The sequence below is a fragment of the Chiloscyllium punctatum genome, chromosome 11, assembly GCF_047496795.1.
Source record: "Chiloscyllium punctatum isolate Juve2018m chromosome 11, sChiPun1.3, whole genome shotgun sequence".
In the NCBI taxonomy this organism is placed as follows: domain Eukaryota; kingdom Metazoa; phylum Chordata; class Chondrichthyes; order Orectolobiformes; family Hemiscylliidae; genus Chiloscyllium; species Chiloscyllium punctatum.
The window spans coordinates 61,153,070-61,211,746 of NC_092749.1; the positions used below are offsets into that span (position 1 = coordinate 61,153,070).

A 58,677-nucleotide genomic window follows, 5' to 3' on the forward strand; every position below is an offset into this window, starting at 1 on the left:
GGGTGGCTAGGCTTTCGTGGTGGAGGAGGCCAAGGACTTGCATGTCCTTGGCAGAGTGTGAGGGGGAGTGAATTGCCAACAACTGGGCGGTGGGTTGTTTAATGCGTGTGTCCCAGAGATGATCTCTGAAATGTTACGCAAGTTGACAGTCCTGTCTCCCCAATGTAGAGGAGGCCACATTGAGAGAAATGGACAGAGCAGATGAGGTGTTTGGATGTGTTGGAAAATCTCTGCCTTTGAGGCCTTGGATGGAGGTGAGGGTTGGGGGGGGAGTGGGGGGGAAGAGGTGTGGGTGCAAGTTTTACACCTCTTGTGGTGGCAAGGGAAGGGGCTAGGAGAGGAGGGTTGGACCTAATGAGGGAGTCACAGAGGAATTGGTCTCTGCAGAATGCTGAAAGGGGTGGGAAGGGAAATATATCTCTGGTGGTGGGGTCTGACTGTAGGTGGTGGAAATGATGGAGGATGATGCATTGTACCTGGAGATTAGTGGTATGGAAGGTGAGGACTGGGGTTTCTATCCTTGTTGTGGTTGGAGGAATGGGGTTCGAGGACAGCAGTACAGGAAGTGGAGGAGATGCACTGGAGGGCATTGCTGACGACGTGTGGGGAAATTTCAGTCCTTGAAGTAGGAGGCCATACTTCAAGGACCACAATTTCTCCTCCTACATGGTCAACAATGCCCTCCAGAGCATCTCCTCCACTTCCCGCACCTCCACCCCTCCAACCACAACGAAGATAGAGCCCCCCAGTCCTCACCTTCCACCCCACCAATCTCAAGATACAACACATCATCCTCCACCATTTCCACTACCTACAGATCCCACCACCAGAGATATATTTGTCTCCTCATCCCTTTCAGCATTCTGCAGAGTCTATTCCCTCCGTGACTCCCTTGTTAGGTCCACACTCCCCCCTCACCCCCACCCCACCAACCCACCCTCCAATCCTGGCACCTTCCCTTGCTACTGCAAAAGGTGTAAAACCTGCGCCCACACCTCACCAAACACTTCCCTCCACCTCCACCCCCCACCCTATCCAAGGCCCCAAAGGATACTTCCACATCTAGCAGAGATTTTCCTACATATCCAAACACCTTATCTTCTGTGTCTGTTGCTCTTGATGTGGTCTCTTCTACACTGGGGAGACAGGACGCCAACTTACAAAATGTTTCAGAGAATATCTCTGAGGCACACGCACTAAACAACCACACCACCCTGTGGCCCACCACATCAACTCCCTCTCCCATCCCACTAAGAACATGCAAGTACTGGGCCACCTCCACTGTCAAAGTCTAGCCACCCAATGCCTGGAGGAAGAACACCTCATCTTCTGCCTTGGGACCCTCCAACCACACGAAATCAATGCCAATTTCACCAGTTTCCTTGTCTCCTCTCCACCCAGCTTATCCCAGATCCAACCCTCCCACTCAGCACGGCCCTCTTGAACTGTCCTACCTGTTCCACCTATCCACTCTATCCTCTGCTCTGACCTATCACCATCACCCTACCTTCATGTACCTATCACCTTCCTAGCTACCATTACCCAGCCCCACCTCCCTCCCATTTATCTCTCAGCCTCTTTGGCCCTCCCACCAACACCCCCAGCTCTTGATGATGGGCTTATGCCTGAAATGTTGACTCTCCTGCCCCTTAGATGCTGCATGACCTGCTGTGCTTTTCCAGTGCCATGCGTTTTGACCCTGGCAACATGATGGCAGTGGTACTAAAGATGTGTGCTCCGGACCTAGCCACACACCAGAGCAAGCTGTTCCAGTACAGCTACAAAACTGCTTCTCCCTGACAATGAAAAACATTGCCCAGGTAAATCCTAATCATTAAAAAAAATTCTGGACCATTCCTGTCCTATCAACAGATTGGTGAATGGCGGTGTTGATAATAGTTATCAAATGATTCTTAAACAGCAATAACCTTTCAAATTCTGCCAGGGCCTTTTTGCCAGTGGCTACATTACACCCTGGGATCAAGTATAAACGGAAGAGCTTAAGTCTACAGGTAAGGTCCTTGTGCAACCACATTTAGGAGGGCTTTTGCCCGAAACGTCGATTTTTCCTGCTCCTCGGATGCTGCCTGAACTGCTGTGCTTTTCCAGCACCATTCTAATCTAGAATGTGGTTTCCAGCATCTGCAGTCCTTGTTTTACCTTTACTAACTGAAAGGTCTATCATTGATAGATTTAAATGAGATAGGGGATAGATGGACATATTGGTAGAGCTAGCAGTGTAAGGAAATTAACATTAACTTCAGTGGTTCAAGGTTCTGGTCCTGCACTGCTCCAGAGGACAATGTCCTGACCCAGGAAGTAGTCCTGCAGCAACCTACCGGAAGTAGACGTGGCAGATGGAGCGGTTACCCAATGTGAACCTGGTTCGGTGGAGCCGGCTCCGGGAGGCCGGGCTTCAGTCCCTGTCGGCTGCTGCCTCCGTGTGAATGCCGGAGAGACGGCCGGTTTTTACCGTCAGGATGTTGTGTAAAGGGCTGCCGGCCGGGCCCGCCTTGCTGCTGGTATCTGCTGTGGTGAAGATCAGCTGGAGTAGGACAGCTCCTGTGTTAAGTGATGATGTCCCGTTCAGGATAACATGGCCCGGGGCCGAGTTCACGCTGGTCAGTACATTAGGCAGACCACTCGGGGTTGTCTTTGTCAACCGTCCAGCGTCAACCATCCTGGGATTTCTGGGGGTTAATGATAACTCTCCACCAACAAACTGGGTGGGGGAACCCCACGGGCATTCTTTTATTTTGAATACTAGAACACTTAATAATGTTTTTTTTCCCCCCAAAATATTGCGCGGAGAGTGAATATACTGTCTTTGACAGTCAAGAGTTACCCAATTGGATAGCAAAATATCTGTTTTGTGTGGGAAGACAGGGTGTTTCAAGATAGGTGTGTCTACTGACCATTGATGTGGTCGTAGGATTTGGGAAGTGCTATGCTGAAATTTCTTGCTGTATATCCAGCCAGATTTGACAACTCTCGTTGTTCCGCCCTAATCATGAGGGTTAGCACTGGTGATCGGGATTTAGTGATAAAATGGGTACAGTGTGTAAATGTGCAGTACAGTACATAGACATTGGAGGAAGTATTACAGTTAAAGGTTGTATCTACAACAAAGTATTACGTCTGCTAGTAGTGACGTTAACTAATGCTTTCCTGTTTGTTGCCAGGCTAATTGTTATGGACTAGCAGAAGTGAATGGTTGGCATTTTGTAATTAGCTACAAGTTGACACTTTTTAAAGATTTTCTTTAATCTGTTAGATTATTACATTAATTGTTTCCCCTTCTTCCACTTCTTTCTGTGGCTTCTCTCACAACGTGGGTGGCATGGTGGCTCAGTGGTTTGCACTGCTGCCTCACAGCACCAGGATCCCAGGTTCAATGTGTGGAGTTTGCACATTCTTCCCGTGTCTGCGTGGGTTTCCTCCAGGTGCTGTGGCTTCCTCCCATAGTCCAAAGATGTGCAGGTCAGGTGAATTGGCCATGCTAAATTGCCCGTTGTGTTAGGTGCGTTAGTCAGAGGGAAATGGGTCTGGGTGGGTTACCTATCGGAGGGTCGGTGTGGACTAGTTGGGCCTAAGGGCCTGTTTCCACACTGTAGAGAAATTAATCTTTAGTCTAATCTGATCTGTGTTTCATTACATCATAAGATAGTTTGTCCATTTTCCTCCTTTTGCAAGATGTCAGAATTTCTAAAAGACTGCACAGCATCTACAAGTATTCAAAGTAGTATGAATTTTGTTCTTGGTCCTCAGGACAGTGCACTAAATAACCTTGAGTTATGTCACCAGTTTTGTATTGATGTACTGCTTAAATAGTTTTTCTTCATCTAAAAGTGGTTGTGTATCAAGTGTTATGTTATTGGTGGAGAAGGGAGTGAAAGGAGTTGCATTAATTGAAAGGTCCTCAATTGAAACTGCACAGTTTAAGATAAGGGAGAAAATTTGAACCTACAATTATGCTTGAAAGTTTCAGTAGAAGTTAAAGATGCAGTCAATTTTATTCCCTGTTTGGGTATCTCAATTATATTTGCAACAAAAGTGGAGAGCTTTTTTTAAGCAGCATTATTTATTGTGATTTTTATTGTATGTCTATATCGTTATTGTGCCTATATATTTTGAGATTATTTGCAATGTAAACTAGTCACTCTTTAAAACTTGCTATTATACAATTCAGCAAAAATTTAAACGAAGCTAATGAATAAAACCCTTTAAATACAAAGCTTGGTTAAATCGGGGTGGTAGCATTGGTAGTGTGTCTTACCTGCACCAGATGAAACTTGATGGGGACCAGTTAGAAATCAAACAACTGTGTCAGCGACATGAGGGAATTGGCTTGACATTCTGTTCCAGGCGACAGTCATAGTCCTTAAAGTAGATCATCTTGATTTGGTCAAGGACAGAAAAATCTGGGTCTTAACAACAGCCTGGCTGCTTTGATGGAGGAGCCTCCGTCGCTGACCTTGTTCAACAGGTACAAAGTACTTGCACCTGTATGGTTCAGGACAAAGACTGCAGGGAGGATGTGCTATGTGACCATGTCGATGTGGTATAGGAGGCCATTCAAATAAGTAGGGAAGTTAAAATTAATTCGGTAGAAAGTTATATAGTTAGAGACTGTTCTCTGCAACCTAAAGTCTGCGTTGGCTGCCATCTCCCCCTCTTGTCGACCGTCAATGCCCACTCACCTTTGCTCTCTTGAGCTCTCAATGCAAACTTGAAAATATGGGAGCGAGCGAGTAAAGTGGTGAGTAGGAAATATCAAAGGTTTGGAATGGAGGAAGCCAACAAGGTTTCAGCACATAGCCGTGAGTGGGATGCAGTAAGAGTGCAGGAACAGGTAGCAAATGAGTGCAGAGCATTCGTGGGGTGCACGAAAATTGGATCATTTATGAGAAGTAAGTGAGATACAGCAAGGGCTCAGGATCGGAGAAGTGAAGAGGAGGAGGAGGAGATAATGAGATGGTGGCAACAGCATGGTGAGTGTGAGGAAGCAAGAAGTAAGCATTCGACAGCAAGAAGTAACCGACGAGTGATATCAGTGAACAACGGTGGGTGCTCACCTTCTGCTCCAATTTGATGTTAGAACATGCAATAAATATCCCAGGGTACTTGATGTTTTAAAAGACAGCCACTACAGAGCAGGTATGGCAGACTATTCCGTTAATAAAAGTGACACGGTAGGAACTAGGAAAGATTTTGAATCAGAAGATCAGGAAGTAGAATCAATATGAGGGAAGAAGATCTGAAATAACGAGGTAAAATGCACTGTTCTAAGAATAGATATGGCACTGTATTGGCTATTTAATTGATGAGAAGTTTATAATAAAGCAGTAGTATTAAGGGTACTTTATTCTTTACATAAATCAGACAAGTCAAACTGACAGTGTTTGCAGGACAAATTCTTGAAATGCATTTGAAGCTGCTAGAACAATCCATTGCAGAACAACCAGAGAACAGGATAGTTTAATCTTGTCTTGTGTGATAAGAAAGAGTTCATTAATAATGTCATAATTCTTGTCTAGTAATATCATAATCCTGCAGAACTTCACATTTCAGAATGACGCACTTGATTCCAAAATTAGACTCTAAACTTAAATGAAGCAGTTGCATAGGTATGTCTGATGATTGGGAATGATACTTTGGAAAACCGGCTGGAAGGATATGATGATAAAGCAATGGCAAACATTTAAATAAGAGTCGCAGGTAAATAGGATAGTGAAGAAGGCATTTAGTCTGCTTGACTTTATTGGGCAATGCGTTGAGTATAGGAGTTGGGAGGCCATTTTGCGACATTGGCTCGGCCACTTTTGGAGTATTGTGTGCAATTCTGGTCTCCCTTCTACAAGAAGGATGTTGTGAAACTAGCAAGTGTTCAGAAAAGATTTACAATATTGGAGAGTTTGAGCTATAGGGAGAGGCTGAATAGGCTAGGGCTGTTTCCCTGGAGTGTCAGAGGCTGGAAGGTGACCATATGGAGGTTTATAAAATCTTGAGGGACTTGGATAGTAATAGACAAGGCCTTTTCCCTGGGGTGGCAGAGTCCAAACCAAGAGGGCTTAGGTTTTGGGTGGGAGGGGAAAGATATAAAAGGGACCAAAGGGACAACTTTTTCATGCAGAGGGCGAGTATGGAATAAGCTCCAGTGGAAATGGTGGAGGCTGGTAAGATTACAGCATTTAAAAGGCATCTGAATGGGTATATGAATAAGAAGGGTTTATAAGTAAATAGGCCAAATGTGACAAATGAGACCAGATTAATTTAGGATATCTGGTTGGCACAGGCAAAAGTGAGGACAGCAGATGCTGGAGATCAGAGTCTAGATTAGAGTGGTGCTGGAAAAGCACAGCAGGTCAGGCATCATCCAAGGAGCAGGAATATCGACGTTTCGGGCAAAAACCCTTCATCAGGAAAAGACTTTCATCCTGATGAAGAGCTTTTGCTCGAAACGTCAATTTATCTGGTTGGCATGGTGAGTTGGACCGAAGGGTCTATTTCCTTGATGTATATCTCTATGACTATAACTAAATATTTTGGAAGTCTTATTGAATATTAGATGGAAATTATTCTGCCTGGAAGTCAGTGTTGAGTGGGGTCCCGCAGGGCTCTGTTCTTGGCTCTGCTGTTCATAGTTTTTATAAATGACTTGGAGGTTGAAGGGTGGGTTAGTAAATGTGCAGATGACACAAAGGTTGGAGGTGTCGTCAATAGTATCGAAGGCTATTGCAGGCTACAGCACGACATAGACAGGATGCAGAGCTGGGCTGAGAAGTGGTAGATGGAGTTCAACCTGGATAAATGCAAAGTGATGCATTTTGGAAGGTCAAACTCGAATGCTGAATATAGGATTAAAGACAAGATTCTTGGTAGTGTGGAGAAACAGAGGGATCTGGGTGTGCAAGTACATAGATCCCTCAAAGTTGCACCTAAGTGGATAGGGTTGTTAAGAAAGCACATGGTGTTTTGGCTTTCATTAACAGGGGGATCGAGTTTTAAGAGCCACGAAGGTTTGCTACAGCTCAAAAAGTTCCTGGTGAGACCACACTTGGAATATTGTGTCCAGTTCTGGTTGCCCTACTATAGGAAAGATACAGAGGCTTTGGAGAGGGTGCAAAGGAGGTTTACCAGGATGCTGCCTAGAATGGAGGTGGTGGTGGAAGCAGAGTCATTAGGGACATTTAAACAACTGCTGGACAGGTACATGGAGAGCAGTGAGTTGAGGGTGCATGGGTTAAGTTATTTTGTGTTAGGATTAAGCTTCAGCACAACATCATGGGCCAAAGGGCCTATTCTGTGCTGTACTTTTCTATGTTCTATGAATATGCTTTCTACTGACAATGAAAAAAATCCACAGGAAGAGTAATCCAATTGTGCCTAATTAAACAGTTCAAGGATGCATTTAGATTTTTATAAATACATATGTTGCAAAGAAGAATAATCAGGCTGAGGATTGGACATGTTTTCAACCAAAAATAGTGATAGACGGACAAAATAGAATTAGATAGGAGAAAGTGAGGACTGCAGATGCTGGAGATCAGAGCTGAAAATGTGTTGCTGGAAAAGCGCAGCAGGTCAGGCAGCATCCAAGGAGCAGGAGAATCAACGTTTCGGGCATGAGCCCTTCTTCAGGAAGCCCTTTCCTGAAGAAGGGCTCATGCCTGAAACGTCGATTCTCCTGCTCATTAGATGCTGCCTGACCTGCTGCGCTTTTTCAGCAAAATAGAATTAGAGTCTAAAACAGCAAGAATTATAAAAACGCATTCTAAAATTTCTACAAGTATGTATGAAGGGATAGGTTGACGAGAGTAAGCATGGCTGCAACAGCTGAAACAGCAGAAATTATAAGGGGAATAAGTAAATGACAGACGTTATATAAATATTTTGTATGCTTCTACACAATAGCGGACACAAACCTGAATAGGAGAATAGACCTGATAAATGCAGAGTTGGAAAGATGGTATAGGAGGAAGGGATTTAGATTCATGAGACATTAGGGCTGTGTCTCTGCTGGCTGGGCAAATTACACTTCCAGCAGGATCAGGACCAATATCCTCACAGTGGCATTCATTTATTCTGTGGGGCAGGGTTTAAACTAGAGCTGGAGAGAGCAAGGAATCTTGAGCAGGGAGACACGAGAGGGAACCACAGTTAGGAATGAAAGGTAGTAGAGTTAGAAAGCAAAAACAGTTGCCAGAGAAAACAGGACTCGCATTAAGTAGGGCAGAGTTTGTTTAAAAAAAAGCAAAAATGTTAAGACAAATCTTGAATCTGCAGAAAATCTAAATATTTCTCAATTCGCAGACTGTTTGCAATAAATTGGATGATTAACAATGCAAATAGTTATAAACAGGTACAATATCATTGTAAATACAGAAGCATGACTGTAGACTGGGAACATCCAAAGGTATTCGATGTTTGGAATGGACAAGGAATAGGAAATGAGGATGGTATTATAAGTGAAGGATAAAATCAGTGCAGCTGCGAGAAGGGATTTTTGCTTAGAAAACTTAGATGTAGGATCAGTCTGAGTGGAGTTAAGAAACACGTGACCCATTTGTGCAATATGCAAGATGACCTTTTGGCTTGATGGCAGGTATGTTTAGTGGCAAATACCACTCCTGTTGCTACTCGTATTATCACTAGCTTCCCCTAAAGATTGGACTTTTGTGTTGGGTCACCTGAGGTAGACTGGGCACTTCTCAGGACCAAAATGATAGCTTTGTGCCTGTTCATGATTTTGAAAATATACAGTGAAAAATGATCTAATCAGGGTAGCCATTATCTTACTGGACAACTTTGTATTTAATTTCATCCTTCAAGCTTGCACGGTGCGCAAGGGTATGTGACCTTATTTACAAGGTTACCAATTATATAAATGTATGTTAGCCTTCGCTGCAAGAAGATTCGATCCAGGAGCAAAGAGTCTTATTGCAGCTCTATAATACCTTGGGACCACACCTGGAGATGTGTGCAGTTTTGATATTTGTACCGAAAGGAAAAATATACTTGCCATATAGGGCATGTTTCAAAAGTTAGTTAAGCTGATTTCTAGGATGGCAAGAATTTCTTATGAGTAAAGATTGGGACAACTAGGCCTGCATTCACTGGAGTTTAGAAGAATGAGAGGGAATCTTGACAAAAAGTATACATTTCTTGCGGGGCTGGGTAGACTGAAGACATGCTGTTTCCCAAGACTGGGCGGGGTGGGTCTAGAATAAGTAGTAAAGGTCTCACAATACTGGGTAAACCATTTAGGACTGAGATGAGATATTTCTTCACTGAGGATTGTGAACCTGTTGAATCCTCCACTGTAAAAGGCTGTGTAGGCCAAATTACTGAACATATTTGAAAAATAACTAGATAGATTTCCTGAGACTAAAGGTGGCAAGGAGTATAGGGAGAGCCCAGGAGTACAGTGTTAAGTTGTAATAATTAAATGGTAGAGCAGACTCTATGAACTGAATGGTGTACTTTTACTTTCTATATTTTTCTGTCAGAAATGGCAGGAAACTGAAAATCTAATGAGTTGGGGAATTAAAATAATTACTTTTAGTAAAAGAAATATTGAAGAAGTTAATTGAACTAATAAGTGACATGTATCCTGATGGCTTACATTTTGTAACAATTTTATACAATTTTTAAAAGAAATGCTGCAGGTGTAGTGGATGCATTGACTGTGATTTTAAATTCCCTGGATCCTAGAACACTCCCAGTGGATTGGAGCATAGAAAATGAAATGCTGCTTTTCAAGAAAGAAATGGAAAAGAAAATGGAACAACAGATCAGTCAGCTGATCATTTGGCATTGGAAAACTGATGCAATGGATTTTAAGGAAGTAGTAACAGGCAATTAGAAAATCATAATGTGATTGTGATGAGTCAGCGTTGTGTAAAGAAAAGAAAATGGAGGTTGACAAATAATATTTGGTGCTTGAGGTTTTGTTGGGAGGTAGATATAGGAGAAAAGGAAAAGCCTCTCTGTGATTAGATGGAAACTTTAAGGTTGGCTATCTGAAAGTGTTTGCAAAATTTTTAGTTCTGCCGGCCACACTTATCCCTTCTTTGGGCAAAAGAAAATATTTTGTACCAGCAGTATCTTGGGGCTTATGCTTTAATAATTAAATCTTTTTGACCATAAATCTTTTTGAAGTTTTGAAGGTTGAGTAACCTGTGCATTGTCAGCAATGTTTATACAAAAATTACAATGTCAGTTTTGTTCATCCTTTGGTACTTGTCTTTTAACAATTCACTTTTTTTTCTGTTTGAAACAGAAAATGGCATGCGTTGACATAAGAGTAAAGCACCTCGAGGCACTTTTACAAGGAAGTGCACAGCCTACTTTCATTTCACAATTGCATTAATTCAAATTATCCAACTTTACTTTTGCTGCTAAATTTACATAGTTTGCCTTTCTATTAATGCTACATCATACAAATTATTGGCTAACGCAATAATTTTTGTACAAAAATAAATTGTCAGAACCAGACTATCTGTTTTTTTCGTTGTCTGCTACTGATGTTGGCTACATCTAGTTTATAACATCTCGATAGACTTGAGTTTTCAAAAGTAAATGTACATTATTGCAGTGCAATCGTTATTGTCTTTTACTTCATACATCTATATACTTCATGCTTCAGAGAATAATAGAATCCCCACAGTGCTGAAAGAGGCCATTTTCCACCTCCCCACCCTATCCCGATAACCTCACAATTTCACCTGGACACCCCGCGCTGGTCTATTAACTGCCCTCGACCTCTTCATTTCCAACTGCCGCCGAGACAATAACCGCCTCAACCTGTCTACCCCCCCCCCCCCCCCCCCCCACTCCAACCTCTCGCCCTCACAACGCGCAGCCCTCCAATTCCTCTGCTCCAATCCCAACCTCACCATCAAGCCAGCGGATAAAGGGGGCGCAGTGGTAGTCTCTACACTGAAGCCAAACGCCAACTTGAGGACACCTCTTCCTACTGCCCCCTCTGCCATGACCCCGCGCCCCCCATCACCAAGCCATCATCTCCAGACCTTACAGAGCCTCATCACCTCAGGAGATCTCCCACCCACAGCTTCCAACCTCATGGTCTGGGAACCCCGAACTGCCCCAAGATCCTTCCCAAGATCCACAAGCCTGACCACCCTGGCCGACCCATTGTCTCAGCATGCTCCTGCCCCACTGAACTCATCTCTACCTACCTTGACACTGTCCTATCCCCCCCTAGTCCAGGAACTCCCCACATACGTTCGAGACACCACCCACGCCTTCCACCTCCTCCAAGACTTCCGTTTCCCCGGCCCCCAACGCCTCATCTTCACCATGGATATCCAATCCCTCTACACCTCCATCCGTCATGACCAGGGCCTCCAAGCCCTCCATTTTTTCCTCTCCAGATGTCCCCAACAGTACCCTTCCACCGACACTCTCATTCGTTTGGCCGAACTGGTCCTCACCGTTAACAATTTCTCCTTTGAATCCTCCCACTTCCTCCAGACCATGGGCACACGTATGGGCCCCAGCTATGCCTGTGTCTTTGTTGGCTACATAGAACAGTTGATCTTCGTAATTACACTGGCACTACTCCCCACCTCTCCCTCCGCTACATTGATGACTGCATTGGTGCCACCTCGTGCTCCCGTGAGGAGGTTGAGCAATTCATCAACTTCACCAACACATCCCACCCTGACATTAAATTTACCTGGACCATCTCTGACACCTCCCTCCCCTTCCTGGACCTCTCCATCTCCATTAATGACAACCGACTTGACACTGACATTTTTACAAACCCACCAATTCCCACAGCTACCTGGATTACACCTCTTCCCACCCAACCTCTTTCAAAAATGCCATCCCGTATTCCCAATTCCTCCGCCTCCGCCGTATCTGCTCCCAGGAGGACCAGTTCCACCACAGAACACACCAGATGGCCTCCTTCTTTAGAGACTACAATTTCCCTTCCCACGTGGTTAAAGATGCCCTCCAACGTATCTCGTCCACATCTCACACCTCCACCCTTAGACCCCACCCCTTCAACTGTAACAAGGACAGAACGCCCCTGGTGCTCACCTTCCACCCTACCAACCTTCGCATAAACCAAATCATCCGCCGACATTTCCGCCACCTCCAAAAAGACCCCACCACCAGGGATAAATTTCCCTCCCCACCCCTTTCCGCCTTCCGCAAAGACCGTCCCCTCCGTGACTACCTAGTCAGGTCCATGCCCCCCTACAACCCACCCTCCCATCCTGGCACCTTCCCCTGCCACTGCAGGAACTGTAAAACCTGCGCCCACACCACCTCCCTCACCTCTATCCAAGGCCCTAAAGAAGCCTTCCACATCCATCAAAGTTTTACCTGCACATCCACTAATATCATTTATTGTATCCATTGCTCCCGATGCGGTCTCCTCTACATCGGGGAGATTGGGCGCCTCCGAGCAGAGCGCTTTAGGGAACATCTCCAGGACACCCGCACCAATCAACCACAGTGTGGCCCAACATTTCAACTCCCCCTCCCACTCTGCCGAGGACATGGAGGTCCTGGGCCTCCTTCACCGCAGCTCCCTCACCACCAGACGCTTAGAGGAAGAACGCCTCATCTTCCGCCTCGGAACACTTCAACCCCAGGGCATCAATGTGGACTTCAACAGTTTCCTCATTTCCCCTTCCCCTACCTCCCCCTAGTTCCAAACTTCCAGCTCAGCACTGTCCCCATGACTTGTCCTATCTCCTTTTCCACCTATCCACTCCACCCTCTTCTCCCTGACCTATCACCTTCATCCCCTCCCCCACTCACCTATTGTACTCTATGCTACTTTCTCCCCATCCCCACCCTCCTCTAGTTTATCTCTCCACACTTCAGGCTCTCTGCCTTTATTCCTGATGAAGGGCTTTTGCCCGAAACGTCGATTTCACTGCTCCTTGGATGCTGCCTGAACTGCTCTAATCCAGAATTACCATAGATAGCTCACCTAGTGTCTACAACCATGGACACAATGGGACAATTTAGCATGGCCAATCCACCTAACCTGCACGTCTTTGGACTGTGGGAGGAAGCCAGAACACCCAGGGGAAACCCACGCAGTCACAGGGAGAATGTGCAAACTCCACACAGTCACCCAAGGCTAAAATCAAACTTGGGTTCCTGGCGCTATGAGGCAGCAGTGCTAACCACTGAGCCACCATGCCGCTGTAACTTTGTACGCATTCCTGAAGAGGAGTCATCTTAATTGAGTACAGATAGGGTTAGAATGATGATGGTGCCAACTGGTATCTTTTATTCCTATTCTGTATGTTATAAAGTTGAATGGTTTATTTTCAGGTGTTCGGGTGTAGGAACAAAAGTTTAAGTAATTGCCCATTACGATACTCTTTGCAGTAATGTAGAACGTAAATAATGCACAACTCTTTTATTATTAACCCTCTATTTTGGTTTTAGCCAACCACAGGAGGCCTGTATAAACCTGATGACTACATAATTATCACTACAGTGCATAATGAAAGGTACAAATGTATGTTGCCTTCAGTTGGGAGTGAAGACCAGGTAAGCCTTGTATTAAAAGTACATTTTGTTAGAAATGCTTTCTTCATAACTGTATAATGTAATGGGTTATGTATTACTTTACATTGTATGCATGTTTTTTTTAAATTTAACATTGATTTCAGACTACAGTCAATAACTCCAAGTTAATTTAAGTCTGTGTATTCTGTATGTTTTTCCGTGCAAAGATGTAACGATTCTTGCTTAAAAGCAATCTATTTTGTGTAATAAACCTGTTTTTGAAAGTATGCAAGTGCTTTTGGTTTTTTTTCCAAGTGTCTTCACATTCAGCATTGGTGCCAGAAGACTGGAAATTTGAAAATGTAACATATTTGATGGAAAAGAAAGCATAAACTTAGCTCAACAATTACAGGCCAGTTGGTTTGACTTAAGTGACGGGTGGGGAAGCTTGCAGAAACGATAATTCAGGATAAAATTAATAGTCATAAATGTAGATTCATTTTAAAAGCAAAAATTGTAACTTGCAGGACCTTTTTGAAGAGGTAACAGAGTTGAGGGCAATGCAGCTGATACATGGATTTCCAAAAGTTATCTGATGCAGTGTCACTCAACAAACTTAAGTAAATGTATAGTTAATGGGATAAAGGTTTCAGTGGCAGCATGAACAGGAACTGGCTGAATGGCACCCTGGTTAATGGATGGCTCTTTGGGTTGCTTGTAGCTTTAGAGAAGAGTTCCCCAGCCGTCAGTGCTGGAACCCTTAGTTTTGTCCCGTATATTGACGGCTTAAACCTTTAGTTTCAACATTTGTGAATGGTTCAAAACCCTGGAGGCATTGTAAATTGAGGAAGATGGTGCAAAACTTCAGTAGGATTTGGTCAAATTGGTAGGAACATGACCGATTGAAGCTCAAAGCAGAGAAATATAATGATTCACTTATGTAGGAACAACTTAGAGAGACGATAGAGAGATAAACAGCACAATTCTAAAGGGGATCAACGAGTTGTGGGACCTGGTGAATATATGCATTAATCATAGAATCCCCTACAGCATGGAAGCAAGCCATTCAACCCATTGAGTTGAGCATCCAATCCTGAACCCCGTCCCCTCCCAATTGTTATTGAATTTGGCAGAGTGGATTGAGAGCATGGTTAATAAAGCATTCTGTACCCTAGGCTTTATTATAGAAATATAGAGTAAAAGAGCAAGGAGTTTATGTTGAACCTGGAGAAGACATTCTACCTCAGCTGAAGTATTGCATCCAGTTCTGGATGCCACATTTTGGCATTGACGAAAGTGCAATGAATGAACTCTGGTATGAGGAACTTCAGTTATGAAGATTGGAGACTGTAGGACATATTTATTTTGGGAGAAAAAAAGGCAGAGAGGAGTTTGGATAGAGATTTTCAAATCATGAAGAGTCTGAATCAAATAGATAGGAAGAAACTGTTTTAACTCATGAAAGAATCAAAATGAGAGTGCAGATCTAAATTATTGGCAAAAGAAGCAAAATCAACGTGAGAGAGAATGTACACAGTGACTGGGTTAAGATTTGGAATGTATTGACACAATATTTATTCCATAGGTAGGTGATTAAGTAGTGAGTAGCTCAATCATGCATATCAGTTAATTCATGGGTTTGTTCCAAGTCAGTGGTGTATCAAAGTGTCCCTTTCAAACCCCATATCGTTGCCTCTGGGGTACTTCAAGAATCTAGCCTTGGGAGCCTCCTTTTCCTGCAGGGTGTTCTATAGGAGCATCATCCAGACACATTCCACACATGCAGCCTCCTCCACCATGATCATCCCTGCTCCACTTATCTGTCACCCCTTTCAACCTCTTCACTGTCTTATTGCTATCAAACCGCTTGTTCGGCTGTGTGATGAGCTACAAGTTCCTAAAAGTTCCTCTAGTCAAACATTGGGGAAAAAAAACAATATCTAAGTACTCTCCACAAACACTGTTTATCTTGTGACCAATCTTCTCTCTTCCCCAGCCAGGCTGCTATTTGGTGTTTTATTAAATTTCCAAACCATTTAAAAGCTTATTTAATTTCATCTCTCTGACACTGGGTTGCTCTTCATCAACCCATTTGCTGCTGAAACTTTATTTATGTTTGTTACTTCTAAACTCTCCTAGCTACCTTCCATAAACTTGAGCTGATCCAAACCTTGGGCTGCCACTACCCTATCCCGCATCAAGTCACACTCTCCCATCTCTTCCTGTCCTTGCAAACATATATTAGCTCCTAGTCCACTAATGCCTCACATTTAAAATCATAAGCACTGAATTTATCTTGTTTCAAGATTTTATCACATTCTCTGTCACAGTTGCTGCCCACAGCTGCCATGTTTTTTCTGCCTCCACCCCACCCTGACCCCAACACCAACTCCAAGTCCCTCTGAGTACATAAGTTATACTGTAAAAGACCCTGAAAGTTGCTGAGTTTTGTTTTCTTCTTCTGTGTCATCAGTCACTCAAATCTTAGTAACAACTCGGTACCATTTGTGTTAAGTGTAACAGAATGGTTTAACTCATTGTTTTGACTGTGTGTACAATAAAATGTGCCACTCAGCAATAAGGGAAATATGATTGATATTTACAGCAAATCTAAAGACCTTCAACAACAATTTTGTTGTTGCTATCTTAACAATTTTGTTAAGGTAAGAAATTAAACCATATGTTGTGCACAATCGAGTTTTGTTTAGAACTGAGATGAGGAAAACTTTCTTCAGCCAGAGGGGGATGAATCTGTGGAATTCATTGCCTCAAAGTTGTGGAGGCCAAGTGTGTTTTAAAACTGATTGGGTTCTTGATTAGTAAGGGGATCATGGGTTTTGAGAAGGCAGGCAGGCAAATAGGGTTGAGAAATAGATCAGCCATAATCAAATGGTGGAGGAGACTCAATAGGCCGAATGGCTTAATTCAGCTCCTATGTCTTATGGTCTTATAGTTTCTGTTACACAGTTCTAATTGGTTCAATTTTTCCACAGCAGCAATGTTTCTATGAATACTTCAGCATAATATGTACTTGAGTCCAGTAGTTTATTTGAATTGTTTAACTCTGATGAATTATCATTATTGCAATATGTTTTCTGACACTTCTATGAAGGTTAAATATAAATAACACATTCAATCAATTTTGTTCTGGTGGGGAGAATAAGTCTTAAACTTGTTGAATAGTGTTCACAGCAGATGCAAAACCTTCAGTTTATTTTATAGCTGCAGTATTGTCTATCCTACAAATCGCTGACTTTTTTTAATGGCGGCTGTCTACAGTAGAATAGGTGCCTAATCTGATTAGAAATGCATGCTTTCTATTTAATTAATTTTTTTCTTTTTATACTTGTAGGATGAAGAGCACGATTACAAAGGACATGGGCCTGGTGAGCTATTGGAACCACTCTTCAAACAGAGCAGTTGCTCTTACAGGGTGAAGTAGTTTTTAGTTAATTAATTAACAGAATCTGTTTGAGGAAGGATAAATCACTTCCCTGAGCTCAACAACATAGGTCATAGCTTCATGCGTAGTTTTCTGATCAACTGCAGATGGGGTGGGTTTGTGATCTTTTTAGCAGACACAGAATCACTGTCAAAAGCTATAGTGATAATGGAGGAACGAATATCTAATCTTAAGAACAGTCTACTATTTTCCTTATTGGTAAGTGATTGGTAACTCATCGTCATTTTACATTCAAATACATTTCTTTACCGACATTGTCTGTTCTTTTCTAATGTTTAAGGGTTCTCCCACAACAACATATAACCATAAAGTGTTCATCTGCTTTATTTAGATTTCATTGCTGTTCCAAATTGTAGACTTGTTTGTTATAGTGTTAGAGAGTCATAAAGATGTACAGCACCGAAACAGACCCTTCGGTCCAATTTGTCCATGCTGACCAGATATCCCAACCTAATCTGGTCTGACCTGCCAGCACCTGGCCTACATCCCTCCAAACCCTTTCTATTCATGTACCCAAGCAGATGCCTTTTAAATGTTGCAATTGTACTAGCCTCCACCACTTCTCCTGGCAGTTCATTACATACATGTACCACCCTCTGCATGAAAAGGTTGCCCCTCAAGTCTCTTTTATATCTTTCCCCTCTCGCCTTAAAACTATGCCCTCTAGTTCTGGACTCCCACACCCCAGTGAAGAGCCTTTGTCTATCTATCCCATCCATGCCCCGCATGATTTTATAAACCTCGATAAGGTCACCCCCTCAGCCTCCGACACTCCAGGGAAAACAGCCTCAGCCTATTCAACCTCTCCCTATAGCTCAAATCCTCCAATGCTGGCAATATCCTTGTGAATCTTTTCTGAACCCTTCAAGTTTCACAACATCCTTCCGATAGGAAGGAGACCAGAATTGCACGCAATATCCTAACAATGGCCTAACCAATGTCCTGTACAGCCGCAAAATGACCTCCCAACTTCTATACTCAATGCTGTGAGCAATAAAGGAATGCATACCCAACGTCATCTTCACTATCCTATCTACCTGCGACTCCACTTTCAAAGAGCTATAAACATGCACTCCAAGGTCTCTTTTTTTCAGCAACACTCCCTCAGACCTTATCATTAAGTATATAAGTCTTACTAAGATTTGCTTTCCCAAAATGCATTCACCTAAATTAAACTCCATCTGCCACTTCTCAGCCCATTGGCCCATCTGATCAAGATCCCGTTGTAATCTTCGCTGTCCACTGCACCTCCAATTTTGGTGTCATCTGCAAACTTACTAACTATACCTCTTATGTTCACAACCAAATTATATAAAATGATGTAAAGTAGTGGACCCAGCACCAATCCTTGTGGCACTCCACTGGTCACAGGCCTCCAGTCTGAAAAACAACCCTCCACCACCACCCTCTGTCTTCTATCTTTGAGCCAGTTCTGTATTCAAATGGCAAGTTCTCCCTGTCTTCCATGAGATCTAACCTAGCTTGCCAGTATCTCATGGGGAACCTTGTCGAACGCCTTACTGAAGTCCATATAGATCACATCTACTGCTAAAGCCATGTTGACTGTCCCTAATCAGTCCTTGCCTTTCCAAATACATGTACATCATGTCCCTCAGGATTCCCTCCAACAACTTGCCCATCATCAACATCAGGCTCACTGGTTTGTCCTTTCCAAAATTCCCTGGTTTGTCCTTACCACTCTTCTTAAACAATGGTACCATGTTAGCCAACCTCCAGTTTCCAGCACCTCACCTGTGACTATCGATGATACAAATATCTCAGCAAGAGGCCCAGCAATCACTTCCCTAGCTTCCCACAGAGTTCTATGGTACAGTTGATCAGGTCCTGGGGATTCATCCATTTTTATGCGTGTCAAGCCATCTACCACTTCCGCCTCTGTGTAATATGGACATTGTTCAAGATATCATCATCTATTTCCCTACATTCTATGCCTTCCATGTCCTTTTCCACAGTAAACACTGATGCAAGATATTCGTTTAGTATCTCCCCCATTTCCTGTGGTTCCATACAAAGGCCGCCTTGCTGATCTTTGAGGGGCCCTATTCTATCCCTAGTTACCCTTTTGTCCTTTACGTATTTATAAAGACCCTTTGGATTCTCCTTAATTCTATTTGCCAAAGCTATCTCATGTCCCCTTTCTGCCCTTCTGATTTCCCTCTTAAGTATACTCCTACTTCCTTTATACTCTTCTCAGGATTCATTTGATCTGTCTTGTCTATACCTGACATATGCTTCCTTCTTTTTCTTAACTAAACCCACAATTTCTTTAGTCATCCAGCATTCCCTACACCTACCAGTCTTTCCTTTCACCCTAACAGAAATATACTGTCTCTGGATTCATGTTATCACATTTCTGAAGGCTTCCCATTTTCCAACCGTCACTTTACCTGCGAACGTCCGCCCTCAATCAGCTTTTGAAAGTTCTTGCCTAATACCGTCAAAATTAGCCTTCCTCCAATTTGGAATTTCAACTTTTAGATCGAGTCTATCCTTTTCCAACACTATTTTAAACTAATAGAATTATGATCACTGGTCCCAAAGTGCTCCCCCACTGACCCCTCAGTCACCTAACCCTGCCTTATTTCCCAAGAGTAAGTCAAGTTTTGCACCTTCTCTAGTAGGTACATCCACATACTGACTCAGAAAATTTTCTTGTACACACTTGCCTTCCTATGTCATTGGTTCCAATGTGTACAAGGACCTCCTGCTGGCCCCTCTCCCCCTTTGAGAACATTCTGTACCCTCTGTGTCATCCTTGATCCTGGCACACCATTCTGATTTTTTGCTGCTGGTCACAAAAAACATCTGTCTATACCTCAGACTAGAGTGTTCCCAACACAATCAATCCCTTCGAACCCAAAGTTCCCCTCATTGCATTAGAGCCAGTCTCGATTCCAGAAACTTGGCTGTTCGTGCTACATTCCCCTGAGAATCCATCACCCCCTACATTTTCCAAAACAGCATATTTGTTCGAAATGGGGATAGTGCAGGAGTCTTCTGTGGCTATCTGCCTACCTCTCTTACCTTTCCTGGAGTTAACCCATCCATGTGACTGTATCTGCAACTATTTTTCCCTTCCTATAACTGCCATCCATTACATTCCCTTGCTCTTGTAAATTCCTCTTTACCTCTAACTGTCTCTCCAACTGATCCATTCATGTTCAAAGTTGATTGACTGACTAATTACTCACTTTTTTTCTATAATGTATCACATCATAGTATTTCTTCTTTCATGAAACTTATGGGAATTAAACCTAGCTTCAATCATGATAAGGAGTCTCCTTATTTTGATACTGAACTATGTGCTATTGCTAGTTACCTGTTCAATGGAGGAACCACAGTGTTTTAAAGAAGGCCACAGGCATTCAATTCAAATTTAAAGATCTTTTAGATTTTATTTGGATCCATACTTGTTTGGTGCTCTTTCTGAGTGTAACTTTTATATTTAGATTTTCTGTGTTACTTACTTAAAAGATATAGTTAATGTAGAAAATACAGCAGACAGTTTGTACGTAGCAAGTTGTCACAAGCTCTAATAAGTTAACAACATATTTTGCTTCATTGATATTGACTCATAATTACTGACCTGGCCACTGGGAATAATTCTCCTGCTCTCCTGGATCTTTTACATCCAGCTGGGAGAATATGTGGGACCTTGATTTAACACCACATCTGCAGTGCAGCATTCCCTCATTGCATTTTTTTGAAATGTCAGCCTAGGTTGTAGTGCTCAAGTCTCCAGTGAAGGACTTGAACTCACAGCTTTCTGATTCTGAGGTAGAGTGCCACAAGCTAAAGCATTCCTAGCATCAACAAGATTCTAGCCAACCTAGAATAAGCAGCTTTAATCTTAGTACAGCAATTGTAATTGCTCATTATTTTCCACCAGTTCCACCAGAAAGTCCTATATCTAGAAACACCAAGGCAGACAAAACATTCCATTCTCTTTCCTACTCTCAAAGTACTGGTGTTGCTGCAGTATCTGTTGACCAGCAGAAATCGGCCCTGGCTGTCTAAGACAGTTCATTTTGGATCATCCTCTTCTGTGACCAGCTTCATATGATGAGCACTGTAAAATCCATTCTTTGTTGACACTATTTGTCAATTATCTATTTACTATTTAAGAAAAGTTTTATAGCTAAAGCAACAAACTCGTAAGTATTTTAATCTTCTATGTTTCAAATCAATGAATATCATATTGAGTGCATATATAACCACAGGGACTAAATGTACAAACAAGGGTCTGTTCATTCCCTGGGTATGTTGGAAACATGCTTTTTTTTTTGGAGATATGCTTCCTATGAAGAATATTGTATTCAGTAATTTTAAATTTGTATCACATTGCTTCAAAAGTTCTAAGTATTTGGTATTTAAAGTGTTCTTTAATATCCGTGATTTTGTATTTTTTACAAAATTAATGTTAAATTTGTAAATATTCTTTGAGTTGTTGGTTTGGAATCGAATATAACTTGCTAAATATTTCTAACAATTCTTTCAAAATTTGCAGATTGAATCTTACTGGACCTACGAAGTGTGTCATGGAAAACATATTCGCCAATACCATGAGGAAAAGGAAACTGGTCAGGTACTGTGTGTCATTTTATCATGTTTTATTCATATCAATTTTTTAGGTTATTTCACTGTTAACTTTATATCTTTGATTTAGCAGAAAGTTAATATTCAAGAATATTATCTTGGTACCATGAGAACACCAGCTGATTCTGAAACCAAAGGTATGAAGCCACCTATATCAGTAAGCACTGAATTTTCATTTATGTATGACAGGCATACATATCAAGCATGTTACCTCAAACCTGTCAAGAAATCTTCAGTATGATGATAATCACAATGAAAGATTAATTGCGTTAAAGCAGCACCAATTAAAAAATAGTCTCTTTAGATCAAACCATTTTAGGTACTGTTTCATCACTTGCTGTTGTATCTGATCATACTATGTAGCTCCAGCAATCTGTATTAGCAATATAGTTTTTAAGGTAGTAAAGTGTTTCATTCCTGTAAAAGCCACTTGCACTCAGCCAAAAAGTGATCCAAGCCAAATGGCCATTGAACTGGTGACCAAAAAGGAAGGAATGTCACTGTTTAGGATCTAGGTGCCTGAAAGTACGTCACGAGTGCTGCTGTGAAGGTTATAGGGGAAAGATAGAAGAACACAGAATTCTTGCAGTGTTGAGGACATGGAAAAGGTTAGAAAGTTGGGCAGGAGGTACTGTGTGCCATCAGGGAACCTGAGAGTGATTATTTAGAATCAAAAAGAAATGTTTAATTTGTGTCATTGATTCTATAAGCTAAAATTTCATTTTAACCCTGGCTAATAGAATTTAAAAAATTGATACAGAAGTTTTTACCATAATTCATTCATTATCTCTTTGTGACACGTATTTTCATTATGCTTTAAGTATCGTGCCAAAAGAATCAAGTTTTAGATGACAGTAGATTCTTGAGCTTGTCCAGAACCATATGGGAAACCCTTAGAATAGATTTTGGAAGATGTGACAGCTCCCCTGAATAAACATACACACTTTCATTCTGTATTAGTGTTCAGTCTTTCACGGAGACAAATTTGAATCGCAAAAAGACTCACCATTCTAGGCATATATTAACACTTATAAACTATTAACTCCTAAGATGGAGCAGCAAATTCAGTGCCAGTCCAAGAATTAGCATTGTGGTTAGATAAACAGTTGTAACGTTACCATGGATGTTTCCTCCTATTAAAATTCTGCAGTTGGGTTTCTAACAGGATCACAGTCCTGGGGAGATGTTTGTTCCTGTCACTTGTGTGAAATTATGTTGAAACATTCATGAAAATGTACTTGTATTTTAAACACATTCTGGATTTCTATGTCTTTGTCTAGATTCTATTCCCGAACACTCAGAAGAATCTGGAAGTGAGAAATTGAAAGTAAGTGGAATACAGCCTTTTGCAGGATGATTCTGAACTGTACATACAGATTTCAAGTACAAAATTTTGAGCAGATTAACAAGGCACTTACATCAATACAGCACCTTTCTCCTCTTCAGATTGCTCCAAAAACATTTGTAGCTGAACTATTATTTCCAGAATTGTGATTGATTGGCCACCAATTGATAGTAACATGTTTCATGATCCTGAGCTTAGGTATTGGAAATAACTTGATACAATTGTAGGATTTAAATCTTTTTCCTTATCAACAAGTTGCACGATATGTAAAATGTCAGCCTGTTGCCCACAGCAACTCCAATAAACTCTCATTCTTTAGTGTTCTACCTGAAGCTAAGTCCTAGGCTGATTGCCTGCTGATGCTTCATTCTGAATCGTTTTCTTGGCAGTTTTGTCAGTGCTGACACAGTATTACTCTCAGGTTTGGCTGTGTGTACTTTTGAATTATATGACATCTCCCCTCCAGGTGGCACTGCTAATTCGAATTTGTGAAGCGAAACAGTACAGCGGTGTTTGATCGCAGGCAGATTTTGTTGTCAATGGCAAAGTGACTGCATTTATTTTCAAGAAAGGTGCCCACAGAGATTTAGCCATGCAGATGGATTTCACCTTCCCCTCTGTTAATTTGATTCTGGCCCCAGCTCAAAATCTCCAGCAGCTGTAATATCATCAAGAAGACTAAACAGCATATCACATTGAACACAGGAAGCCAACAAGTTAAATGCTGAAAAATGTGTTGCTGGAAAAGTGCAGCAGGTCAGGCAGCATCCAAGGAGCAGGAGAATCGACGTTTCGGGCATAAGCCCCTCTTCAGGAGTTAAATGCATAAGTCATCCTTTCCTTTTAATCATTTTGATAGGCAGTTTGATGACAGGCATTTTTCCATCTGCAAGAGATGAAGGGGGAGTGCAGTCTCAAATTCATAAACGAAAACTATGCTAGAGAGACTCAGCAGGTAAGACAGCATCTGTGGAAAGAAGACATAGTTAAAATTTTTATTCCGATATAACTCTCTTTCAGAACTGAAAGGGGCTGGAAAATGGTGGTTTTGGTTTGTTGACAAAGAGAGAGTGGGGGTGAGTGGAACAGGTCACGAGGGTGCCTAGACCTCATCAAATCTGACTTCAGGTGTGATCATTTGCTTTTGATGGTTGAACAAGTTAATTCTAGAAAGGCACTTCCTGCCATGTGCCACACATAAAGTTGTCCCTTACTGATGGTGCAGAATGATTTATGCTGACACTGTTTTCAAGCTGACATCTACCTTGGAACCTCTAAAATCAAGTGTCATGATGATGTCACACAACTGCCCATAAACAGTATAGCTATTTGCATCAATCTCAGTGAGAGTTTTTCACTTACTGTGATTAATATTGAGGGTTTTTGTGTCTCTTGTTGACAGTCACCTTGAATCCATGCTTTGGGTACCTCGCTGGTCTCTTGATACAGACAACCTCCCCATATGTCACTATCCTTGGATGCAGCCACCTTACATTCAGGATACATGCTGAAGTCACAAAAGCTTTCTTTGCTTGATTAGCACAAGCATGCTTGATATCTTTGACATGGAAAGGACTACATTGTTGTTGACTTTGTCTTTCCACGTAATGCTTTTCTGTATCATGCCCAGGATATACATCAACACCGGAGCCTTTTTTCTTGATAGATCTAGGATGTCCAGGCTTCAATACCACTCGCACTGAACTGAGGATACAAGCCTTTCACGGAAGGATATTAGTCCTGCAGATCAGTTTGTTGTTTTGCCATGCTATTTTGTTAGCTGGCCAGAGTTGGTGGCATCCTTTCCAATGCATGTGCTGAGCTAGACTTTGAGACAGTTTGTCTGTCATAAATCCAAGCTAGCTGAAGGTTTTGACAGCTGGAGTGGTGTGTTGACAAGTTTGGATATTTCAATCATTTTGCAGAGAGAAAAGTAATGATTGGAACTTACAGTTAAGGTGGAAGCTGAAATATCATAAATGGAAAGTAAAACAAAAACTACATTGAAAACCTGCGCAACGGTTCTTTGGTTCTGAAGAAGGATCACTGGACACAAAATGTTAAGACTACTTTCTCTCCAAAGATGTTACCAGACCTGCTGAATTTCTCTGGAATTTCTGCTTTTGTTTGTTTCAAATCTCCACAGTTCAATGTTTTAGGGTTTGATGTAGATGTCCCTACCCAAGATGCTGCTAAGCCACTTGACAAACATTCTAATTAATCATGTTTGCTCATTTCAGCTTCAAAAAGAATATTCTTCAATGGGGATGAGTAACTAGATGACAGAATCTAAATTATTCTTGTTTCTATAAAAGCAAGATTTTCAAAACAAACATAAAACCAGAAGTCATTTATTAAAGTTTCTCGCTATTCCTATGGTCTTTTGCATTCTATATAAAAGAGCAGTCTGTACAACCAAAATATGGATTTAAGAACATTTAGAAAAACATTATTAGTTCCCTGTCAGCAGCAGTTTTGCTTAAACTGAACCAAACGCTCTCTTATCTGTCCTTCAAAGCAACTTCTATTTTTAAAGTTTAAAATCAGCAACATCAAGTAATTGATCAGTATTAACAAAGTAAATTATAATCAAATCCCTCATTATTGTAAACTTCAGTTACTGATGTAGAATCAATTAAAATAGTAACTTGTTTTTGACAGTGAAAGATGTAACTTCTGAAATGCTTTTTAAGTGATATCATTGTAGTTCAGGCTTTCTTCTGCATAGTTACCCCTTTTTAAATTAAAATTAATTTATTTTTGTTTTATAATTTATAACCCATCTAAATTCCCATTTTACATTTTACGTATACAGCTTTAGATGCATAATTTCTGATATAGTCCCTTTTTGCACCAGATCTAAGTTTTAAACTTGGTTTTGAAGATTCAGCTAAAGATAAAAAAAACTTTTTCTCCATCTCCATTTTTTTTTGCACCTTTCTTAGAACTACTGTGTGAAACATGAAAACTGATTCTCCTAAAAAGGTTACAAAGAAGACAAACCTGTAACATTTTTGTTGCTATGATATATATTGCTACATTCTGAGTTGTGAATGCTTCCACTAATGATTAAAGATAAATCCTGTCAATGGTTGTTAATACTTTAATATACTAAAGTGGCAATTATTTAATTTTAAGGTTCACACCAAAAATATAGAAGGACAAATCACTCCTTATTACCCAGTGGTAATGGGAAATGGTACACCTTGCAGCTTAAAACAGAACAAGCCAAGAGTCACCACTGTGATGTATGTCTGCCACCCTGAAGCCAAACATGAGATTCTCTCAGTTGCTGAAGTCACCACCTGTGAATATGAACTAGTAATCTTGACACCACTATTGTGCAGCCATCCTAAATACAGGTAAAGTAGCCAACAACACCATGTAATCTCACTTACCATAAACATTATCTATTTTTAATCTTAGTTTATAATAATCCGTTCGAACTGCATTTTTGTATTCATTCTTAATAACTTGGTGGCATTTGTGAGTGTTAACTTTGTTTTATCTTGCTCAGATTTAAATCCTCCCCAGTTAATGACATATTTTGTCAGTCAGTACACGGCTCACCATTAAGGCCTAAAAGTCTTGAACAGTTAGAAAAACAGCAAGAGGATCTGCTGAAACCACCTTTCACTACCCAGAGAGCCCAAGAGGTAACTATTATATGTTTGCTATTCTCACAAAAAGCTAAGGGAATGTGTTCCTGACTTCTGTATAGAACTTGAGGAGATAGGGAGGACCACAGATGCTGAAGAAGTCCGCATCAATAAAGTGTGGCACTTGAAAAAAGCACAGCAGGTCAAACAGCATCTGAGGAGCAAGAAAGTCAACGTCTTGGGCATAATCCTTCATCAGGATTGGGGAAGGAGAATGGGGCTGAGAAATAAATAGGGGTTAGGACTAGCAGAAAGATAGATGAGATGGCGATCAGTGGGCAAAGGTAGGAGGTGATAGTGATAGGTCGATGAGAAATGTGTGGAGCCACTAGGTGGGAAGGAAGATGGACAGGTAGGTCAGGTCAAGAGGATGGAGCCAAGTCAGAGGGTTGGATCTGGAATGGGGTGGGGAGAAGGGACATTTGGAAACTGGTGAATTCAGTGTTGAGGCCATGTGATTATAAGCTACTGACATGGAAGGTGAGGTGTTCCTCTGCCAGTTTGTGGGTGGCCTTGTTTAGGTGGTAAAGGAGGCCCAGAATGGACATGTCACTGGGGGAGGGGGTAGGATAGATGGTCATAAGAAGATGAGGTTGGTTGGTGCAAATGGACCAGAAATGTTCCCTAAACTGTTTGCGCTTGCTCTCTCTGATATAGAGGAGACCACATTGTGAGCAATGGATGTAGTAAATAAGGTTTGAGGATATGCAAATAAATCTCTGCTGGATTTGGAATGATCCTTTGGCCTTGGACGGAGGTGAGGGGGGAGGTGTGGGTGCCAGGGGAAGATGTCAGGTGTGGAGAGGAAGTTGGTGGAGAGTGTGGAATTAACGAGAGAGTTGTGGTGGGAATGCTCCCTGCAGAATGCAGGTAGGGGTAGGGAGAGAAATATATTTTTGGTGCTGGAGTCGGACTGTAGTGCTTCTTCCTCTCCCGCCTACCCACTCAGTCCCCCTCCACTGATACTCTCTTTTGATTGGCTGAACTGATCCTTGCCCTAAACAACTTCTCCTTTCAATCCTCCCACTTACTACAAACCAGAGGGGTGGCTATGGGTACCCATATGGGTCCCAGCTATGCCTGCCTCTTCATAGGATATGTGGAACAGTCCATCTTCCACAGTTACACAGCACCAACCCCCACCTTCTCCTCTGCTACATCGATGATTGTATCACTGCTAACTTGTGCTCTCATGAGGAGTTTGAACAGTTTATCCACTACACCAACACCTTCCACCCTGACCACCTATTCACCTGGACCATCTCCGACACCTCTCTCCCCTTCCTGGACCTCTCCCTCTCTGGCGATCGGCTTTACATTGACATCTACTTCAAACTCACTGACTCCCACAGCTACCTTGACTGCACCTCCTCCCACACCCCCTCCTGTAAAATGTGCGGTCCTTTACTCCCAATTCCTCCACCTTTGCTGTATCTGCTCCCAGGATGAGCAGTTCCAATCCCAGACAGGTTCTCCTACTTGTAGGACTGTAATTTCCCCTCCTGTTATCAACAATGCCCTCAATTGCATCTCCCCCATTTCCCGTACTTCCACCTTCAAACCCTACTACCCCAAACAATCCTCTTTGGTCCTCACTAATCTCCAAATCCAGTGCATCATGCTCTGCCATTTTCGCCACCTACAGACAGACCCCAACACCAAAAATATGTTTCCCTCCCCATCCCTATCTGCATTCCATAGGGACCAGTCCCTCCGTGGCTCCCTCGTTAGGTCCAAATTCCCCATCAATCCTGTCTCCACATGTGGCACCTTCCCTTGCAACCATAAGATGTGTAAAACCAGTGCCCACACATTTCCCCTCCGCACCAGGCCCCAAAGGATCATTCAAAATCAGAGATTTACTTGTACACCCTAGAACCTCACTTACTGCTCCAGATGTGGTCTCTTCTACATCAGCGAGACAGAGCACAAATTCGCAGGACAGTTCAGGGAACATTTCTGATCCGCTCGCACCAACTAACCTTCATCTTCCTGTGGCCATCTATTTCAACTCCCCCAGTGACATGTCCATTCTGGGCTGCCTCCACCGCTGAAATAAGGCCACCCACAAACTGGAGGAGGAGCACCTCATCTTCTGCCACTGGAGCCTACCAACATTGAATTCAGTAGTTTCAAAACCTCCCGTCCACGGGGGTGGCACTGTGGCTCAATGGTTAGCACTGCTGCCTCAAATACCAGGGACCTGGGTTTGAGTCCAGCCTCAGGCAACTGTCTGTGTGGAGTTCACACATTCTCCCCGTGTCTGCGTGGGTTTCCTCCCATAATCCAAAGATGTGCAGTTTAAGTGAATTGGCCATGCTAAATTATCCATTGTATTCAAGGATGTGTAGGTTAGGTGCATTAGTCTGGGGTAAATGTAGGATAATAGGGTAAGGGGATGGGTCTGTGTGGGTTAGTCTTCAGAAGATCAATGTGCATTTGTTGGGCCGAAGGGCCTGTTTCCACACTGTAGGGGTTCTATGATCCACCCCTTTGATTCAGCTCCGATTTGTTGACTTGACTTGACTTGACCTGACCTGACCATCTGCTCCACACTTCCCACCGACCTACCACTATCACCTCCTACCTTCACCCACCTACCTTTCCACAGCCCCATCCCCCCCCCATTTATTCCTCAGCCCCCTTGTCCCTCCCCTGTCCTTTTGAAGGGTTATGCCCAAAACATTGACTCTCTTTCTCCTCAGATGCTGCCTAACCTGCTTTGCTTTTTCCAGTGCCACACTTTATCAACTTCTGCATATAATTCACAGACAAATTGGTTGTGAAATAGAATATTTGTATTGTTGTGCCAGTTCTAAAAACGAATTAGTGAAATTTATATTTGTTTTGACCATGCTTTGAAACAATGGTAATATATTCAAATTCTATATTATTTAGGCATTTAAGTAATTAACAATTTTTTTGTGTAAGGACAATTGTCTAAATAATAACTATATCCAAATTTTTGCATATCTGTTGTAAATTATTAAGTGTGGATTTAAGATCTTTCTAATTTTGTTATCTTTGTTCCATGTAGCTCACCAGGTGAGCATATGGTCCTTCCTCAGTACCTTCTTACTTATACTCCTTAACTAATGTAAAGAATTAAAGGATCAACCCATTTCTATGTAATGATGGGAGATATTACAACTTAACATCAAAGCTGCTGAAGTTACGGATATCTTACCTTCCACTTTATTTTGTATTGTTACTTAAATAAATCTCAATGTAATTTGAGTGCTGTACAAAATTATTTCAAATTGATAAAGATTGGCAACACATTTGAAACTGTGAAATGTACAAGACAGGAACATTAATCCATGACGATGTTAGTGAGATGGATGTCCTGAGAGCTTTGTATGGAAAGAAAGTTCTACTTGGAATGTCTTTTTTTTTCCCCCAAGTATTTCAGCTGTGTAACCAGCCGATATGATTTATTTTCCATACTGGGCTTAAGAGTTGAGCAGACTGTTTTTTTGATAGTGTTCATGCACTTTAATGAATGACATTTTGAAATGGTTTCTTTGTTGGGTTAACAATAGGAACTTGACGCAACATCCACAAGTGATGAAAAGTTTGTATCCCACAAGTCAATCAGTGTTGGAGGACAGCAGCCAGTTGTTGTAGGAACTACTCACATCTCAAAACTGACTGATGAACAGCTTATTCAGGAATTTCTAAGTGGCTCCTATTGCTTCCATGGGGTAAGAGTCCAGTCCTTTGCTCGTCTTTTTGGACAGTAGTCATAAGCAATAAATATAAAACTGAATAAATTGGCTGAAAGTTTGTCTTTGAGAAATAAAGCCAGAAGCTAATTATGTCTATTTTGAACTATTAGTTCAGTGTAAACTTGTAGAAGAATGATGGACAGTCTATATAAAAATACTGGAATGGATAAAGGCCTGTGTTTCATCTGCTAAACAGGATTCCAGCTCCAGATTAATCATGAAATTAAAGTTAGCACTGGAATAATCAGCAGTGAAACTATTCCAATATGAAATACATGATTTCTGAAATAAATACATCCCTCTCTGGCAAAAATCTAGTTCTAATGAAAAAGAAACAAATTTAGCTCCAGTTGTCTCAGTAATATTACAAATTACAGAATCGTGAATGTGAGAAATGTTGGAAGGTTGAAAAGTGAGATTGAGGAAGAATAAGAAAAATGACCTTCAAGTGATTTATTGTTGAAAGTCAATTTTAAATGATCACTGTGACAATGAGAAGGGCTGTTGGGAAAAACTATGCCAGGAATGTTTTGAAGCATGGAATAATTTGATTCCTGAATCAAATGTCATTGTATCTTTTAAGGGAAAAGGGCATAAACATTTTGAAGGAAGATAAAGAGCTATGGAAGAGACAAGGGAAGTGAGATTTGTTGTCAGCGAGACATGATTTATATTGCTTTCTATTGCTGTAAACTGGCATTCAAAAATGTGATGATTATTTTGTTGAAAACATGAGTTGAAAGAACAATGTATGGATTTAATGTACGAAAGTTTGATTTTATTTATGTAGTGTGTGTTAACAGGGGAGACCATCATTTTTTAGTTTTGTGTGGTACTGGAGCATCTAAGACTTTGTTCAGTGCATCTAAATAACATCTTTGAAATGCTTGGTAAATAGTTCAGTGCAGGACTAACAAAGATAACAGCAGTTTTTTGCTTCTGTCTAATGGCAGGAGCCCAGTACCTCACAAGTCCAAAACCTTCTGCGAGGTCAGCCAGTATGTGAAGGTTCAATCGGATTCAAAAGGAATTTTTTGTCAAATTTCAGACTGGAGGAATTACAGATATTGAGCAAAATTTAAACCGGCATTTGAATTTTTTTTAAGAAAATGTCTGATGGAAAGATGACTTCATATAAATCGATAAAATTGAGGAAGTTCAACAAGCTACTTGTAGAAAGATTCTTTACATTTGTGGGAGAATCCAAAGCTATGGACGATGAATATAAGATAGTTACTAATAGGCACATAAGAAATTTACTCAGTGGCTTGAATTTGGAATTGACTACCATAGAAAGTGGCTTAGGTATTTAGCTTGTTTTCAAAAGGAAACTCGATAATAACAGATGGAAAGACACACTGAAAGGCTAAGATGAGAAAGATGGAATGGAAAGAAGTTCATATGAAGAATAAAATTCCTACCAGTTAGATTGGAGCACCAGTTTCTGCAATGTATCTTGTATGTCTTGAATGTTTTGTGTTTTAGAGAATTTGTTTTTATTTATATGGAAATCCTGAGTTTGTATGGGTGTCATGTTGCTTGTTGCATGATGGTTTCCAATTTTTGTGCAAAGGAGTGTTTGAATCTGTTGTGCATCAGGTTTTGTATTTCAGCAAACTCTTACCAGGAGATTTTTTCCATATATTTCTGATCCTTGGATCTAAAGGTGGACATTCCTAAGCCAGTGAATCAAACAGAGAATCTAAATAGAATTGAACTGACAATTATCAAATTGATTTTTCAAAAGTAATTTTAAAAATAGAAGACGTGAGAGAAATTTCAGCCGAACATCTTGTATACATCTCCTGCTCCCTGCACTTCAAACAGTACAACTGCAGTATTGGGGCTGTGTAGGTGAATGCTTGGCTATGGATAGTGGGTAGTAAAGGAACACCATTGTTAGTGTGAAATAGTAAACACACTTTGGGGAGTTAAGCCATCAAAGACACATAATTGCAATTTTAAAAAACTTTGAGAATGCTTTGTTCCTTTGCCAGAAGTTTAACTATCCATCTCTTGTGATTTGTCTGTTTTTGTATAGTTTATTCCTGTTTTAAAAATGGTAATGAAAGGGAGTTTAATCAGCAGTGATTGAGTAGAACATCTTTAGAAGTTACTAATATTTCCCGTTTCCCTAGTTTAGATCTCGTTCCTGAAATATCTATTCTGGTTGAATTATTTGTGTCATGGCATTTCAAATATGGATAATTTGCTTTACTGTTATATTGGCAGGGTGTGGGATGGTGGAAATATGAATTCTGCTATGGTAAGCATGTGCAACAATACCATGAGGTATGTGTGATTGCATAATATTTTATTTTGTTTTCAGTAAAATGATTTTTTTAAGATTTTTAATTAATGTTTAGAGGTTGAAATTAGAAAGGCCATCTGGGTGTTTTTCTGGCAGCATGGATAAGTGGGGCCAAATGGCCCCCTTAGGTACTGTATATACTGTAACAAAATGTTGAAGCAAAATTAAAAGCTTACATCAGCACTGCCTATACTTAGACTGTATAGTGTTTTTTATCAATAATTTTATGTTTCAATAGATGTGGGTGACAATAATTAGGCCAAAGTTTATTGCTCATCCTTGTTTGTACTTGAGAATTTACTGATGAGCTGCCTTCTTCAATCACAGTACGCCATCTGGTATGGGTACATGCACAGTGGTGTGAGGATGGGTGTTCCTAGATTTTGACCCAGCCACATTAAGGAAACAGCAGTGCAGTGGCAATTCAAGACAGTGTGTGGCTTGGAGGGGAATTTGCAGGTGATTGTGTTCCCATGCACCTTCTGCACTGGTCCTTCCAGAAGATGGAGATTTTGATTTTTGGAAGCTGCTACATAAGGAGTTTTAGTAAATTACTGCACTGCATCTTGTAGATTGTACATACTAGTGTGCGCCAGTACATCAGTGATTGTTGGTGTGAATGTTGAAGATGGGGACATTCAAATTTCGATACAAAAGTTAAAAATTGTGACAATCTGGTTTTCTTAATTTTATGGTATTCTTTATATACAAATTAGAGAGTGTTCATACATATTTTTCCCATGGCTCAACTCATTAAGATAATGAATAACTAAGCCAAACACCAGGAAGCATACAAGATCAGTATTTGTTGAGTTAAATGATATCCACCTAGATGATCCGTAGAATTGCTACATTCAAAATGAGACCATGATGATGTGGAGGATGCATCACCCCGAATTTCTACTCCTGATCACTATACAGTGAAATATTCATATGTGGCCATTAAACCCATTAGGATGCTCCACCAAGGAGTCGCTGGCTTTTGAAATAAAGAGGAGAAACATGGCAAAGCAACAACATATTTGCATATTCACTTACTCAGGTTCGCGCATATGAAGATTTTCATGTCATAGATTGCAATGTAAATTTGGCAGTAACTTGTCTCTCACTGAGTTATTAGCTTTAGTATAGGGAACAGTAATGCTTGGTGGGTGTGACAAGCATTGGTGCGTGTCTGAAATAGTGTTGATGACTTATTTAAGAACCACAAAAGATTGCTACCATGTATATAATTCATGCTGTGCTCAAAGCCTGGAAGTGCTAAGTGCAGACACTGAGTGCAGAAAGTGGGGGTTAAGACAGGAGGAATCATTGGACTCAAAATGGTAACTGTTTATTCTTCCAAAAAATGCTGCCAGAGTTGCTGAGTTTCTGCAGCATTTTCTGTTTTTAATATATGGCCTGACTTTAAGGTGAAGGCTAGTGGCTACTTGGTGATAGCTTCTAATACTTTCTGTCTCCAAACTGATTTTTCTTTCTTTTTGTTTTAAGCTATGACAAACAAATTACAAGATAATTACTTTTTATATTGTCTAAAGGATAAAGGAGCTGGAAAAAGCATCATAGTGGTTGGTACCTGGAATAAAGGAGAACATGTCACGTGGGCTGCAAAAAATTCAGCACGGTCTTACCAATGGAGAGAAGATGGAACACAGAAAGTGAGGTGAATTTGTAAGGATTTAATACATAACTCACTGAGTAGCTTCAGCTGGAACATTGAACAACTTTGAGCATCATACTTCAGGAAAAATACAAGTCTATAAAAGGTAGAGGAGGTTTATCAGGACATGTCAGTAATAAGAGTCTTAAGTTATGAAAAGAGATTCCAAAAGTTAGGACTGTTCTCCCATTGAGCAGAGAAGGCTATGAATGACCTAATAAAGGTTCTCCAGATAATACGTACCAATAGATTTTCAATATCTACTCTATTCCCACCAACAGGTAGGTCAACAAACAGAGGTCATAGATTAAAAATTTTGTTAAAAGATCTAAAAGGAAGACATTATTTTTTGTTATTGGAATCTGAAAAGCTGCTAATAGTAGATTTCATAAAGTTGAATAGCAATTGAGATGGGCCAAAGTGACAGATGGAGTTTAATTTAGATTAATACGAGATGCTGCATTTGGGAAAGCAAATCTTAGCAGGATTTATACATTTAATGGTAAGGTTAGGGGAATGTTGCTGAATAATGTTGGAGTGCAGGCTCATAGCTCCTTGAAAGTAGAGTCACAGGTAGATAGAATAGTGAAGAAGGCGTATGGTATGCTTTGGTCAGAGTATTGAGTACAGGAGTTGGGAGGTCATGTGGCACCTCTACAGGACTTTGGTTAGGCCACTTTTGGAATATCGCATGCAATTCTGATCTCCTTCCAGTGGAAGGATGTTGTGAAAGGGTTCAGAGAAGATTTTCAAGGATGTGGCCAGGGTTGGAGGATTTGAGCTATAGGGAGAAGTTGAATAGGCTGGGCCTCTTTTCTCTGGAGCGTCGGAGGCTGAGGGCTGACCTTATAGAGATTTATAAAATCATGAGGAGTATGATAGGATAAATGGACAAAGTCTTTTCCCTGGGGTGGGGGAGTCCAGAACTAGAGGGTGTAGGTTTAGCGTGAGAGGGGAAAGATATAAAAGGGGCCTAAGGAGCAACTTTTTCACACCAAGGGTGGTACATGTATGGAATGGGCTGCCAGAGGAAGTGGTGGAGGCTAGTACAATTACAACATTTAAAGGCATCTAGATGGGTGTATGAATAGGAAGGGTTTGGAGGGATTTATGCCGGGTGCTGGCAGATGGGACTAGATTGGGTTGAGATATCTGGTCGGCATGGACGGGTTGGACCGAAGGGTCTGTTTCTGTGCTGTACATCTCTATGACACTATGACTCTTAATTGAGGATGAGGAAATTTTCTAGTTATGGACCAAAAGCTGGATGTGGGGTTAAAGACAGTAATTTATTCAAAAAGCCAACACTGACGTAATGGGTTGAATGGCTTCCTTTTGTCTTCAATCATTTCTGTGGATAACATCTTTTGAGTTATCATGAGCTATCAAATAAATCTGAATTTTTCAGTTCACACAACATTTATTAAGTAAGAGTGGTTAACAGAATGTATGATTCAATCACAACAAATATTATTCAGTCACTGTCAACTATGATATTTTTGACAAAAAGTGGAGATGTCTATCTCAGTAGTAATTACTTTATAATGCAAGGCAGCAGGCAGGCATGGGATCATGTTGATACCAAGCTGTGATAATTCATGGCAGTGTGTGAAGGCCTCTCTTGCTTTTTAACATGAGACTGAGGTACACATATATTTAACTATTATCTTTGTGTACTTGAAATATGCATTGCACACTAAGTTTCTTGATTGCAATAATTTGTAGTGGCATTTATAATAAATAATGTTTAAGATTGTAGACCTATAACACAAAAGTAAATTATCATTTCTTGTTAGCAATCTTTCTCTGAAGCCACCATATAAAATTACATAATTATCTTTCTGTTTCAAGGTTCGGCTACATTTGAAATCTACAATTACTTGAATAAATCTGGAATCAAATTTTCCATGATAGAGTTATGCAAATCGTTTGGCTGATCTCCGCATGTATTTAGTACTTTGCGGATGTATTAAATCTTCTCACTTGAACTCCATAAAGCGTTAGTAATGTAGCTCAGTCATGACTAAATGTGTCAACTATTATTGCACCTTTTACTAAAATTAGCTGAAAATTGATGTTGTAAATACTGTTCTAATTACAGTTAATTGCATTTTTTTCAGAGTTGTTTCACATTTTTATGGAAATGGTGATCTTTGTGATTTGACAGGAAAGCCACGACAAGTGGTTGTAAAATTAAAGTAAGTCTGAGATCTTTGTCACATCACAGATCTGTTTTTATTCAGGCGGATAGATTTAACTCAGTCTTTTCATTTTCCAAATTGCTACACCATAATTTTAAAATTCTCATCCTTGCTTTAAATCCCTTTATATTACCCTTTCCTATCTCTGTAATCCTGACCAGGTCCACAATCTTGCAACATATCTGTACCCTTTTAATTCTGATATCTTGAGCAGGCCCATTTTTAATCACTGCCCCATGGGTGACCTGGTGTTACCTTGGCCATTGACTCTGGGATTACATCCATTAATCACTTTGTGTATCTACTACTTTCTTTTATGACGCTCCTTGAAACCTACTGGTTCAACTAAGCTTGGCATCTGCCCTAAAATCTCCTGGGGATGTAACTTGGGTCTTTTTTTCACAATGGTCACATGAAGCATCTTGTATTATTGCATGAAAGGTGCCACACAAATGCAAGTTAGCTGCACAAAGAGTTTGAATTTCGGGACAGCGTTCATATTTGTCATGTTCTGTAACTGTCAGTCAAATTTTCTTTTTGCTTTCAACTTTATTTAAATAAATGCATACTCTGTCATAGATGTAAGGAATCAGAGTCTCCTCATGCAGTTACAATCTACATGCTTGAGCCGCAAACCTGCCAATATATTTTGGGGGTGAGTAACATGTACCTGTTCTAACATGAGTTATATTTTCTGTGTGCATCTTACACTTGTTCTTTTTAGTTTCTTTGGAATAAACAACTCATTTCTTCTTGGGGTGTGGGCGTTGCTACCGTTTATCATCATTCCCTAATTGCCCTTGAAGGATGTGGTTTACTGCCAATTTGAACCACTACAGTTCATGTGATGTACATATACCTTTGGTGGTATTAGAAAGAGAATTTCAGGATTTTGACCCAGCAACAGCAAAGGAATGACTATAATTGCTCCAAATCATGATGGTGTATGACTTGGAGGGAAACTTCCTGGCATTTGAGTGTCCATGAGCCTGCCGCGTTTTTCTTTGAGGTGGCAGAGAGAGGTCATGGGTTTGAAAGATGCTGTCGAAGAGCCCTTTAGGTTTCTGCAGTGCATCTTGTAGACAGTAGTAGACTCTGCTGTCACTGTACAGGAGGTGAGAAAGCGGGAGGTAAATTGTAAGAATTTCCAGACTCTGAACAATTTTTATAGTCACTGCCATTGTAATGTTACTAGAGCAGCTAAATTTCTCATCCGTGTAACCCCAAGATATCTCGAATTATTTATCTTATCCTTTCACTCCGTTTTCTATTCTCTTTTTCTCTCATACGCTCATCCGGTTTGCTTTTGAAAGCATCTAAAATCTTTAACTTGACCTTTTTTCTTGGTTACAAATTTCATATTGTCAAGGCATTCATACAGCACTTAGTTAAATAATATGGCAATCAAATGGAAAATAAGATGAGGATGTTGGTACATCTCAGCCTCCAAATAAAGCTGGAAGAAACTGATTTCCCCAGTTGACAATATGTGCAGCAGGTATTTTTTTAAAAACTGCTAAAGTTATTCATTAGCCATCATAACCTTCCAGAAGTACTTTAGAAATACACTAGTGACACCAAGGCATGCAAGAATATGGGGGCCAAGTGTTGGAAAATGGGATTAGAGTGGTTAGGTGGTTCTTTCCAACTGGCACAGAGTTGTTGGGTCAAAGGGTTTTTCTTTTCTATGCTGTAGATCTGGGCGGCACGGTGGCACAGTGGTTAGCACTGCTGCCTCACGGCGCCAGAGACCCGGGTTCAATTCCTGACTCAGGCGACTGACTGTGTGGAGTTTGCACATTCTCCCAGTGTCTGCGTGGGTTTCCTCCGGGTGCTCCGGTTTCCTCACAGTCCAAAGATGTGCAGTTCAGGTGAATTGGCCATGCTGAATTGCCCGTAGTGTTAGGTAAAGGGGTAAATGTAGGGGAATGGGTGGGTTGCACTTCAGCGGGTCGGTGTGGACTAGTTGGGCCGAAGGGCCTGTTTCCACACTGTAAGTAATCTAATCTAATCTCTACCTAGAAAATCAGCAAGTCAAAGATACCATCAAGTGAAATCATAATGCCAGCTCTTGCAGAGTGTATCTGTTTTCGAACACCATTTCCAAATAACAGCAATATACTCTAATTGTATGGACAGCTGATTTTTTAATGTTATGGGCCTGCAGCAGTTTCTGTGATCTAGTTTGTTTTACCTGTTGACTCCGCTGAGTCATGCAGCAGCAAGGTTTCAGGCTCATTCTCTGGTCTGTGCTAAATTAATTGATTTCTTGTATCTGGGACACTGATGTGTGATATTGATATGTAAATTATATTGACTTCTGTTCATTGACATGATTGGCAAGGCTCAATCTGATATTTTGTTTTTCTCAGGTGGAATCACCAATAATTTGTAAAATTCTGGACACAGCTGATGAAAATGGATTACTTTCAGTACCCAGCTAAAACAACAGCACAGACTAGATTTCTGTTGGAAGAACAAGATTTAATGTGCTAATTATGAGGGAATGAATACAGATATAGTGTGGAAACTCCATTATCAGCATTTATCTTGTATCTATTTCTTTTAAAATGGACATTTAAAAATAAGTATTTGATATTTTCGTAATAAGACAGTGGAGTGAGTTATTTCACTGCAATATATTGTAAATATATTGTATAAAAAATGTAGACTGCGTTGGGATATCTTTGAATTTATATAATGATTTAAATGCTACTTGAAACTTGTACATCTGATGTGCTAAGTGTAATTTTACCAAGATGTAAATTTTAAATTTAAACTATTTTACAGATCTTTATTACAAGAGTCATCTTTTTTTGTTAAATTCCTAAGTATTCAAATTTCATAGGCTATCAAAGAGCATTTATAGACTGCACCTCAACAATTGGAACTCCTGGATTGTTTTTGAACATTGTGTTGTATTTCTTATTTTTATTTTCCATTGAGGTTTTGTAACATTTTTGAAAAGTATTATGACTTCTGAATCCAGATGTCTTAAATGTACCTTCTGCTTAATTGGAATAAGCAAATGTTGTGGCTAAATTGAATAAATTCTTTTCAGACTAGAATTATATAACAGGGTTTCTTTATGGCTGTGAATGAAAATCAAATAGCTGGCATTAGTAACAGGTGCAGTGCACTTCATAACATGTATGTTCACCATAGAAGAATTAAAAATAAGTAATGTCTGTTTAGAACTAACTAACTGATCCACACAGACTAAGAGAAATCAATCATCATAGTTAGAATTGAGGGGCAAAAGCAGACTGAAAACTGTAATGGGAGTTGTCTACAAACCTAGCAGCAATGAACTGGCAGGATATTTTAATTCTGAATTGAGGCTTGTAGCAAAAGAAATGTTTTAATGAAACTGCAGTTTTCACATGAATGTGGGAATAACACCATAGCCCATGTCAGAGGTAGTGAATTTTGAGTCTAGTCCGATTTTCTGAAATAATATGTTCCAGAACCTACAACAGGCAGGCTGTGCTAGGTTTATTAATGAGCCTGACTTTGCTCGATTTGTGGTAAAGAAACATTTATCTAACCACAATCGTAACCTGATTAATTGAAAGTTAGGTTTGAAGGAGGCAGTACAAGAATCTAGATTTTTGATAAGGTTAATTAACAGGATAAGGCAGAGACTAACAACTGCAAACTGGTCAAAACTGTTATTGGGTAAAACTGCAGAAAATGGATATTCAAAAAATAATTTTTATTAAATACAAGACCAATATACACCTCTGTGGATAAGAATTCCACTTTCCAAATTAGGCAGCAGTGACAATCCTGCAGCTTTAAAAGGTATATTTTGTCCTTATCTTTAGAAAAATGAGAGGCTTAAAGACCGAGGTAACAAACTGTCTACTTGGAGAGCCAGTAAAAAACTGATGAGGTCTTGGGATTTTTAAAAGTTGGAACAATAGAAGTAGCCTGGATGGGTGTGGCCAGCTCTCTGAAACCCAGATTTCAAGGGTTTATTTTTTACTATTTAGCTTCAGATTTAAGCAGCTGCTGTAGAATCTCAAGTAAGAAGCTGCTGGTATTTTGAAGAAGTAGAGGCTTTTTTTTTTCTGTTATAACTAGAAGGGGTTTCTCTCCGCTGCTGAGTTACCTATGAAACAAATCTATGTTCTTAATTTGCCAAGGGGTGTGTTTATGGGACTCTTTTACTAAATTGGAACAGTTAATTACTAATAGTTACTGTATCAATTATTCTGTTGTTTTCTAATAGAGTTAAGTTACATTTTTTTTTTGTATTTTAATTATAGTGTTTAAATTGTGTTCTGCTTAACATCAAGTAGTTTGACCATTGAATTGCATCTGGAACCCAGCATGTTACTTCTGCCTTTAAAGCAAAAAAAAGTTAGTATCTAAGCTACTTAAAATATTTTTGAGGAGATTTGGTCTGGTCCGTTACAAATCAGGAGCTGTTGTCAAGATCAAAATCTCTAATTTCAGGTTGGATTTAGGATAAGGTAAGGCAGTGAGTGCTAGGTATTAGTATCTTTTGTTTCAGGTGTTGAATTAGATTGGTTTAACATGGTGTACCTTGTGTAATAATGGCTTTTTCAGTTACTCAGAGTTTTCTGGGGATGGAAGAAGTCACTGCGAGTGTTTTACAGGAAGAGAGCATGGCAAAGTTTTTGCAATTGGCAGACCAGTTGGAGTTGGGATTGCCTTTGTCTGTGTGAAAAAGGGCGGTAACTGCAGTAATAGCCCAACAATTACAAGAGCTGGAATGCCATTGGAATGGCTAAAATTCAATTACAAATGAAACCTTTTGAATTAGAGGCAAAAGAAAAGGAAAGAATAGGCTTGGCAAAACAAGAAAGAGAAAAGGAAGTGAAACAGTTTGAATTATGATTAAAAGCAAAGGAGAGGAAGACCATAATAGAAGAAAGAGAGAGAAGAAAAGCAGAAAGTGAGACAGTTTGAACTTCATAAGTTGGCAATTAGAGAGGAAAGTTGACTGAAAAGAATGGAGGTGAAGGTAGGAGGTACGTTTCGTGAGGAGGACAATGATGACAAACAAACCCATCATTGTGAAAGGCTTGGTGGGGATTTGTTTAAATATGTCCAAGCTTTGCCTAAGTTCAACGAGAAGGATGTAGAAGCCCGTTTCCTTTGAGAAAGTGGCTAAACAAATGAAATGGCCAGTGACCATGTGGGTCATAGAGTCATAGAGATGTACAGCATGGAAACAGACCCTTCAGTCCAACCCATCCACACCGACCAGATATCCCAACCCAATCTAGTGCCACCTGCCAGCACCTGGCCCATATCCCTCCAAACCCTTTCTATTCATTTACCCATCCAAATGCCTCTTAAATGTTGCAATTGTACCAGCCACCACCACATCCTCTGGCAACTCATTCCATACACTTACTACCCTCTGCATGAAAAAGTTGCCCCTTAGGTCTCTTTTATATCTTTCCCCTCTCACCCTAAACCTATGCCCTCTAGTTCTGGACTCCCTGACTCCAGGGAAAAGACTTTGCCTATTTACCCTATCCATGCCCCTCATAATTTTGTAAATGTCCATAAGGTCACCCTTCAACCTCTGTCGCTCCAGGGAAAACAGCCCCAGTCTGTTCAGCCTCTCCCTATAGCTTAGATCCTCCAACCCTGGCAACATCCTTGTAAATCTTTTCTGAACCCTTTCAAGTTTCACAACATCTTTCCGATAGGAAGGAGACCAGAATTGCATGAAATATTCCAACAGTAACCTAGCCAATGTCCTGTACAGCAGCAACATGACCTCCCAACTCCTGTACTCAATACTCTGACCAGTAAAGGAAAGCATACCAAACGCCGCCTTTATGATCCTATCTACCTGTGACTCCACTTTCAAGGAGCTATGAACCTGCACTCCAAGGTCTCTTTGTTCAGCAACACTCCCTACCTCCTTACCATTAAGTGTATAAGTCCTGCTAAGATTTGCTTTCCCAAAATGCAGCACCTCACATTTATCTAAATTAAACTCCATCTGCCACTTCTCATCCCATTGACCCATCTGGTCCAGATCCTGTTGTAATCTGAGGTAACCTTCTTTGCTGTCCACTACACCTCCAATTTTGCTGTCATCTGCAAACTTACTAACTGTGTACCTCTTATGCTCACATCCAAATCATTTATGTAAATGACAAAAAGTATATTGCTGAACCAAACAAAGTTGATAGCTAGAGATAGTGAGACATTTGCATTACTTTCAGAGCAGCTATTTGGGGTGAATCGTGAGGTGAAAAATGCCATCTTAAATGCAAATGAGGTTAGTACCAGAAGCATATAGACTCCTTTTCAGGAATCTAAGGAGGGTTCTTGGTCAAACGTACATTGACTTCGAAAGGATCAAAGTAATTTTGATAGGTGGATAAGAGCAGTGTTTGAATCAGCAATACCCACATGGTCACTGGCCATTTCATTTGTTTAGCTACTTTCTCACAGGAAAGGGGTTTCTACATCCTTCTTGTTGAACTTAGGCAATGCTTAGACATATTCAAACAGATCCTCACCAGGCCATTGAAAATAGATAAAACATTTGATGGAGGAATTCAAAACTTTACTTCCTGAAGTAGTGAGAACTCATGGAAGAGCAGAGAGATAAATTGGCAAGATTAGCAGTGGCAATAGCTCATGATTATGATATGGTTTGTAAATCAAAATTTAGCTTCTGACATCTATTTCAATCTTTGCAGGATAGAAGTTGTGGAGAAGAGAAATCCTCAATTGGTAAAAGAAAAGGAGATCTCATTGAATTTTACCATAGGGTAAAAAGGAAATCCAAAAAGGGGTGTTACACACTGGGTAAACCCCCCCCACCCCCAGCTAATTAAAACTGCAACACGGAAATGATTTAACCAGTGCTGTAATCTGTTAAAATTCGAGAGGCAAAGGATTATCCTAAAAGTCGCTATTTAAAGTAAAAATAAACAACTTCTTAAAAATTAAAGTCTAACAGAATAATTAACTAGCACCTATTTATATATAATTTATCTAAACCTATCTTTTACCTTCCCCTCTACAATACTAGTCTGATAAAACCCCCGATAAAGATTTACAGAAAAATTTACAGATACCAGCCAGCTATCGAATTTTCTCTTGGTATCTTCCTCTGTAGATTTGCTTTCCAAGTCAGTGTTGAACTTTTTTCCTGTGCAAACTCCTTCTCCAGATAGAGAGTTCTTACTACCAGACTACATCTGTTGGTCTTTTGGCAGTTCTCCTCTCAACCATTCAATTTTTTTCAGTCTTATACACCAAAGCATTGGATTGTTTAATTGATTATTGATATTGTCAATATACTAAATTCAACCTTGATTGGAGTTTGGTATTTTCCAGGGGAAGGGGGTATAATTTAAATTTATTGGCCTAATTTGAATTTGTTTTTATCTCAAGGCAACCAGCGACTCTAGCTGCTAGACCAAAAGGTTACGTTACATGTTGTTCAGAACACTTTTTGCTGTCAGGTAGCTCTGCTAGCTTTTAACTTTCTTAAAAGTATAGTGCCTTTCTACACCTTCATCACATGAAAGAGAAGTTTAAAAAGCTCATGTTTTCACTACGATAAAATTGGCCATATGAAGTCACAATGGTGGTGGTTTAGAGAACCCCCAGGCAGACTCATATGGGGAAAATAGGACAATTTTATGAAATGGTAAAGCAAAGCACAGTGGAAGCTAAAAAGTCTGAACAGAATGAATGACCAGCAGGGATTGGTTGAGAAGAAAGTGCCAGATCTGCTTACTCCATTTACTTGCTAGGGTAAGGTTTACTAGCACATGCTAAGAGGGGCAGGGACAGAAATTAAAATTTTGAGAGATACATAAGCATGTCAATCTTTGGTGAACGATGAGGAGATATATAATTCAGAAGGAATATGGCCAGAAAAAGTGGTAATAAAATTCATGGTGAGACAAGGTGTTTCATTATGTAAAGTGAGGTTGGAGAGTCCAGTGAAAAATGGAGAAGTGGTGGTAGGAGTACTAGAGAAACTCTCGGCTCTAGGAGTAGAATTCCTTGGTAATGATATAGCTGGATCACAGGTAGGAGTGATGCCTAATGTGGTTGAAATGTCAGTGGAGAATCAAGCAACTGAAGTATTAGAGAAAGTACCCTCAGATTTTTCCTGACTCTATGGTAACAAAGTCACAAAGCCATAGATTGAAGCAGGAGGAGAAATCAAAGGACAGAGAGAAGGAAGTTGAGGCACAATTATCAAAGACTGCACTTGATCAAATGGTTGGGAGAAAGACAAGAACAGATGGAAGACAAAGTGGATGCTTTTAGTCAGAGAAATCATAACAAAGATGAAAAACTAAAGTAATTATTTCAAAAAGTGCGCACAGAAGAGTAATCTGAGTGTAGCCCAGAATGTTACTGTCTTAAAAACAAAGTCTTGATGTGGAAATGGAGACCATCATATATTCAAGGGGATGAGAAATGAGGAGAAGTTCATCAAGTTGTATTACCAGTGAGTTATAGAGTCATTGAGTCATAGAGCAGTGTAGCACGGAAATAGACCTTTCGATCCAACTTGTCCATGCCAGCCAGATATCCTAAATTAATCTAGTCCCATTTTCCAGCATTTGAACCATATCCCTCTAAACCCTTCCTATTCATATACCCATCCAGATGCCTTTTAAATGTTGTAATTGTACCAGCCTCCACTACTTCCTCTGGCAGCTCATTCCATATATGCACCACCTTCTGTGTGAAGAAGTTGCCCCTTAGATCCCTATTAGATCTTCCCTTCCCACCTTAAACCTCTGCTCTCTAGTTTTGGATTCCCCCAGCCTGGGGGAAAGACCTTGGCTATCCACCTTATCCATGCCTCTCATCATTTTATAAAACAAGGTCACCCCTTAGCCTCCGATGCTTTAGGGAAAATAGCCTCTGTCTGTTCAGCTTCTTCCTATAGCTCAAACCCTCCAACCTCAGCAACATCCTTGTAGATCTTTGTTGACCCCTTTCAAGTTTCACAAAATCTTTCCTTTAGCAGGGAGACCAGTACTGAACACAATATTCCAAAAGAGGCCTAACCATTGTCTTGTACAGCCAAAACATGATCTCCCAACTCCTATACTCAATGCACTGACCAATAAAGGCAAGCATACCAAATGCCTTCTACATTGTCTTGTATACCTGGGGCTCTACTTTCAAGAAACTATGAATCTGCACTCCAAAATATCTCTGTTCAGCAATACTCCCAGGACCTTACCATTAAGTGTATAAGTACTACCCTGATTTGCTCTACTAAAATGCAGCGCCTCACGTTTATCTAAATTATACCCCATTATCCCCTCCTCGGCCCATTGGCCCATCTGAGCAAGGCCCCGTTGTACTCCAAGGCAACCTTTCTCGCTGTCAACCAGACCTCCAATTTTGGTGTCATCTGCAAACTTAGTAACCAGGCCTCCTGTGTTCACGTCCAAATCATTTATGTAAATGTTGTCAAACAGTGGACCCAGCATCAATCCCTGCACACACCGCTGGTCATAGGCCTCCAGTCTGAAAACCAACCCTCCACCACAACTCTCTGACTCCCACCTTCGAACTAGTCCTGCATCCAAATGGCTAGTTCTCCCTATATTCCGGGTGATCTAACCTTGCTAACCAGTCTACCATGTGGGGCCTTGTTGAACACCTGTGGGCAGCATGGTGGCTCAGTGGTTAACACTGCTGCCTCACAGCACCAGGAACCCAGGTTCGATTCCTGCCTTGGGTGACTATGTGAAGTTTGCACGTTTTACCTGTGTCTGTGTGGGTTTCCGCCAGGTGCTCCAATTTCCACCCACAGTCCAAAGATGTGGATTTCAGAAAGGCGTTCAACAAGGTTCTCCATGGGAGATTGATTAACAAGGTTAGATCTCATGGAATACAGGGAGAACTAGCCATTTAGATACAGCACTGGCTCAAAGGTAGAAGACAGAGGGTGGTGGTGGAGGGTAGTTTTTCAGACTGGAGGCCTGTGACCAGTAGAGTACCACAAGGATCGGTGCTGGGTCCTCTACGTTTTGTCATTTACATAAATGATTTGGATGCGAGCATAAGGGGTACAATTAGTAAGTTTGCAGGCGATACCAAAATTGGAGGTATAGTGGACAGCGCAGAGGGTTACCTCAGATTACAACAGGATCTTGACCAAATGGGCCAATGGGCTGAAAAGGGGCAGATGGAGTTTAATTCAGAGAAATGCAAGGTGCTGCATTTTGGGAAAGCAAATCTTAGCAGGACTAATACACTTAATGGAAAGGTCCTAGGGAGTGTTGCTGAACAAAGAGACCTTGGAGTGCAGGTTCATAGCTTCTTGAAAGTGGAGTCGCAGGTAGATAGGATAGTGAAGATGATTTTGGGTATGCTTTCCTTTATTGGTTGGAGTATTGAGTACAGGAGTCGGGAGGTCATGTTGCGGCTGTACAGGACATTGATTAGGCCACTGTTGGAATATTGCGTGCAATTCTGGTCTCCTTCCCATCAGAAAGATGTTGTGAAACATGAAAAGGTTCAGAAAAGATTTACAAGGATGTTGCCAGGGTTGGAGGATTTGAGCTATAGGGAGAGGCTGAACAGGCTGGGGCTGTTTTCCCTGGAGCGTCGGAGGCTGAGGGGTGACCTTATAGAGGTGTACAAAATTATGGTGGGCATGGATAGGATAAATAGACAAAGATTTTCCCTGTGGATGGGGAGTCCAGAACTAGAGGGCATAGGTTTAGCGTGAGAGGGGAAAGATATAAGAGACCTACGGGGCAACTTTTTCATGCAGAGGGTGGTACATGCATGGAATGAGCTGCCAGAGGAAGTGGTGGAGGCTGGTACATGAAAAGGAGGGGTGTGGAGGGATATGGGCTGGGTGCTGGCAGGTGGGACTAGATTGAGTGAGGGGTATCTGGTCGGCATGGACGGGTTGGACCGAAGGGTCTGTTTCCATGCTGTACATCTCTATGACCCTATGTGCAGATCAGGTGAATTGGCCATGCTAAATTGCCCATTGTGTTAGGTGCATTAGTCAGGGGTAAATATAGAGTAGGGAAATGGGTCTTGGTGTGTTACTCTTGGGCAGGTCGGTGGACTTGTTGGGCCAAACAGCCTGTTTCCATACTGTAGGGAATCTAATCTAATCTAACCTTACTGACGTCCATATTGATTGCATCTACTGATCTGCCTTCATCAATCCTCTTTGTTATTTTGTCAAAACGCTCAGTGAGACATGATTTCCCACGCACAAAGTCATGTTGACGATCCCTAATCAGTCCTCGCCTTTTCAAATTCCTGTAAATCCTGTCCCTCAAGATTCCCTCCAACAACTTGCCCACACTGATGTCGGACTCCCCGGTCTATAGTTTCCTTGCTTTTCCTTTCCACCTCTATTAAATAGTGTCATCACATTAGCCAACCTCCAGTCTTCTGACACCTCACCTGTGGCTATTAGTGATACAAATATGTATGCAAGGGGCCCAGCAATCACTTCCCTAGCTTCCCACAGAGTTCTCGGGTATATCTGCACAGATCCCAGGAATTTATCCACCTTTATGCATTTTAAGATGTCCAGCACCACCTCCTCTGACATATTTCAAGAGTTGCTATTTATTTCCCCACATTCTCTATCGTCCATAATCTTCTCCTGATTTCCCTCTTAAGTATACCCCGAAAGCCTTTATACTATTGTAGAATCATGGAGTTATACAGCATGGAAAGAGACAGTTCGGTCCAACCAGCCCATGCCAACCATAATCCCAAACTAAAGTAGTCCCACCTGCCTGTACTTGGCCCATATCCCTCTGAACATATCTTATTCACATTTTATTTTTCTTTGTAATTTATTCATGGGATACGGACATCACTGGCTAGGCAGCATTTATTGCCCATCCTTAATTGTTCAGGGCAGTTAAAAGTCAATCACATTGTTGTGTGGGTCTGTGTTTCCTTTTTCCTGACCAAAGCTTCAATTTCTCTAGTCATCCAGCACTCCCTGCACCTGTGGAAAGGAGGTGTTGCAGGTAGCACATGAATTACCAGTAGGAGGTCATTTGGGAGTAAGGAAACCACAAGCCAAAATATGTAAGGATGTGGTTGAACTTTGGCATTCATGTCGTATGTGTCAGGCAATTGGAAAACCTCAGGCAGCATTAAAAACTAGCACAATGCACCCATTCTCGCATTTCAGGAACTTTTTACAAGGGTCTTAATTGATTGCATAGAGCCCCTATTTAAAACAAAAAGTGGGAATTCATATTTGCTGACCATAATGGGTGTGTCTGCTAGATTTAAAGAGGCCATTCCATTACACAGAACCACAGCTAAAAGGGTTGTAGAAGAATTACTCCATTTTTTTTTCATTAGATACAGGCCACACACAGATATGCAATCAAGCTAAGGGTTTACATCAAACATTTTCAAGAAAGTTATGGACAGTTTAGGAATGAAACAATTCAAACCCACTGCATACCATCCAGAATTGCATGGAGGATTAGAACCGTGGCATCAAACTTTAAAGACCATGTTGAGGCCTTATCGTCAAGACTATCCAGAGAATTGGGATAAAAGTATTCCACTTCTACTTTTTGCAAGTAGGGATGCATAAGATCATAAGACATAGGAGCAGAAATCAGGCCATTCGGCCCATCGAGTGTGCTCCACCATTCCATCATGGCTGATATGTTTCTCAATCCCATTCTTCCACTTTCTCCCCAAACCCTTGAATCCCCTTGACAATCAAGAACCTATCTATCTCTGTCTTAAATATACTCAATGATCTGGCCTTCAAAGCCTTCTGTGGGAGTGAGTTCTATAGATTCACTACTCTCTGGCTCAAGAGATTTCTCCTTATCTGCATTCTAAAAGGAGTTCTTTTTACTTTAAGGCTGTATCATTGGGTCCTAGTCTCTCTTACCAATGCAAATGTTTTTCCAACATTCACTCTGTCCAGGCCATTCAGTATTCTGTAACTTTCAATTAGATTCCCTCCTCATTCCTCTGAACTCCATTGAGTATAGTCCCAGAATCTTCAAACATTCCTCATATGTTAAGCTTTTCTTTCCTGGGACCATTTTCATTAAACTCCTCTGAACCCACTCCAGGGCCAATACACCCTTCCTGAGATATGTAGCCCAAAACAGTGCACCAAAGGAATCGACCAAATCAGTACATTTGAATTAGTTTTTGGGCATGGAGGTGAGAGGACCACTGTAATTAATTAAGGAAAAATTGGTGAGTCAGAGTTCAGAGACCATATATTTAGACTGTGTCAAATTTTAGGAAAAGATTAAATAGAGCTGGTGAGTTGGCTTGACAGGATTGAGAAGCACAGAATTAGATGAAACAGGAAACAGATAAGAAATTTAAAAATTGCAATTTTGCTAATGGAGATAGTGTTCATACTAGTTCCTGTGGTAGGTGAACTTTCACAAGCAAGCTTTAATGGGTCTTATTAAGTCAAAAGGAAATTGAATGAGGTGAACTATTTGATAAGGACTACAGACAGAAGGAAATCTCAGAGGGTGTGCCATGTCAATATGCTCAAAAGGTGTTTTGACAGGGAAGGAAAATCAAAGGAGACTGTGTTATTGGTTACAACACAGAGTTAAGAACCAACTTCAGACGATTCTGAATTGGACATTCCTTGAATTAAGTTGGACTATGAGGACATACTCAAAACATTGGGATACATTACTGAGATACCTTTCAGAGAAAAATGAAAATGACCTGAAAGAGTAATTACATCAGATGGGGTGATATATAGGAATAAGTTGGGGAGTACTAGTCTAATTATGCATGATGTAGCTATTGGAAATGCTTTTCCAATTAAGCAACATCCTTATAGATTTAACTCTCTAGAGTTGTCACAGGTTCACCCTCCGACGACCCCTTCTCCTGCCTCCAACACACCCCATCCACCTGGACACCCCATGCTGGCCTCTTACCCGCCCTCGATCTCTTCATATCCAACTGCCGCCACGACATTGACCGCCTCAATCTGTCCACCCCTCTCACCCACTCCAACCTCTCACCCTCACAACGCACAGCCCTCCACTCCCTCTGCTCCAACCCCAACCTCACCATCAAATCGGCAGACAAGGGAGGTGCAGTGGTAGTTTGGCGCACCGATCTTTACATTGCTGAAGCTAGACGCCAACTCGCGGACACCTCCTCTTACTGCTACCTTGACCATGACCCCACCTCCCACCACCAAACCATCATCTCCCAGACCATCCATAACCTCATCACCTCAGGAGATCTCCCATCCACCACCTCCAACCTCATAGTCCCACAACCCCGCACCACCCATTTCTACCTCCTACCCAAAATCCGCAAACCTGACTGCCCCAGCCGACCCATTGTCTCAGCCTGCTCCTGTCCTACAGGACTCATCTCTGCATACCTCGACACGGTCCTGTCCCCCTTAGTCCAAGAACTCCCCACCTACGTTCGGGACACCACCCACACCCTCCACCTCCTCCATGACTTTCGCCTCCCTGGTCCCCAACGCCTTATCTTCACCATGGACATTCAGTCCCCATACACTTCCATCCCCCATCACGAAGGCCTCCAAGTCCTCCACTTCTTCCTCTCTCGCCAACCCAACCAGTACCCTTCCACTGACACCCTCCTCTGACTGACTGAACTGGTCCTCACTCTTAACAACTTCTCCTTCCAACCCTCCCACTTCCTCCAAACCAAAGGAGTAGCCATGGGCCCCAGCTATGCCTGCCTCTTCATCGGATATGTGGAACAGTCCATCTTCTGCAGCTACACTGGCACCACCCCCCACCTTTTCCTCCACTACATTGATGATTGTATTGGCGCTACCTCATGCTCCCACTTTACTAACACCTTCCACTCTGCCCTCAAATTTACCTGGACAGTCTCAGACTCCTCCCTCCCCTTCCTAGACCTCTCCATTTCTATCTCGGGCGACCGACTCAACACAGACATTTACTACAAACTGACCGACTCCCACAGCTACCTAGATTATACTTTCTCCCACCCTGCCCCCTGTAAAATCGCCATCCCATATTCCCAATTCCTTCGTCTCTGCCGCATCTGCTCCCAGGAGGACCAATTCCAATACCGAACAACCCAAATGACCTCTTTCTTCAAAGACTGCAATTTCCCCTCAGATGTGGTCGACGATGCTCTCCACCACATCTCCTCCACTTCCCGCTCCTCTGCCCTTGAATCCCGCCCCTCCAATCACCACCAGGACAGAACCCCACTGGTCCTCACCTTCCATCCCACCAACATCTGGATACATCGTATCATCCTCCGTCATTTCAGCCACCTCCAAACAGACCCCACCACCAGGGATAATTTTCCCTCCCCACCCCTATCAGTGTTCTGGAGAGACCACTCCCTCCGCAACTCTCTCGTCAGGTCCACACCTCCCACCAACCCAACCTCCACTCTCGGCACCTTCCCCTGCAACCGCAAGAGGTGCAAAACTTGCGCCCACACCTCCCCCCTCACCTCCCTCCAGGGCCCCAATGGATCCTTCCATATCCATCGCAAATTCACCTGCACCTCCATACACATCATTTACTGCATCCGCTGCACCCGATGTGGCCTCCTCTACATTGGGGAGACAGGCTACCTCCTTGCGGAACGTTTCAGAGAACACCTCTGGGACACCTGCACCAACCAACCAACCCAACCGCCCTCTGGTTGAACACTTTAACACCCCCTCCTACTCCACCAAGGACATGCAGGTCCTTGGCCTCCTCTATCGCCAGACCCTGACCACACGACGCCTGGAGGAAGAGCACCTCATCTTCCGCCTAGGAACCCTCCAACCACATGGGATAAATGTAGATTTCTCCAGCTTCCTCATTTCTCCTCCCCCCACCTTATTTCAGTCCCAACCCCCGGAATCAGCACCGCCCTCTTGACCTGCAATCTTCTTCCTGATCTCTCCGCCCCACCTCCTCTCTGGCCTATCACCTGCACCCTCACCTCTTTCCACCTATCGTATTCCCAGTGCCCCTCCCCCAAATTCCCTCCCCCCTACCTTTTATCTCAGCCCGCTTGGCACACCAGCCTCATTCCTGAAGAAGGGCTTATGCCCGATTCATCGATTCTCGTGCTCCTAGGATGCTGCCTGGCCTGCTGTGTTTTCCAGCACCACATTTTTCAAAACAGGTTCAAACAGAGGTTGAATGAATGCTCAAAGGCAACATAATCAAAGTGAGTTGCAGTGATTGGTGCCAAACCCAGATGGTACCAAACGATTATGAATGGATTGCCACAAAGTCAATGCAGTTACAAAGTCTGATTCATACTCCATTCCACATTGGGCAGACAGTATTGAGAATGGGACAAGTAACCTATATTTCTAAGTTGGACTTACTCAGGGGATACTGGCTGTGGTTCCTTTATCTGAAACAGCAAAGACAGTTTTGGCTTTTGTGACTCTGAATGGACTGTATCAGTTTAAAGTGATGCCATTTAGTATTGTTACAACACGGAGTAAACTCTCCTGTTAAATTTAAACCAGCAACACAGAAAAGATTTATCTTATCCCATGCAGTAATCGGTGAAAATTCAAGAGGCCAAGAACTATTTAAAGTAAAAATTAACGACTTTATTTCTTAAAGTATAACAGAGAATCATTAACTAACAACTATTTACAATTCCTTCCTCTAACTTATCTTTTACCTTCCCTTCTATAATACTAGTCCGATAACATTCCCAATTAAGATTTACAGTAAAAGTCAAAGTTTAAAACTAGCTAGCAGTCGAATCTTCTCTTTATCTTCGACAGTAGATTTGCTCCCAGGTCAGTGTTGAGGTTTTTCTCTGTGCAATCTCCTCTTGACAGGTACCTCTCAGAGAGTTCTGACTAGTAATCTGCAGCTGTTGGTCTGCTGGCAGTTCTCCTCCCAACTGTTCAATTTTCCCCAGTCTTATAACCCAAAGTATCAGATTATGTCATTGGCTTTTAAGATTGTCAATATAATCAACTCAAATTTGATTGGAATTTGGTATTTTTCATGGTATAATTTAAACTGATTGGCCAAATTCAAATCTGTTTAGCCGCCCCAGTAGCTGCAGCACATGTTACATTGCGTCTTATTGAGAACACTTGGTGCTGTCACTGCTAGCTTTCACTCTCTTGAAGGTATAGTACACCCACATCTTCATAACAGAATGAAAAATGCACCAGCCACATTTCAAATATTAACCAATAAAATCATTTCTGGATTGCCCAATTGTGTGGTGGTCATCAACCTCCTGGTGATTTTTAGTTACACATGGAAGGAACATTTGCAGCATCTATCAGAATTATTTGATTGGTTTTGGGATGTAGACTGGGTGATAAATGCAGCTAAGAATGTGTTCGTAAAAGCCCAAGTCACATTCCTGGGCCACGTTTTTGGACATGGATGGATGATCCCTCAGAATGTGAAAACAAAGATATTGGAATTTCCCATACCTTTGACGAAGACAGGAGTACTACAATTTCTGGAATTGAGTGCTTCTTCTTGGAAGTTTTCCCAAATTATAACTGTGTGGTTGCTCTACTGACTGTCATATTGCAGGATTACAGAAATTTTCAGTGGAAGGAGGACAGTCAGAGGGCATTTGACAGCCAGAGAGCTGTGTTAATGACTGCCCCAATGTTAGCCGCACCTAAATTACACAAAGCCATTCAAGGTGGCTTTCGATGCAAGAGATGTGTGTGTCAGTGCTATACTCTTACAAGAAGAAATGAAAAGATAGAAAGGGTATTTTTCTAGAAAATTGAATGATCATCAGCAGAAATATTCCATAACTGAGAGGAAAACCTTGAGCTTGGTGTTGGCGTTACAATTTTTCAATGTTTATATTCCCAGTAATGTGTCTTAGACAAATCCATACATTGATAATAACACATTGAAGCTTTTGGAGAAATATGAAGACAAAAAAATCCAAACTGTTTAGATGGACCTTATTATTGCAGCTATTCAATTTGAAAATTATACATGTGGCGGGATAAGAGAATGTAATTGCCAATCCATTGTAGCAACTTTGATGAAGAAAGGTGGAGGTGTTGAGTGGTAGGAATAAGCAGACTGAAATAGACTGTAGTAAGTGAATGCTTAGAGTCAATGTCATGAAAAAGTATTGTAGTGTACTGATAGGGTAAGACTAATGGTTTTTAAAAATGAAGCCATCTTTGTATGTTAATGGTTCATTTCTAAAATAAAGGGGGCGGGGGGTGTATTGACACTGCAACTTTAAGAGGTATCTTTTGTCCTTTTATTTGAAAAGACGGGTTTTAAGACAGATGTCAATGTATCTACTTCGAAAGCCAGTAAACAGCCTGTGAGGCCTTGGGGATATTTTAAAGTTGGAACAATCAAAGTAGATGGGTGTGGCCAGCTCTCACAGACCAGGATTTGTAGGTTTGTTTTAGTTTTTAGGTTTAGCTTTAAGCAGTTGCTCTTGGAATTTCAACAGGGCAGAACCTGTTGGAGTTTTGAAGAAATAGAAGTTAACTTTTCTCTCTCTCAGTTACAGCTGGAATTTCTATTTCAGACAAATCTATTTTCTGAATTTGCCTTTCTGCATTGGAACAGTTAATTACTAATTGTTACTGTATCTATTATTCTGTTAAGATATCAAATAGAGTTAAGTTACTCTAAGTTCTTTTCTCTTTTGTTGTATTTTAACTGTAGTGTTTAAAGAAATTGTGTTTTGTTTAACGTCGAGTAGTTTGACCCATCAAACCAAATCTGGAACACTGCACATTACATTTCCCTTTAAAATAAGAAAAAGTTAGTATCTATGCTACCTTCTAAAAATATTTTTGAGGGGGTCTGGTCTGGTCTGCAATACATCCAAACAAGCAAATCGTCAATCTTCCTTCAATAACACTTTCCAAACAAATAACTTCTACCTCCAAAATGAACAACGGCAGCAGATGCAGAATACCACTCACCTTCAAGATCCCCTCCAAGTTGAACATCATTCTGACCTGAATGTACACGCAGTTCTTTCACTGTCACCAGGTCAAAACCCTGGCTGTTGCTTCTTTACAGCTTTCCAGGTATATCGACATCACATGGCCAGCAGTGTTTCAAGAAAATGATTCACCATTTTCTCAAGAGCAGTTAGAAATGGACAACAAATGCTTGCAAATGATGCCCGCATCCCATGAAAAAATACGAGATGAAAGATAACAGTGAAATAAAGGAAATACTATATTAGTTCAAAGAATAATGTCGATCTAGGGGCATAGGGGTGATGTAACGAATAGCAAACCAAGACAAAAATAGACTTTCAGGAAGGCATACAAAAGAACGTGTGAGGTTTATCAAGGTTAACGTGCAATTTTGCAACTAAAAACAATTTGCGAGCAATGTGAGCCCTAAAATTGGATGAGTATTATTATGATTATAAATAAGAAAATGGCAGATCTGTTGAAAAATAGCTCATTTTTCTCAGTTTTGAAAACTGGTTACAGCATGTGAATAAGCCTTCGCCTATTCAATACAAGAACACAAGAAATAGCAGCAGATGTAAATCATACAATCCATTGAGCCTGCACTGTCATTCAATATGATCTCGGTTGATTGAACAAATCCCCTTGCCTGCTCATCTCTCAAATCCCTTGAATCCATGAATGATGAAATTCTGTCCATATTGCTATTAAATGTATTGTATGATTGAACATCTGAAATGCTCTGTGGGCGGCACGGTGGCACAGTGGTTAGCACTGCTGTCTCACAGCGCTGGAGACCCGGGTTCAATTCCCGCCTCAGGCGACTGACTGTGTGGAGTTTGCACGTTCTCCCCGTGTCTGCGTGGGTTTCCTCCGGGTGCTCCGGTTTCCTCCCACAGTCCAAAGATGTGCAGGTCAGGTGAGTTGGCCATGCTAAATTGCCCGTAGTGTTAGGTAAGGGGTTGATGTAGATGTAGGGGTATGGGTGGGTACGCTTCGGCGGGGCGGTGTGGACTTGTTGGGCCGAAGGGCCTGTTTCCACACTGTAAGTAATCTAATCTAATCTAATCTAAAGAATTCCAAAGATACACAACACTTTGAGTGAAGTCATCTCTGACCTAAAAGGTAGGCCCCTTATCCTAAGATTTTACCTGTGCTTTGGATTCCCTGACCAGTAGACACAGCCTCTCAGCATCAACCGTTTCAGGTCCCTTGAGGTTCTTGATTGTTTCAAAAAGAATACCCCTCAGCCATCTAAACTCAAAAGAACAGAGACCCAATTTAGCTGGCCCTTCATCACAGAACCACACTCTCTCACCTTTGGTGCCAATCTCTTGAACCTTTGTTGTTCTGCTTTCAAAGCAAGTATTGTCTGCTTTAAATATGGAGACCAAAACTGCATACATTATTCCAAGCAAGGCCCCACCAAAATCCTGTACAGTCATAACATGACTTCTTGTACCCCAATCCCTTGTATAAATGCCAATATGCAATTTACTTTTCTAGTTGCTTGCTGTATCTAGGTGCTAAGGTCCTGCGTTTCTCTTGCAAGTACATACAGGTCTGTCTGAAGATCAACAATTATATTTTCTCAACTTTAAAAAAAGTTACTGTTTCCCATTCCTACCACCAAACTAAATGATCACATACTTGGCCACATTGTACTCCAGGTGCCATTTTGTTGCCCGCTCACTTATTCTGTTCATATCTCCCTGTTCTCTTTCTGTGCCCTTCTCATAGCTTAGATTTCTGCCTGGCTTTGTATCATCACCAAACATAGACAAAGTACTTCATCTCTTCATCTTACTCACTAACAGACTATAAATAGCTGAGTTTCCAGCACTGATTCTTGAAGAACAAGTCCATGTCTGCCAATTTGAAACACCCATTTCTATCTACTCTTTGCATCTGTAGAAAGATCCCTGAAAAACCTTAATGCATTACCCAACTCCATGGGACTCTTACCTTTTGAAGTCTACCCTACATATTAGTAGTGTTAGGTGTAGCACCTTATCAAAACCTTTCTGGAAATCCACATATACCTTTGTCTACTCTACTCTATAAATCTTCTAAACTCTAATGAATTTGTCAAAATGGATATCCCTTCCCAAAAATCATGTTGATTAGTTCGAATTAAGTTGTGTTTTCCTGCATTGTAAGAACTTCCTTAATAAAAGATTCCAGCCATTTCTCAACAATTGCTGTTAGGTGAACTGGCCTTTAGTTTGCTTTGGATTTGTCACACTTTAATTCTGTAAGGTGTTTGAATACTCCCGTGCTGATAGAGTCATAGAGTCATAGAGATGTACAGCATGGAAACAGACCCTTCGGTCCAACCTATCCACGCCAACCAGATATCCCAACCCAATTTAGTCCCACCTGCCAGCACAAGGCCCATATCGCTCCAAACTCTTCCTTTTCATAAACACATCCAAATGCCTCTTCAATGTTGCAATTGTACCAGCCTCCACCACATCCTGTGGCAGCTCATTCCATACACATACCACCCTCTGCATGAAAACGTTGCCCCTTAGGTCTCTGTTATATCTTTCCCCTCTAACCCTAAACCTATGCCCTCTAGTTCTGGACTCCCTGATCCCAGGGAAAAGACTTTGTCCATTTATCCAATCCATGCCCATCATAACTTTTTAAATCTCGATAAGGTCACCCCCTCAGCCTCCGACGCCCCAGGGAAAACAGCCTGTTCAGCCGCTCCCTATAGCTCATATCCTCCAACCCTGGCAACATCCTTGTAAATCTTTTCTGAACCCTTTCAAGTTTCACAACATCTTTCCAATAGGAAGGAGACCAGAATTGCACGCAATATTCAACAGTGGCCTAACCAATGTCCTGTACAGCCACAACATGACCTCCCAACTCCTGTACTCAATACTCTAACAAATAAAGGAAAGCATACCAAACACCTTCTTCACTATGCTATCTACCTGCGACTTCACTTTCAAGGAGCTATGAACCTGCTAAGATTTGCTTTCCCAAAATACAGCACCTTGCATTTATCTGAATTAAACTCCATCTGCCACTTCTCAGCCCATTGGCCCATGTGGTCAAGATCCCGTTGTAATTTGAGGTAACCCTCTTTGCTGTCCACTACACCTCCAATTTTGGTGTCATCTGCAAACTTACTAACTGTACCTCTTATGCTCGCATCCGAATCATGCATGTAAATGACAAAAAGTAGAGGACCAGCACTGATCCTTGTGTCAGTCCACTGGTCACAGACCTCCAGTCTGAAAAACAACCCTCCATCACG

General features: G+C 41.3%; 1 protein-coding gene across 2 annotated transcripts; it reads left to right on the forward strand.

Moving 5' to 3' along the window:
* Positions 1-2,356: 2,356 nt before the first annotated feature.
* erlec1 (endoplasmic reticulum lectin 1) lies at positions 2,357-39,549 on the forward strand. 2 transcript variants are annotated; one of them, XM_072580906.1, is made up of 14 exons: positions 2,357-2,621; positions 13,441-13,545; positions 16,856-16,936; positions 21,495-21,572; positions 21,654-21,720; positions 22,864-22,910; positions 26,067-26,290; positions 26,446-26,584; positions 30,130-30,291; positions 32,548-32,607; positions 34,165-34,289; positions 36,407-36,484; positions 37,067-37,142; positions 38,860-39,549. In XM_072580906.1, the coding sequence occupies exons 1-14, from the start codon at positions 2,448-2,450 to the stop codon at positions 38,929-38,931; spliced, it is 1,488 nt and encodes a 495-aa protein (XP_072437007.1). In that variant the 5' UTR covers positions 2,357-2,447; the 3' UTR covers positions 38,932-39,549. The 2 variants fall into 2 exon arrangements, with proteins under 2 accessions (XP_072437007.1, XP_072437008.1); XM_072580907.1 differs by having other exon boundaries at positions 21,657-21,720.
* The last annotated feature ends 19,128 nt before the right edge of the window (positions 39,550-58,677 follow it).

What these genes read in the sequence shown, in the direction of transcription:
- erlec1 (XM_072580906.1), top strand. Translation starts at nt 2,448, where the DNA reads ATGCCGGAGAGACGGCCGGTTTTTACCGTCAGGATGTTGTGTAAAGGG. An exon ending in AGGAAAAGGAAACTGGTCAG is followed by an intron (nt 21,573 to 21,653) that starts GTACTGTGTGTC and finishes TCTTTGATTTAG; the next exon opens with CAGAAAGTTAATATTCAAGA. An exon ending in CCTGCCAATATATTTTGGGG is followed by an intron (nt 37,143 to 38,859) that starts GTGAGTAACATG and finishes TGTTTTTCTCAG; the next exon opens with GTGGAATCACCAATAATTTG.